The sequence below is a fragment of the Hevea brasiliensis genome, chromosome 18 (genome assembly GCF_030052815.1).
Source record: "Hevea brasiliensis isolate MT/VB/25A 57/8 chromosome 18, ASM3005281v1, whole genome shotgun sequence".
NCBI lineage: Eukaryota > Viridiplantae > Streptophyta > Magnoliopsida > Malpighiales > Euphorbiaceae > Hevea > Hevea brasiliensis.
Window position 1 is genome coordinate 46,337,383 of NC_079510.1, and position 72,089 is coordinate 46,409,471.

Below are 72,089 nucleotides of genomic sequence, written 5' to 3' on the forward strand. Positions count from 1 at the left end.
ATCTAATTAAGATTTATAATTAAACCTAATGAATGAATAAATATTAGGTTTTTTAAGATACATAATTTATATGCATGCCTTATGATATTTGTTTTAATTTGTTAGTCACCAAAGTGGCCAAATTAAAATAAAATAAAAATAATAGTTTATTAGTCACCAAAGTGGCTGAACTATGAATGATGTTTACATGCATATAAAAATTATCAATTATCCATACTAATAGATGCCTATAATGAAAAATGGATTAATTGATACCCATTAGTCATCAGAACTTAAGGATTTTAACCGAAAGTAAATCAATTATTCTATGATAGTGAGAATTATGAGGACAATGATATTTTATCAAATATATATTGGATGTCCAAAGACAACATGTATATTTGATGTAAGTTAATTATTGTCCAATTAAGTTTAAAGGCATTTAATTTATGATATTATATTATAGTATCTACCCAAAGGAGAACAATATTATACTCTAATCATTAAAGTTATCTGAATCTATTTTGAGCATATAAATATAATATTGCAGCTTTTCTCTTCTTTCGCAAGCTTAATATGTTATTGTTTTAATGGGTTGAACTTCTTTGAATAGTGTGAGCAAGTCAAGTTCCATTTAGGTGTCTTGAACTTTGACTTTGCATTATTGGAAAGTTAACTCGCTACTATTATGGATACAAGTATTGAGGAAGAGAAGTTATACCATAAGCAATAGGAATTGGTAAACAAATTGAGCCTTATGTTTTTGCGAATGACTATTGCCAATGATATTAAGACTATAATTCCACAAATTGAAAATGCAAAAAGAATACCTTAAACTTATGAAAGATATGTTCTATTCTGAAGCTACGTCACTCACTAGTACTCTAATGGCATAACTTATGACCATAAAGTATGATGGATTAAAGAGTATGCAAGAGCACATTATTGAAATGAGTGATATTGCAGCAAGGCTAAAGACTTTAAGGATGACGGTTGATGATTCCCTCTTGGTGTAGTTCATTATGAATTCATTACCTCTTGGATATGGGCCATTTCAAATTAACAATAACACTATTGAGGATAAGTAGAATGGTAATGAATTGGCCAATAAGCTAGTTTAGGAGGAAATAAGGTTGAAAAATCAAGGGACTTATTCTGCCAACATGATGGGTCAAGAAGCTAATAAGGGACTTAAGTTAAAGCTTACAAGTTTAAGAAGAAAAAGAAAAGATCTTCAAATGTTACTTAAGCTAAGGAAAGGAATAAATGGTAGTATGACACTATCAAAAATATAGCATGGAAAATAAAGCTTGATTTGAAAAGAAAGGTAATATTTATGCTTATGTATATTTCAAATCAAACTTATTTAAAGTTCCTAATAATACTTGATGGCTTGATTTTGATGCTACTATTTATGTCTCTAATATGATGAAAGAATTCCTTATGGTCCAAACAAAAAACCCAACTAAGACTTCCTATTTATGGGGAACCATATGAAGGCTCTAATTGAAGGCATAGAGACTTACTGTTTGGTCTAAGATAATGGCTATCAACTAGACCTAATAAAAACCTTATATGTGCTTTCAATTTCTAGGAATATCATTTTTGTTTTAAAACTTGATGAATTTGGGTTTAATGTTAAGTTTGGGCATGGATATTTCAGTTTATTTAATAATAATGATAATTTCATTATTGTTTTTGGAATTCTTACTGATAATCTATATATACTGAAACTTGATGATAATTTTGCTGAATCCTTGCTTGTTACTTTTAGCAATATTGGAATTAAGCCTAGTAGACTAAATGAGAATTCTGTTTTCCTGTGGCATAAGTGTTTGGGTCACATATCCAAAGAAAGATTAGAAAGGTCAATAAAGAATAGGATTCTACCGAGTTTAGATATTATTGATCTTGATGTGTGTGGATTGCATTAAGAGAAAGCAAATCAAACACAATAAGAAAGAAGCCACAAGAAGCAGTAAGCTTCTTAAAATTATACACACTGATATATGTAGGCCTTTTGATACTCCATCTTTTGGTGGAGAAAAAAATTTTATTACCTTTATTGATGATTTTTATGTTATGAACATATTTATTTGCTTAATGAAAAATCTCAATCAATAAATGCACTTGAAGTGTACATAAATGAGGTTGAGAGGCAATTAGATAGAAAAGTGAAAATAGTAAGGTCAGATAGAGGTAGTGAATACTATGAAAAACACGCTGAAATGGAACAATGTCATGGTCTATTTGTAAAGTTCTTAGAAAGTTATGGCATATGTGCACATATACTATGCCAAGTACTTCTTAATAAAATGAGGTGGCAGAAAGGCAAAATCGGACTTTAATGAATATGGTTAGGAATTTGATGAGTAACTCTTCTTTACTTATATCTTTGTGGTTATATACACTTAAAACCGCTATATATGATGCATACATTTTGCATAATCATTTAGATTTAAATTCATAGCCATTTTATTTGATTATTAGTCACTTTTAGCTAATTTCATTAGTTATTTAGTTAGTTTTTCATAATTGTCAATTTTAGATTAATTTGTAAATTTTACTTTGTTTTGTAAGAAAAATGGTGTTTTTGGAAGGACTGAAGAGAAATTTTGCCACTGAGGAGTGACTTCTACAGCCAAAGATGTCAATATACTTGTTAAATAGGATTCCTAGTAAGGCAGTCTCAAAAATACCTTATAAATTATGGACTAAAAGGGAACCTAGTTTAAGGCACCTTCATGTTTGGGGTTATCGAGCAGAAGCAAGAATTTATAATCCATATGAAAAGAAATTAGATTCTCGAACGATAAGTGGATACTTTATCGGTTATCCAGAGAAATCTAAAGGATATAGGTTTTATGTTCCAAACCATAGTCCAAGAATTGTGAAAACTGATAATGCAAGATTCCTTAAGAATGGTGAAGTTAGTAAGAGTGTTGAGAGATAGGATGTGGATATACAAGAAAATAAAGTTGATTTTCATGTGCCTATTAAAGTTCCAATATCTACTCCTGCTCCACATGTTGTTCCAGCAGTTGTTGAAGGACCTAACAATGCTACACAACATAATGATGAAACACATCCTAAAAAAGCTAACCCACAAAGAGCTAATAAAGGTGAACAACAAGAAATGCCATTAAGAAGATCTCAAAGAGAAAGGAGATTGACAATTGCTAATGATTACGTAGTTTATTTGCTAAAGTTAGATTTTGACATAGGAATTAATAAAGATCTAGTTTCCTTTTCACAAGCTATAGAAAGTAATGAGTCTGATAAGTGGTTAGAAGCCATGAAAGATGAGTTAAAATCTATGGAAGAAAACAAAGTATGGGATCTTGTCGAATTGCCTAAAGGATCTAAACGAGTTGGGTGTAAATGGGTCTTTAAGACCAAGTGCTACTCGAATGGCAAAATCAAATGATATAAAGCAAGACTTGTTGCCAAGGGTTATACTCAGAAGGATGGTGTTGATTATAAAGAAATATTTTCACCAGTCTTAAAGAAAGACTCATTAAGAATTGTCATAGCATTAGTGGCTCATTATGACTTAGAGTTGCACCAAATAGATGTGAAAGCAGCCTTTCTAAATGAAGAACTCGAAGAGGAAGTTTATATGGACCAACCTAAAGTTTTCTCAGTTGAAGGAAAATGCTATGTGTTGTGTAAACTTAAGAAATCAATATACATACTTAAGTAAGCTTCCCACCAGTGGTTTATTAAGTTCAATGATACCACAAAGTCTTTTGATTTAAAGAAAAAGTCATTAATCAATGTATATATATCTTAAGATCAGTGGGAGTATGTTTATTTTCTTAATTATGTATGTTGATGATATTTTATTTGCTGTAAATAATTTGGGCATATTACGTGAGACTAAAGATTTTTTGTCAATAAATTTTGAAATGAAAGATATGAGAGAGGCATCCTTTGTTATTAGAATAGAAATATTCCGTAATAGATCACAAGGACTGTTGGGATTGTCTCAGAAAGCCTATATTGATAGAATTCTAAAGAGATTTAATATGCATAAATTGTTTCCATACAAAAAGGGAACAAATTCAGTCTCAGTCAATGTCCAAAGAATGATATGGAGCGTAAAGAAATGAAATTAATTCCTTATGCTTTAATTGTGGACAATTTGATATATGTTTAAACCTATACAATTTTTTATCCTGGAATTGATAACTAAAAAGCTGCAAAGAAAGTTTTATGATACCTGCAATGAACTAAAGATTTCATGCTCACTTACAGGACATCTAATCATTTAGAAGTGATTGGATATTCAGATTCAGATTTAGCTGGATGTGTTGACAATAAAAGTTTATTTCGGCTACTTGCTCTTATTAGCTGAAGGAACAATATTATGGAAAAATTCTGAAAAATAGTCTGTCATTATTTCATCCATTATGAAAGCAAAATTTATGGCATGTTTTTAAGTTATAATTCATGCATATGGATGCAGAATTTATCTTAGGACTTGAGGTAGTCGACACCATTAGCAAACCGCTGAGAATTCATTCTAATAATTCCGTAATAGTATTTTCTCCATAAACGACAACTTTTCCAAAGGTACCAAGCATATGGAATTAAAGTATTTTGTTGTTAAGGAGAAAGTTCAGAAATAAAGAGTGTCTATTGAGCATAATAGTATTGATCTTATGATAGCAGATCCGTTAATTAAGGGTTCACAACCTTAGACATTTGAAGAATATTTTCTTATAATGGGTCTTGATTGTATTAATGTATAGACACTCTGAGCTCATTGATGTATTTCTGATATACATTGAAGTGTTTCCTGTTTCTCATGATTGTGTACACATAATATTTTGAGTGAATGATAATAGGAAAAGTCTTTGGAAATATTATTGTGGACCATGATGTGATAAACATATATCCATTATGTACCTACAATGGTAAGTTGCTAGTATTGTGGTATATGAAAGGAAGTATGTGATTAAATAATGTACAACCGCTATAACCCATACTTAGTAATTTATTATAGAAGGTAATTATGAAGTACATTATGAAAATGATTTGTTTATTTTATGCGCGCCTAATGTTTATACTATAAAAGTTTATATCACCTAATTATTGTGCCAAGTGGGAGAATGTAAGATTTTGTCTGGTAATTAATATTACAATATGGGCCAAAATCAATTCCTTTAATGTGACCCAATATTAATTGATATTTACTTTAATTAATATAAATCCTAATTATACAATGATTATTTTAATTGAAGTAAATCCTAATTCTAATTGTATAAGGATACTTGATGGACGTATTAGATTAAGTCTTGGATATATATATATATATATATATGAACTGGTCCTCTCTCTACCCATAAGGTTACACACATTCTCTTTCATAAAGTCAAAGATATTAGGGTTATCTCAAGAAAGTCTTCCATCGCTAAAGTCTTGTGTGTAAATCAAGAAAAGTCAAGAGGGAGAAATCAGTTACTTGAATCAAATAGTCTCTCTCAATTACTGCCATGACTCAAGTAAAACTCCACATCAAGTACGCTTTCTAGATCTGTGAGAATTTATTTGTTCAAGATCCATTATTAGGGTGATAGTTGAATCTTACGTTTATGATTCACATTATGTTTATGATTGTTATGATCTATTAAGATTTATTTTACATGTATGGGTCCATTCTCCTTTAAATAAGGAATAATTCAGAGAATGTTCGAAATTACTTTGATTTTTTTTTTCTTTAAAAAATTAAAAGCTTGTTAAATTGGTTAAACTTTTTATTTTATATTTTTTTTCTAGTTTTCTCCTTTTTTCTATTTAAAACACAGCAATGAAAATGGGAAACTAGGAAAGGTAATTTTGTGTTTTAAGTTTTATTCCGTGAACTCACTTCTTCGCTATTATAAGACATTTTTTTTTTTAATTTTTATTAAACATCTCTAAATATATTCATATTACTTAATAATTATGGTATAAAATTTATTTGAATTCATTAAATTTTCTAATAGTTTAATAATATATATATATATATATAATGAAATTAATATTTATTATAATTAATATTGCTTTTAATTCTAAATTTTATTTATTTTTCAATGTTTAAAAATGATATTTTTATTTGTTTTTTAAAGACACGAAAAACTTAAAAAATTCTTTAAAAAATAGTTTTCAGAAAACATAAAATAAAAAACTATAAATAATTTTTAGTGTTTAGAAAAATAAAAAATAAAAACATACAATAATTTCGAATGCATCTGAATTTTTGTGTTTATAAGAAGTGCTATATTTTAATGCTCTCAATAATATATTACAAACTAGCGGAATACCCGTGCTATGCACGGCAATATATATATTATTTTTCAATTAAAAAGATTTTAATATTACTATTTAAAATATTAAAATTTTAAAATATTAGCAATAAATTTTAATCAAATAAGTTAATAATTACTCTCAAATCAATGAACTTAATAGCCATAAGTTTTTTTTTTAATAGCCATAAATTATTCTTCATATATAATAATAATAATAATAATAATAATAATAATAATAATAATAATAATATCATTTTAAAATAATAAAAATAAAATTAAATTAAAGTAAATTAAAATTTATTAAATGTATAAAAGGAAGATAAAAAACTTTTAAATATTAATTTTTCTTCAAAGTAAATTTGAGTTTTAATTTTACTGCAATTGACTTTGTAAATTAAAAATTAGAAACATAATAATACGTGATAATTATATTTAGTAATTATATTATATCTGTTTAAAAAATATATAAATACTTAATATTGACTTTTCTCTTTTAAAAAATTAAAAATTAATGGATAGACATTACCTTTAATAATTTGACATGTTTAAAAAAAATTTAATCATTAATTTCACATAAAAATTCAAATATGCTTGATTGTATTTTAGAGTAGATATTTTAAATTATCAATAAATTTAATTAAAAATTGCCACTTGCTATAAATGTGATAAATTTAAAATCATATCTCTTCTTGAATTTGTTTTATAAAATCTAAACAATATCTTCATCAGAAAGCGAACATGGAATATACATAAATTAGCATATGTGTGTTTATTGAATATAATTAATAAATTAATATGATTAACTCTTAATTTTTCTTATCTCTAATTAAATTAAGGTTTTGTAGACATTTGTAATAATAATAATAATAATAATAATAATAATAATAATAATAATAATAATGACTACTTATTATAATATTAAAATGTAATAATTATACAATTTATAACTTATATATACATAATTAGGGAATTAATAACTTAATCATAATTTATAAAAATTGTATCATTAATTAATTTTTCTAAATAATAATAAAAAAAATATAACATAACATGATTAATATTAACTAAATTAATAATATTAGTTATTTATTAATATACTATAAAAAATATCAAAAAAATAATGAAAATTGAGTATTAATATAAATTTATTGTTTACCATAACTATGAAAATAAATTTTTATTTCATTTCATTTTTCCACAATTCCTTTTATACAGTATTCAATATATAATTAAAAATATGTCTTTATTAAATGAATATTAAAATACGATAAATAAAAATAAAATAATATTAAAATAAATTAAAAATTATTAAATATATAAAAAAGACAGAGAAAGAAAACAAAGTATTTTACTCTATGTGACTACTTTCATAGCATAATTTTAAATTATTTTATTAATTTTAAGATATATATAATTCTTAAATTTTTATAATTAAATGAAATAATTAAAAATTTAAGAATCATTAAATTAGAAATTTATAAAATTATTAAATATGTCTAATATTTTTAATTAATTAACCATAAAAATTGTGATAATAATAGTAATAGTAAAAATAATTAATAGTAACAATAATAGTAATAATTAATTACATTAATGAATATAATTATTAAATATAACCTCTCTCTATATATATAAAATAAAGAGTTTTTCCTATATCTAATTACATTGAGGTTTCTACATAATAATAATAATAATAATAATAATAATAATAATAATAATAATAATAATAGCTACTTATTATAATATTAAAGTAATAACGAAGTAAATTATTTGTAACTTATATACACATAATTAGGGAATTAATAACTTAATCATAATATTAAAAAATTGTATCATTAATTAATTTTTGTAAATGATAATAAAACAATATAACATAGTTAATATTAACCAAAGTAATAATATTAATTATTTATTAATATACTATAAAAATATAAAAAAAATGAATATTGAATATTGATATAAATTTCCTATTTGCCATAACTATGGAAATAAATTTTTATTTCATTTCATTTTTTTCATAATTCATTATATATATATATATATATATATATATATATATATATATATATATATATATATATATATATATATATATATATATCCCATAATTATGTTTAATTTCCTTTAAAATATATGCTCTAAATTAAAATAAGGAAATATTAACTAAAGTAATAATATTAATTATTTATTAATATACTATAAAAATATATAAAAAATGAATATTGAATATTGATATAAATTTCCTATTTTCTATAACTATGGAAATAAATTTTTATTTCGTTTCATTTTTTTCATAATTCATTATATATATATATATTAATCACCAATAATCTTTGTTCTAATTTAAAGTAGATATTTTAAAGAAAATTAAATTAATTAAAACTATTTAGAAAATATAAATAAAATTTAATGTTAGCTTTTCATTTTCTTTTTTAAATTAAAAATTAATTGTTTTTAAAATTTTAACTATTTAGAATTTAAATATCCCATGATTACTGATTTTAATTTAAAGTATATATTTTAAAGAAAATTAAACTTAATGAAAATTTTTATCATTAATTTAAAAAAAATTAAATATCTCCTAATTCTTAGTTCTAATTTTAAACAAATATTTTAAAGAAAATTAAATCTAATTACAGTAATTAATAATTTTTCGTTATTTAAATTTGAAAGATCATATTAATTAAGAATTGTATTTAAAAAATTAGATTATCTAATAATTATATATTACAACTATTTAGAAAATGTAAATAAAATTTAATTTTAATCTTTTTTTTAAATAACCTTTAATAATTAGACATCTTTTAAAAAAATTTAATTATTAATTTTTTACAAATATTCAAATATCCTTGATTCTTGGTTCTAATTTAGAACAGAAATTTAAAAAAAATTAAATTTAATTAAAACTATTTAGGAAATATAAATAAAATTTAATGTTGACCTTTCATTTAAAAAAAAAAAAGATATTTAAATTTAGAAGTTGTATAATAATTATATATTTCAACTCTTTAGAAAAATACTTAAAAAATTAAATCTCTAAGGCAGAATCTTTTTTGTAGTTATCATTTCTTTCTTCTTCTCTTTCATTTTATTAGTGTTTTGCTTTAAAATGACAATTCCCATTGTGTTTCTTTCTGGATTCTCACTTCTTCTGCTACTCTTTATAGTAATTTTGCTATTTTTTTTCATTTAACTTAGTTACACTCTGTTCTGTGCTTTGTTTCTTATTGGGATTGTTGATTTTCTACTTAATTTCTTTAAAAAGAACAATATTTCAACTTTATTTTCAAAGAATATGGGAAACCTCCCTTATTAAGAAGATTGTTTTTTTGGACTTGTTCTTTTGTAAGAACATGATCATTCTATTCTAATTTCAATTAAACAAAAACTATATTTATTTATTTATTTTTAATATTATAGGAGGCATGTTTAACTTAAGACATTTAATTTTAAAATTTAACAAATATTATCATGACTATTTAATTATTAGCGCAACTAAAAGTTTAATAATTTTCTTTAAAATATCTGCTCCAAATTAAAAGTAAGCATATTTAAATTTTTGTAAAAAATTAATCATTGAATTTTCTTTTAAATATGTCTAATTATTAAAGATAATACTTATTCATTAATTTTTTTTAAAGAGAAAAAAGTTAATAATAAGCTTTTTCTGTATTTTTTAAACAACTGTAGTATATAATTACTGAATATATTTATCACATCTTATCATATTCTCTAATTTTTATTTTAAAAACGTTAATCATAGTAAAATTAAGATTTATATTTACTTTGAAGGAACTTCAACGTTTAAAAATTTTTTGTCTCTATTTTATATATTTAATAAATTTTAATTTACTTTAATATTATTTTATTTTTATTATTTTAAAATGATTTAATAATAATAATAGTATTGTTATTATTATAAAAAAATAAAAAATAGCAATTATATATTACAATTATATAGGATATTAAATTAACATTAAAGGTTAAAATTATGAAGAATTAATATTCCATAAATACTATATGAAATTTAATAAATATTAATTAATTCAATTCAATTTGTTTTTTTTTTAAATTGCTATAAATAAAATTAACATATGTAGCAGGGAAAAAATTACTAATAATAAATTCAATTTAATATTATCATATGACATAAATATAATAATTTTAAAATCTTAAGTGGCAATAATAAAAGAAAACTTGCCTGTTTTATATATATATATATATATATATATATATATATATATATATATATATATATATTCTCCAGAACGTGGCAATAAAATCCATTGTCCATTCGCACGAAATGAATGTAACATCTAGCGTCTAGACAACATTTTTCGTCACTAACGTATCTAATAGAAATCGCTAAGGCCCCGATCTTATAATTTTAATACACTAATTTTTAAATATTATTATTATTATTATTATTATTATTATTATTATTATTATTATTATTATTAAATTTATGAAATTTAAATATTACTATAAAAATATTTTAAAAATAAACAAAACAATAATTGAGATATAAAGTGCGAATATCTCTTTAAAATATTCTAAAAATAAAAAAAAAATACAAATAAATATATAAAAAAATTGAAAATGATATATTTTATAAAATTTATGTAAATCTTTTATTTTCACTCTTAATTTTGGAATAACTTAAAAAATTAAATTGCTTACTAGTTAAGATACATGTTATTTTGTTTCTCCTTACTTGATTTGCTTCTTAACCCAATTCTCAAATCTTGATTTTCACAATTTCCAACTTCGATTTTACAGGTGGAAGCTTATGATTTTAAATAATTAACTAGACAAAAAATTCAATCATTTAACCGTGATTTAGATATTTCATAATTTTTGGTATTGATCCTTTAACAAATGGTATTATTGTTATTATTCCAATACTAAATTAACTTTTTAAAATTTATTTTTTTCTTGTTTTCCTCTTTAACATATTTGATAAAAAGCATCAATAAATTTATGCACTTATATGCTGTAATTATAAATAATTAATTGATAATATTTTTTTATAACATATAACGTATTCATGATCGACAAAGTATAATCAATTTAATATATTAAGCACAAGCACGTCTGAGTATGAGAGCTGGCTGATAGAAGGCTTGAACAGTGGTTTAATGAATATTATTAAACTTATATTGCTTAAATATTTTTTTATATTTAAAAAATATATTTTTCTTAAATTGATTGAATATTTATTGAAATTTATATTACTTATTTTAATGAGATGAATATTAATTATTTTTTGATAAAATACATTTAATAAATTTTATTAATTATTATAATTAATTTAAAATTTGGCTCCTCCATGCTAGTTCTGCGTCTACCCGTGATGGAACCTCTCTTGTTGGGATCACCTCACTTCAAGTCTGCAACATATCATAAAAAATAGTACTTCAATGCTCTGAAACTAGATTTTATTGACATTATTTCTTCAGTACATTTCTTATTTATAATTGCCAATGGCGTAATATACTATATTAATTTAGATCAGATAATGAGTCACGCAACACACTTCTAAAATATAGAGAAGCTTATTTTAGCACACTTGTAGGAGAGAGTTTGAAACTAAATTATTTCATTTTTATACTTAATTCATATGAATTTTTATTTAGAGGACTCATTTATTTTTTAGTTCTTCATTCTGCTGAATCTTTATCACCTCAAGATATGATTTTCCACGGAGTTCACAGGCAAAATAACCCTTGTAGTAGTCTGCAGAAGTCATTGTCTTAAACCTTGCTGGATTCTCTCGAGTAACAAGCCTCGGTGCTGGTCCTATGGTTCCATCCAATCCTGGGCTGTAAAATGCAGCAATGGATAGCCTTTCTTTGGCGGAGTTAACTGTTGCCCTATGCTCAATGCTAGGGTATATTCCATTGATCATTTATCAGTATCCTACAATTTTTTTTTTTTAATAAGAGAATAGGGACTCAATCTAATACTTATTAAATAAATGATATGTCTTTGGTCATTGAAATGATATGTCTTTAGTGATTGAAATAAATCAAGTTAGGTTATTAATGCCTTACACTTACTAATATTAGCAAAAATCCTTCTCATAGCACCGTTGTAATTGCAATAAATAATAAATAAATACAGAAAGTAAAAAATATGAAAATTTTGTAATTCATTGCAAAATGTAGAAAATAAATAATATGAAAATTGGAGGACGAAGTTATTTAATTTAAAGATCAATTAAAATATATGATTTATAAAAATAATATAGATAAAATAATATAATTAATAAGAGAATTTTTTTTATAACAGTTAATTATAAGTTGTTACCATTAAATTATAATCTTTAATTTTTTTAACAAAATTGACTTGCTAAAAATTAAATAGAAATTACTATAAATTTAAAAAAAATGAATTTTTAATATTATATATTATTTAATTTAAAATATATTAATGACCTAAAATAAAAAAATTTATCCAATTTATCTCAATTTTATTTTTTTCAAAAAATATTAAAAACAGTTATTTTACATATATATATATAATCAATCTATAAATTATAAATATAAATACATATAAATAATTTAGGACAAGAAGCATAGATGATATTTTAATAAAAAATTATATTTATTATATATTTTTGGAATAATTTATGTATATATTATATTTAAATTTAAATAAATATATTTAAATATGATATATATAATCATTTAAATATAAAATATATTAACTATTTAAATATCTAAGGGATTAACTTTTTTAATTTTAAAAATATAAGAACTAAATATTTTTTATAAACAAAAGGACTTTGTTGATTTTGTCAAAATATTAAAATTTAAATTTTTTTCAATTGAAATTTGAGTTAATGATTTTGAAAATATAGAGATTAAGTTATATATTTTATCAAATATTAAGACTAAATTATAAATTATCTTAGAAAATATTAGTTTTGAAAAATTATCACTACACCCCTATAAACTTTAAAAATCTCAGGGGGGCCAATGCCCCCCTTGACCCTACTTCCGTCCGTCCCTGAACAGAAAGTAAATGAAACATATGAAATTCTGCAACTCATGACGAAATTGCTCAACATAGCGACTCATTGTGGCTAGCAAAATTAATTAGTGCTTAAATATTACCTCCAAGCTGTCTCCAATATTGACGACAAATGCATCGGGCAGGGTTTTAACAGGAATGCTCTCTCCATCTTTTGTGATTTGGAGGCCTTCCATTTCATTGACTTGGAGAAGGATGGTGAGGCCACCGGCATCAGAGTGGGGGTTGAGGCCGATGACAAGTTCTGGTTGTGGACATGGAGGGTAGTACTTCATTCTCATTGATTGCCATCCTTGTTCGTAGTTCTCTTTTATTTCGTTGAAGTCCAGGCGAAGAGATGTTGCCATTTGTTCAAAGATTCTCGTGGCCAGATTTCTCAATTCTGCTGAGTAATCTTCCACAGCTTCTCTGCAACAAAAAATTATACATATCTTCCGTCACTGAGAGGATTATAAATTAAATCTGAATACAGCAAGCAAGTTCATTAATAGAGGGACCCGAAACAAGGAGGGAGCGCAGAGAACAAATGGGGTTTCCTCATGTGGATTGGATGCATGTTCAAGAAGAAAAGCTCTGCCCAATCAAGCTTCTGATCCTCAGACACCACATTTCCTGCCCGAATCCCCCCATATTTCCTGGTTCCTGCCATATATAGCTTCTTCTTCTCCTCCATTGGTAGATTGAAGAGTCCTTCAAGTTGTGTCTTCATTTTCTCCACCAATGACTTGTTCGCTCCATGGTTAATCAACTGTAAAAACCAAAGCAAAGCGTAATTACAATTTTAAGATTTGTAATGGTATCTGAAAAAAAAAAAAAGAGAGATAATAAAATAAAATAAATAATTGCTTATAAGAAAAGTTTTTGAAAGATGAGAAAAAATAACAAAAAAATGATTAATGTGTTTCAATTACTGAGAGCTTACATTCATAAACACATAATCTCAAATGTTACATTTCATTCACTTGTATTTATGTTTGTGCATATAACGTAATAGATAATAAGATTTCATTTTTATAACATATGGTACGCTATCAATAAAACACAAAGTCACTCCTATAGACGAGCATCAATTAACTAATTGATTTTTTCTAATCATCAATCAAATAATTAATTTTCTTGTTTTGTAAAGATTGTTTTCTTGTTTGATTTCATGGTCTTGTAAAATATAGTAGACAATTACAATAAGGATTTTGTGGCCTTTTTGTAAGGATTGTGTTCTTGTTTGATTTGATGTTTATTTCTCTCGTGTTCTGAAAGGGTTTTTTCATAAAAAAAGACATAGATTGTAGGCTGGATGTATGGGATTGAGTTTGCTGTTTAGGCAGATTCTTCGTTGGTTTTTCCCCTATTGATCCTTTTCTTTTTCATTAATAAAATTCTTTTGCGTCTATAAAAATAACATAATTTTTTCATGATCATGTGATTCTTTACAGCTGTTATAAATCAATGCATATCCAAGAATACATACTTGAAAGAAACCCCATTCTTTGCATGCTTGGTGAAACTTGTCCAGCCCCAAATCCATGGTATCTCCAGAGATCAACTTTTGCATATCAATCACCGGAACTTGATGTAAAGCAGCCTTGAATGAAATTGAAGGCTCAACATCAGGACGCACATATTATGATGGGACTTTGGTGAGTGGCTCCCTTGGCAACTCCTGAACGATTGGCACTGGAAGTGAGCTCCCAAGTTTCGTTAACTTGGACTCAGCCATTGCTTTGAACTATAGTAGCTAGCTAGAGATAATTAAATCGTTCTTGTAAGGGTACTGGAGAGAAGTAGCGGCATCCCCTGTAGGCCAGTCTTCAGGGACAGTGCTACGATCATCTGCGGCATACTCTAACTCGTCGGTTCCATTTGAGCTATCTACATCATCACCTTCTTCTTCCTTGCCAGTGTCTAAGGGAAGAGCTGGCTGGTACCTTGCTGCATGAAGAAGTTTTAAAAAGCTCGGAGCAAGGTTCCTCTGATACATTAATATTAAAAGGATTGTGCTCTAAATCCACTACAAGAGATTTGTTAATGGGACCTTGGTGAGCAGTTGAGATTAAGATCCTTGCTGAATCCAACCTTGCTCTAGAGTGAGTTGGACCGTCCACGGGGACTTATTTCCCAAAGAAACTCGCTACCCACTCAAAGAAGTGGTTAGACCAGGCGTTGAGAGGTACTCCTTAGAGTCTCAGCCATGCTAGCCGATTCAAAGGTGTACATAGAGCTTCCCGGGGTTTAATATCAAAAATCCATTGAGTGACCCAAGAGTAATATTCTGCAATAAAACCATCCATGAGCTCTTTCGATTCAAAGGAGAGGACTTTATCTCCACCCATAGGAATTACTTGAATATAAAGCACTCCTTTAGCTAGTAAGTACCCTTCCAAACTAGATGCTGCAAAATCATTGCGCATTGTGGCTACGGCAGAAACGGAAAGCCACTCCTTGTTCTTTGCAAGTACATCCTCCGGAATGACATACTTTCCCTCTCACCAGCTCAGGTGGTTTCAATTGGCCTGGACAGATATCGAAGTTCCCTCTAAAGGTTCCCTCGACATTTTGAGTACTACCTGAATGAATGCGCCCTTTCGGGTTCACTCTTTGCGTCTCATTTTTAGCAGGAATGGATTGTCTTTCAGAGTACCTTGCAGGGAAAGCTCTTAGCTTGAAGGTGCCTATCCAAACGCCATTAAAAGAGTTGAGGATATTCTGAGCGTAAGCCATGGACGGTGCCTTAACAAAAGCGAAGCGACGACCACTAAGATTAAGTTTACTCGGTACATGAACTTCTAAGATGGCTTCATATTTGGAAAGGGCATTCCAGAGGCCTTTGGCATTTAAACTGGATGGGAAATTTTCAATGTAAAAGGTCAAGGTAGAAGAAGAGTTTTGAATTTTTTTTACAGTAGCTATGGTTATTAACAAAGGAGGTTCCACCATGATTATAGTATGAGAGGACTTTTGATTTAAATTAAAAAAAGTGACTTAATTACTTATTATCAAATATTGTATAAACTTAATTGATTTAAATTAAAATTTAAATATCTAATTGACTTTAACGATAAAATTAAAAGTTTAATTTAAATTTTTAGCCAGTAAAAATTTTAGAAATTATTTTATATTGGTGTCAATTATGTATAGCCTAATTCAATTGAAAGAAAAATGTCAACATTTTCGCATTGTTAAATGAAAATTTCGGGTAAATATATTTAAAGCAAATCAAAGAGGAAAGGAAAGGTAGACAAAGAAAGCAATTCCCCATCTTTTATTTATAAGAGGTAAATAATAGTTCATCTAAAAATGTTAAAAACAATATATATATATATATATATATATATATATATATATATATATATATATATATATATATATATAGCCTCCCCAACCCCAAATAACTCCCATTAATCCTTTTTCCCCTAAAGGATTTTATTTTAAAATTTTATTTATTTAAGAATAATTTTTTAATTTATAAATAAATATAATTAAAAATTGCATTAATTTAATTAATATTATAAAAATTAATTATAATATAATATAATTTTATTAAAATTAATGTACTATTATAATATCTTATCTATTATTAACTTATTTTAATGATATAATTACTTTTTATTAATTTTAATAAATTTTTTATTTAAATTATATATGAAGTTTTATTTTTTAAAATTTTATTAATAAGATAATTGTTGAATGAATTATATTTGTAAGAAAATGAACTCAAATCAACTTTCATTCGTTATTTTATATATTTTTAAATTATTTAATAATTCTATATTCTAATTTTAAATAAATTAATCTAATATAGGTTTTGTACAATATAATTAGTATTTTTTTTTATAAGTATATACATTCACACATATATTTATTATATTATATTTATAATTTTATATATGGGCTCTCATAATATAATCCCTAGCTCCACAACCATCCACACACACATTCTTTTCGGGAAAAAAAAAAAATCGAGTGCTTCAAAATTTACAGGAAATTAAGATTGTATACATACAATTGATTAAAATTAAGAACGTTGACTATATATATAATTTTGAGAAGATTTGGTTGGTGTGGCACGATGACATTACTGATTCAATTTATATTAATTTAATTTCAAGAATTTCATATTTACAAATCATTAAACTCTTAAATAAAAATTAGCAAATGATTGGATTAGTGATATAAAGCTGATCTCTAAGTAAATTTTACTAACAAAGTCAAAATTGAAATATTAAAATTATTATTGTTAAGAGGATTTTACCTGAATATTAAGCTGGCCCAAACATGAAAAATCGCATATTTTAAATAAAAAGAATAAAATAAAAATTAATGAATCTTAGTTAGTGCATTAAGGTAATTTGTACATCTACGAGTTCTCAAATTTAAAATTCAATTAAAAATAATTGTAGTAAACAAATGTCAAAAAAAAAAATGGTGATTTGCTTTCTTTAATAAACTAAGTAATTGTTGGTGTCGAGTCACTCTCATGAGAAACAATGTTGCGTCTCTATGTAATTCATGTCACACCGACTCTACTAATTAAGTGACATGCAATCTATCCTAAAATAGATAAATTTCTTTTTTTAATTTAATTTCGTTAAGGAAGAAAAAAATGCAATAGAAGTTTTAAAATATTTATTTATTTAGATTTTATTTATTTTATAAAAAATAATTTATATATAAAAAAATATTTTTCATGAAAAATATTATTTAAAAAAATATTTTCTATAAAAATATTTCTCATTGTTTGATTCTAACATTAAACAAATGATATGTATTTATTTTATATATATACAAATATTTTTACATTTTAATAATATTATCAAAATATAAGAAATAAAAATTTCCTCTTTTGATTAAAAAATTATTTTTCTAAAAAATAATTTAATTTTCTCTTAGTTAGAAAAATATTTTTTGTTAATTTATTTTTTTTAATTTTTAAATATTAAAAATATAAAAATATTTTTAAAATAATATATTTCATGAAATAAATGGAGCCTTCTGTATCAATATTATCATGATGACTCATTTGCAAGCTCAATATTGTAAGTGCTCAATGGTAATTTAGCGATTCTAGGATCTATTTATTTGACTTTGTTTCGGTTTCAATGGTAATGGAAAAATATTTATTGATTTTGTTAAGGTAAAAAACATATTTTTCTTTAAATAGGCATATTGGTATGAATCTATAATAAATATAACGTTTTGAATTTTTAAATAATTATTTGTAGACATCACATTTTAACTAATTTTCAAAGGCATAACTCGTATAATTATATACACCTTTTAATAAGGATTGCAATTTAGTCGATCTCCCTTGAAGGTGTTTATCTGACCCCAACCAGTTACCTGACCACAGGTCATTTTCCCTGGATTGGTAACCTCACAGATAAATAATAAATTACAAATTTATTTGACCTCATGAACGTTCAAATCAAATTTTCTCCAAATTATTCGGCCTATTCAGATGGGCGTTGGATCCTCAGAACACCTAATCTTACATTTTGTTGATTTCCTGATCTCTCTGTGTTCAAAATCCCAAATTGCGATAAATTCATGACTAGGCGTCTCGCCCGAATTGCTCAAGTATTTAACCAAGTTAATGTTTTATCTGATCTCTAAATAGGTGATCCCGAACTTAACAAATTCAGACTAGGACCCATTCTCAAATCATTTTTTTAAATGTTTCCAAGTTTTAATTATCAGAGAGAAGGCCCATCTCCTAAGGAGGGAGATCATCAAGGTGGTCTAAGATACGGCAGCTGTAAAGACCCAACTCTCAGCTGCTAATGATCGGCTCACTGACTTTGAAGGTCAGGTGAGGTCTTATGAGGAAAGAATAGCTTAGCTAGAGAGGGAGCTCGAGCCTATCGAGCTACCGATCTGGCCCAATTCTCTAAAGAGATAAAGGCTAAGGAGGACGAAGCCCTGGTGAAGGAAGCTGATGCCTATGTGAACGCCCATAGCGATCTTCTAGCCGAGCTAATGAAGTGCTACCCTGAAAAAAACTTCACCTAGTTGGAGAAGCTCGCTCCCGAAGTTGAGGCCGAGAGTGAAGAGGAGGAAGAGAGAGAGGAGGGAGAGAACATTGAAAATGTACCTAAAGAGCAGGCTAGGGAAGACCCTCCTACTGAATGACTTATAAAATTTTATCTCTTGAAATGAATTTTAAAGTTTTCGTGGTCAATTCTTCATGAGATCGGAAAATATCAAACTAAGCATGGATGAATACTGAATCAACTCCCAATTGATTGGATGAGTTCGAGCACAGAACCTAAGATCGGTTATTGATCATAAAACATGACTGCCTAAAGGGATCGGAGAATTTTGTGACCTGTAATCGCCTCCAAGCCCAAACTCATTGTCTGAGTCAGGAGATCATCGATGCTGTCCTGGGCCACCTGAGTCCAATCTTCTTGAAAATAGATTGAAGCGCCCAAAACTTGAGCCAGATCAGGATTCCCCAGACTGAGCGATTCCTCTCCAGTGATTGAAGTAGAACCTGAGCTCCCCGGGAAAGCGGTCGAGTGGCCAAGATGATTGGTCCAGAAGGACCGCCCTCTACATCTGAAGAGGCCAGAGGTAGAGGAGGAGGTTCAGTAGGGTGAATAGGAGGCTCCGAGGTGACGACCTCTACCTCTGAGGTCGGCTATTCTTAAGGTCGAAATGGAGAGCTCTGCACTTCCACCATGGCTTGTCTCTAAGTAGCAGTAGCGGCCTCTTTCATCTCCAAAACTTTTCGGGCAAGCTCCCTCTTTCGCTTGTGACTCTCCTTTGCAGATTTGCCCCCAGACATACCTGCACATAAAATAAGTGAGTGAGTTCACTAAGACTCAAAAACCTAAGGTTCAGGTTTTATCGGGGCCGAGGTCAAAGAGTTGCAGTTGGTAGTCTTTGCGAGCGATCACTTGCATCATCCACCATTTTAGTTTTGCCATAATCACGTCCGAACATGAATATTTGTGAGTGATCACCTGGTTCTTCAATTCCTTTACCATGGCATCCTCATCATTATTTAGAGTGATCTTCTTAGGTGTTTTGGGGACCAAATAATTCCAGTTACGTGGAACACCCTCAAAGCCATTGGGATCTTTACTCCTTAGTATGAAAAATCTATCTTTCAAGTTCTTTAGCGAGGAAGGGAGATCGGTTAAGAACTCGTAGTTTGGCTTGGCTTGGAAAGACCAATATTCATCGTCTTTTCGCCGAGCAAGCCTGTGTAGTTCAACAAAAACCTTCACTGTAGGCTCAAGTCCCTTAGCCCGGTAAAGACCTCTGAAGGCCACCATAGTCCGCTAAGAATTCGGTAGCACTTGAGCTACACTGACTCGGTGGAAATTCAGAACATCTTTTTAAAATTCATCCAAGGGAAATCGAAGCCTGACTTTTAATTGCTCTTCATACACCATGATCCGATCAGTTTCGTCAAAGAAGTGATCGGTTTGAAGACCCTCATGGCATCTAATTAGCTCAAAAGAGTCGATCCAGAGGTTATATTCTTGGCTAATGGATTGGAGTTCAGCTTCCTCAAGGACTGACGACAGTTCATCCACAAGTAGATTTTCTTTCCTCGTGGTCGAAGCTTGTGCTTGTTTTGACCTGACTGGCTGACTAGAGATCAAAATGATGTCCATTACGGGTTCAGATCGCCCACCTGGTTCGGTCACATCGCTTTCTTCCGAGGTCTATGAAAAGTGAACAGAAGAGGGGCTCGCAACTCTCTGACCTTCAGTGCCACTTATTTTTTAACAACAACGACAAATTTGACCAGAAAAAAATCAAGATCCTTACCAAAGTATAAATCGTGCTGGAAAATGTAAAAACTGAGAGAAAGCGTCGGATTGCTTGGAAAAATAAAAAATAGCATAAGTGTGCAAATGGCTACCCCCCCCCCCCCCCCCCCCCCCTCTCCTATTTGTACTAGTCTGAACATTAAATGCTTGCAAGGCCCTAGGTGACTCATCAGTTAGCAGAAAATCCAGTCATTTTAGTTTCTTGTCAAAGGAAAATTCCAGAAGCATAAGGAGGAGATCAGACAGGTAAGGTCGGTCACAAAAATTGACCGTAAAGAGGATAGCAATGGGATTCAGACGAAAGAGATCGGTGGAATTTGGGCTCGATTAGAGATCAGATCAGACACAGTTAGTAGAGATCGGAAAAATAATCAATGCATTGATAAAATAAAAGCAGAATAAATGAAGTCAATTTTAATAAGTAAAAGTACATTTTATTTCCAAAAGATCAGATTACATAATTTGGACGATCTCTCAAGATCAGTAATTACAAATATCCCTTACTCTACCCTACATTCTACCTATCTTGCTCTCACAGTTCAGGCTTCTTCCGATCTCAAGATGCAGTTCAAGAGATACGTGAAAATTGAGAGGGTAGCTCTTATCAACTATGGTGAAAATTATAGGAAGTCTAGTGTCATCGTTGATGTTATCAACCAAAACTGAACTACAGTCAGGACCCCTGAGATGGTTGAAAGCCAAATGAACTTTAAGAGGCGGTCATCGATATCAAGATTGAAATTAGCAGTCCCCTTGCTCGAGATCGGTTCGTGGCTCAGACCGGTAAGCAGATCAAAAGCTAGACCGATAGTCATTTTGGACCCTGATTGGTCAATTAGTCCAATTCCCTTGTCGTCATCAGATGACACTCTCATAGTTCTCCTGTTGCCGGTATTGTCCATTTTCAGGCGATGGGCAAAGAAGGCTATCAGAAAAAGATCAAGGCGATTGTCATGATGAGAATTCTCGTCAAAAAAGTAAGGATCGGAAAAGGACCACATCGGAAATTCACCAAAAAAGGAAGAGTTTAGGTGTGAGAATGACAAAATTCCCTTCCGCATATATATAGGGCCTTGGCATTTAATGCATGCAAAACTCAAAGCGGCTCATCATAATTAAAGAATTTAATGCTTCATTATTAAGAGTTTGCCGATACAGGTCGAATACAAAAGAAGAGACAAGAAAAGATTAGGAAGCAAGAAGAGATCAGACGCAAAAACAGTCAGATTAAGAGATCAGAACAAGAGGTCCCAGAATCGACAACTATAATGAGAGATTAGGTAGACCAAGGAATGACCAATAGAGATCAGAAGGCTTGGGGAATTGAATCACTTTCAATCATGACCCTTAATCCATAAGACTAATTCCCTTACTATCAGATCTGAGTTGGTTAAAGCATTTGGGATACAATCTAATCCCCACCATCCAATCCCATTTGTAAGGATGAACTCCTCACCATCGGATCTCAAACGGTTAAAGCACTCCAGTACATCTCAATTTACACCATTGATCGCACTTGTAAGGATGGATTTAAGACCATCAGATGAAAAGTAAATAACTAATTCGGCACTTTCCATTCCCAGCCCTTGGATCTATTCTGTAAGGCAAGACCCCTGACCGTTGGATTAGAGGATGAAGGACAGAAATTCTAAGCCAAATCCCAACCTTCAATTTTGATTCTCTTTAATTCCAAGATGTCGGATCGTGTCCTTTTAAAATCCAGACTCTTCATCCTTTCCTACAAAGATCCTGACCCTTCATTTGGAGTAGCCGTCTTCTATAAATACCTGCATGCAATACTGTAGAAAGGGGAGAAAAGATCCTGGTGTTGAGAGAAAACTCTGAATTTAAATATCTTTGTAGCCTTGTTGCTTTCATTTAGAAGCTCTTAAGTTTTTCAAAGACTTTAGAAACAAGTTTTCTAAAGGATCTTATCACCAAAGCTACTAATATAGCAATCCCATATACTCATTATTCACAGGCTATCTCGAAGGCCCAATCTTAGTTCGTCGTTAAGGCCTTGTTTTCACTATCTCCAGTAGCTCAAGTTGTTTTGTCACCCCATCTTTAGTAGTTCCAGCTTTGCGGGACATCAGTACTGGCTCTATCATCACTTCAGTTCTCCACAGGTAAGCATTTTAGCCTGTCATTCTCCAAATATGAATAACCTGTGTTCAATATGTAAGAATTTTTAAGATACCATATCATGCCAAACTTTTAGGATAGAATAGTATCGGGTTGACTTATCTCACAAATGTCACTTTTGGCCTTCTACTGTGACGTCCGTGTCACCTTAAAGAATTTTATTATTATTTATTTTTATTTAGTACGAGAATAAAAGTTCAAGTGATATAAGAGTTACTGGAATTAAGAGTTCCAATTTAGGTAAAAGGGAAAACAATTGGGATGAATAGATGTAGCTTAGATAGGCATAGAAAGGTTCGGGTGGTTAATAAGAGATCGAAAGTGGAGATGAGCTCGTGCAAATCAGTTACGAGATCGAAAACCAAGATGAGCTCGTGCAAATAAATTATGAAATCAGAAACCGAGAAGAGCTCATGCAAATAAGTTACGAAATTAGAAACCAAAACGAGCTCGAACCGTAAGTTATGAGATCGGAAATCAAGAGAGTTCGGATAATAAAGAGATTGAGAAATTACGCATTGTTAGTAGTATGCCATAGAGCATATCATTTGGTATGTATCTTGTACATGTTTTTATTAATAAAAGGCATTTTCACTTTCCATTTACATAATATATTTATATGTAATAGAAAAGGTCCATTGATATTTTGTTAGAAATTCTATTCTTAAGTTGTTAAGAATATGAGTGATAGTATTTCTAGCACAAAGTATTATAAATAGGTTCACAATCAATGATACTTCACAATAAGGACATGACTTATCCAGAAAGATTGTAATCATATTTGTTCCCAAGTTATTTATATGAGATGTAAATAAGATGGAATAGTGAGTCTCATGCCATATAACAAACATGATAGACACTTATACATGATAAGTAGGCCAAACCAGTGACACTCATGACAAGCACATGGAGTTTACTCTTGTCAATATATTGTCATAAATCATATCAGTGCATATAATCTTTAGACCTGAGATAGCACAGTTATCTTATATATAAGTGGTTTGAGTTTGATACTGCTTTCATACTTGTACTGTGTATGGGTATATGGGCATGTGTTGGCTCCTACTAGTTATATATGGAGGTAGGTGTTAATCAAGATGGAATCTGTTCCTCTAAGCAAATAGGGATAAAATCCTATGTTCATTTAATTGTTCTTGATGTTTCCAGTTCCTAGCCAGGACAGATAGATTTAATCAGAAAAGAGTTTCTGATGAGAAAAATCTTTTTAATCAAGAACTGAAAATAAAAGAGAACATAATATTCATAGCAAATGGGGTTTGACATAAACAATGACTCCAGCTCGAATTAGGATTTTGTAACGGAGAGATTCTAGTGTATGGTAACATATGATTATAGGTTCATTTATGGTAAACCTTATTATTGATTGGGTGGCCATGGCATGCTATGCTAGGTGTTAACCATGGTCTATGAGGTGCATAAAATGATTTAGAGAAATCATTTATGGTAAGAAAGAGTTCTGATAATATTAAGAGTTGATATCATATCTCATTGCCAATTAGTGATGAGCCTAATAAGTCACACACATACATAAGTAATCATCAAATTAAATATGATTTAATTAATTAATTAAAGAGTTTAATTGATTAATTAAATAGGTTTGGTTTACAATTAGATTGCAAAGTCCCTAGCATGGCTTGAAACCAAATCTAGGTTATTGGATGTATAGTATAAGTTAAATTTATATTTAAAGTGTTTAAATATGAATTTAATTAATGAGAAATTAATTAATAAAGATTAATTAATTAATTTATATTTGATATAAATTGATTAGAAGAAGAGAAATAATTATTTTGGGTTGAGAACTCAAAATTAAGACACAGGGGTATTTTGGTCATTTCACAGGGTGACATGTGGCACCATGATATGGTGACACATGGCACTACACATAAGCTTGCCAAATGTCTTTTAATCATGTAAGATGATCAAAGTCAAGATTAAATATTGGTTTGACACTTGGCACAATGTAATTGGGTCAATTAAACCTAGAACCAATTAGAGGGTGACATGTGGCAAGGGTTTTAAGTGGTGACCTAGCTATATAAGGGAAAAGATGAAAAGAAAAAAAATACAAGCTGCCATTCATCTATTTTGTGCCGCCACCCTTGGCTGCCATCCCTTCTCTTCTTCTTCATCTCTCATCAATTCAAAGAGATTAGACAACAATCTCCTGAATTAAAAATACTAGAAATCGTTTCTAGTGTCCTGTTTGCATCTGTAATCTCTCAAAAGGCAAAACTTGTTTTTCTAATTGATTGGGAAAGCTTTAGAAGCTGTTCAAGGGCTGCCATTGGTGATCTTGGTGTGGACAAGCTAGAGGGACAACACCTGGTGTCCTAAGTCGCATCCCAAAGGTGCCAAATACATTGCAGTGTATCAAAAGGTTAGTGCACTTATTCTTGATCTAATCTAGGGTTTTAATGAGTTAATCTGATTAGTTCTAAAATCTTAAATGGCAAATGTAGATCTAAAAACATATTAAAAGAGTTTTAATATGCTGTTTATCATTGAAATCAAATAGATAAAAATAAATCTTGCATGATGCATGTGACCCTAGGTGAAAAATTTTTGAATTCAGTGATATAAACTTATATTTTTCATGCTTCCGCTCCTTCAATGCGGTACAATACTCCGGCTCTCTAAAAAGGGATCAACAAAGAGTTCGGTTCAACATCCGTGACTTTTTTCTAAACCCACTTTTCAAAATAGAGGGATCAGGAGAGAGTCCTTTCCTGAAATTCCCATACCTTTTAAAATTCTTTGGTATTAAATTAGGAGGATCAGGAGAGAGTCCTTTCTTGAACTCCCATAGTTATACATCTTATAAAACCAGTCTGTATTAAATTAGGGGGATCGGGAGAGAGTCCTTTCTTGGATTCCCATAGTTATACATCTTATAAAACTGTTCTATATAAAATAAGGGGGATTGGGAGAGTCCCTTCCTGAATTCCCGTAGTCTAGAATTTTATAAACATGTTCTGTATAAAATAGGAGAGATAGGGAGAGAGTCATTTCCTTGACAACCCCGGCATTTTTTTTACAAAACATTACAAACAAAATTCATCACATGATCTGATAATTTGTTCACGGGAAAGTCCTTCCAAGAACCTCAAATCTTATATTGAGACCTGATGGAGATGCCTTCTCAAGGTCCTCGTATTACTACGAAAGAGTCCTCCCTTCAGTTCGGCTTAGCTAAATAAAATGTCATATTAAATAGTTTAACAGGAAACGATGTTGGTAAAGATCTTATGGATAATTATGCCGATGATGAGACCTTCCTTTATTAGCTGAGAGTCCTCATTAACGAAGGGAATTCTCTAGGTTTTAATTAACACATTCCTTTTGAATTAGAGTCCTAATTAAAAGGAATGAAAATATATACCCATGTCGGTTCTTGTATATCCATTACACACATCGCACCCTCAATTATTTGAATGCCAATGATGAGGTACATAATGTGTGAGCCGAGAGTCCTCCTCACTCGCTATGAATGTTTAGGGACCGAATAACATCTCTTCAGAATTAGAGTCCTAATTCGAGGAGGGAGGAACTTAACAAATACATAACAAATTAAATAAACACAACATTAATTCATTGTAGGGTCATCCCAGGGTCATCCCATATACTCGTGTTATTGGATAACCCAAAATGGTAAAATATCAAACGCTCCTTTTATCAAATAACAGGGACCAACATCATAATTCTAACCTCAAAATTATTAATCTTAAATTTTAAAGAGCACATCATTAAATCTGCTTGCCTTCATTGAGAGACGAGGTGGGGTGCCTAACACTTTCCCCACACGTACACGCACCCCGAGCCTAGAATCTCTGTTTTAAAAGTGGTTTTATAAATTTTTATTTTCACAAACTATTTTCTTTAATTTTTCTTAAAATTAAAGTGGTCTTTTCTGCTTCGGTGAGAATCGTCTGGCGATCGCAATACCCTTGCGACATTATTTTATGTGTAAATTTGGATATTTTAATGTATTAAATATTGTGGAATTTTAATTTGAATTTTCTGAGTTTTTAAAATCAGATTTTTATTTTTCAAGATAATTAATTTAAATTATTTTTAAAAATTAATTCAAAGACTATGTGACAAGTTTGAAAATATTTTTGGACTTTATAAAATTTTATGAGTTTTTTGCAACTTTTTTTAGAATTTTCGAGCCTCGTTTTGGATCTCAAGACAGAGCAAAAACTAAATTTTGGGTGTTTCAAATTGAACCGATCGAATCGAACTGGTCTAAATCTTTTTCTTCCTTTCCTTCTCTCCCGCGTGTCCCAACCTCCTTCCCTTCTCTCCCTCTTTTCTCTCTCCTCCCTCCCCACCACAACTGGCCACCACCTCCCCTGCCTTCCTCCCTTGTCAATGCACATCTAGTGCTCCTCCCCCGCCACCTATAGCCCCTCATTGGCGAGAAAACGTGCTCCAAAGTACTTCCCATGGGCACGCGACTCTTAGGGAACACCAATTTTATGAATTTTCATCAAGCGGTTTGCGCAAATCAAGCCCATGAAGTTTTAGCCCTTTTTGACTTCTAGGCTAGATTTCTTCCAAACCATAAATCCTTCCAAAAATAAGAGGCCACCAATGCGTTTTACACGTCGAGAGCTTTGTAACAACATCAATTTAGAATATTTTCGACACTAAAAATTTAGTGGGTCCCACTAAATTGCCAGTAATTTGTTGAGTCTTTATTGAGCCTTTTTAATTAAATAAAAATTAGGAAAAAGTATATTTAAGTACCCTGTGGTTTATGCATTTTATTAAAAGGGGCTTGAGGTTTTTTTTTTTTTTTTACATATAAGGGCCTATGATTTAACACCGTTATCACGTAAGGGACAAAGTGACTAATGGTGTTAGATTTTTGCTGACATGGCAGATATGCACTGACATGCTGATGATGTGGCAAAATGTGACATTGACATGGCATGCCATCAATGCCATGTCAGCGAAAAGTCAGAGCCATGTCAGCAATTTTATTATTATTATTATTTACTTTGGGACTTAAATGCAAAATATTGAAAGCACATGTCCCTTAAGTGTCAAAAACTAAAAGCACATGTCCTTTAAGTGCCCAAAAAAAAAAAGAAAGCTCAGGCCGTAAATGTTAAAAGTTTGAAAGTACATGATACTTAAGTGTATTTTACCTTTGATTTACAAATAAGTATTTATATTTTGATAAATAAGTCTATAAATATTATAATTATAATAATCCATTTGCTCTTGTCTCTCCTTCTTACTATGTTTCTCTCTATCCATGTCTGTCATCATTTCTCTTATTATTTAAGTCTCTCCCCCTCTATCCATCTCTTTCTCTCCCTCTCTTTCTATTTCGGTCTCTCTCCATCCTTATCTCCCTCCCTTCATTTCTGCCTCCCTCTATCTATCTCTTTCACCCTTTCTCTCTTCCTATTTTAGTTTTTCTCCATCTTTGTCTCCCTCACTCCATCTCTGAGAGGGAGAGAAGAGATAGAGGTAAAGAGATTAGAAATAATTATAATATTTAAAGACTGATTTATAAATCAAAGTGTAAAGTGGACTTGAGTATAATATAATTTTAAACTTTTAGTATTCAGGGCCCAAGCTTTCCTTTTTTTGGCACTTAAGGGATATATGGTTTTAACTTTTGACACTTAAGGGATATGTGCTTTTAACCTTTCCCAAAATAATAATAATAATAATAATAATAATAATAATAATAATAATAATAATAATAATAATAATAATAATAATAATGTTGATGTGGCGCTAACTTGTCATTGACGTGGCATTGATGGTATGCCACGTTTTGCCACATCATTGCCATGTCAGTGCATACTCGCCGCATCAGCAAAAATCTAACACGTAGTCAATTTATCCCTTAAGCGCTAACAGTGTTAAACCATAGACCCTTATATGCAAAAAAGAAAATCTCAAGTCTCTTTTAATAAAATGCATAAACCACATGGTACTTAAGTATACTTTTCCCTAAAAATTATATTATAACTCTTGGTGTTGTGGGCTTTGCATAGGTGTTTTCATTTCAAGGAAATTCCACTGGCAACCGAGACTATAATTTCGAGCCAGATACATGGGCTGCCGAACCTACTTAAAAAGTGGGCCAATATTACAGTGCTTTCCACCATTTTCAGGCGCCCCAAATGTGTTTCAGGTGTCAGAATTAATGTAGGTAAACCCAAACTCTGAATTCTCGTTTTTATCTAATGTTGAGTTTAGAATAAAAATCTATAAAATATTCATGGGTAGCTGAAAAATTATAATCCAATTGCAATAGTAGAATTGCATTATTAAGGATTAGAGGGAATAATTATAGAATTTTTGGAGTTAATTTGGATAGTTTTTGCAAAATATTAATTTCAAACTAAATAGCTAAATTGTGTATTTATGTGAGACTTGACTGGTTTGGCAGGCCCAGGAGGGGCATTAGGTTATTGTTGTGTTGTGGACCTGAGGCGTTTTAGATTGAGAAGTGTTAGTTGAGTTGTTTTTGCAGGTTGGACAGGTCTTAGGTACATAAAAAACTCTGCAGAATTTTCGGCATAAATTTAAGCTGTTTTTGACTCTGTAGTTTTTTGTTTTGATTTATTATTGATAAATTTTTTTAATATAATTATTTAGGTGATCCAAGTCAACCTTCCTCTTCTTCTCAGCCACCCAGCAATAGTTGGATAATCTGTGAGTTTGATATTGATTTTATTTATAATTTCAATATTATTAAATTATATTCAAGGCATGCTTATATATTCACTTATCTGTATGTATATAATTAGTCAAATGCTAAGCACACTCATTTACTGCACATGTTATTGAATTTGTTTGTGGATGTCGCTTTAAGATAACTTGGAACTGTGTATATGTGTGTTGGCGTGAGTATGGTGTGAATATGGATATGGGTAGGACGGGTAGTCATGGCTGGAGCTTGATTCGCTGGGACCTAATTCTTATATGTAGATAAGTCGAGGTGAGCATGGTTTTGAGTTGATCTTGGTAGCCCCGGCACTTGGATTATTGAGCGAAATTCTGGCTTGAGTTGATCTCATTGGCAAGTATTGGATTAAGAGAGCTATATAGGAAATCAACTTCCATATATGTATTGATGTGATACATGGGTGCGTGTGTGCTCCAAATTATCTTTTGTGTAAATATTGGTCGAATTATTTGAACTATGTGAATGTGTTGCATTTCATACATAAGAATGCATTAGATTTAGATAGTTATAGAAATTATATTTAAAATCAATATATTTCTCTCTAAGTCGAATGCTCACCCCTGTTCAACTATTTTTTTTTTAGGTGACAGGCGGCTTTATTTGCAATTAACCTGCTTTCTTTCCCCACAGGCTTAAACAGAAAATATTTTGATTTGATTTATTATCTTTTATTTAAATTTAGAACTCCGCATTGACCAATAGTTGTATTTTTTATTTGGGTTGTAATAACTTAGTTCTGAAATTGTAAAATTAATTATGTGAGATTGCATGGATGTACAAGATGTTCATTATTGATGATGGAGGGACCTGAGCTTCCAAGTGTTGATGTATGTGATTTGAGGATTGTGAGAGTGAGTTGAGCTCCTATATTATTGATATTATTTATTTACAGATCGGGTAAGTTAATGCTCTCTGTTGAATAGTTTAATTTATGGCTGAACTTTGTTTGTTTGTTTTCTTGAAATTGGGCTTTATGAATGAATTAGAAATAGTTAGGCTTACTACCGGCTTTAAGGGCTTATGCTGACATAAGTCCTGGTGCCAGTCCGGCCCAAAATCAGGTTATGACAAAAATTTATTTTTTAAATTTAAAATATTTAAAACTATAATTTTTTAATAACTATAACTTCAATTGTGCTTAAAATTATAACACTATTTTCATTATAAAAAAATTTCGATTACATATAAAATTAAATTTCAGTTGTATTTCAAATACTTAATATATTATCATTGCTATAATAATATTTATTTCTACCAATAAAGATTGGTTTAGTTAGTAAAATTTAATTAACTCTCCCAATAAATTGAAAATTTAAGTCTTATTAACTGTCCTTTTTTATGGGCAATTTATAAGTTTCAATATAATCTCTCAATAAAATTGGTAGTATATCCTGACCTTAGGCTGAGAGAACCCTCATCTTGCCTAGACTTTTAGGAAAATAAAATAAAATTCACTTCTTATTTGATTGAGGAAGTAAAAAAATATAAATTCTAATAGTTCACAATTAAGTTTTAAAATTTTTTATATAATATTATAATATTTCGCTTAAAATTAGTGATATCAAACTAAACGAATTGTGTTTATTTAAATTATTCAGATTTTGGTTATTTTAGGTTACAAATTATGTTTCATCTTTTTAAATGGATTTATTTTAAATTATAGGTAGATTCAAATTACTTATCAAATTATTATAAATAAAAAAATTGAATTAGTTTATGGATTATGGACCGTTTAGAGTTAAAATATTAATTTAAAAAAATAATTTACATTTAATTTTAAATAAATTTTTGAATTGATTGAATCGATTGAATTGGGTTAATTTCAAATGAATAAACTTTCAGATTATACAGCTCTCACTTAAACTCTTAATTTTTTAAATCATTCGAACTTAAATATTTTATATTTTATACATATTAAAACGAATTACAAATAATTTCGAATGAAATTAATGGATCGGATTTAATTTTACCACCAAAACCCATTTCATTTATGTGGATGTGCTAATTAACAGACTATTCATAAGAATGCATGGTATGTGCTACGTATAATTGGAGTCACAATTTATAGCTTTTACATATGCGGCATTGATTTCATTGGGGTACTAATTTTCACTTCCGTAATGTGTTGTGTAGGACTGGCTCAGCTGCTTTAGGGTTCCTTATTCTGAATCCTCATGTCATCTATATACCATTTTCCATCAAGTTTGCGAGAAAACAATCTCTTGAAGTATTCCTCAACCCCTATGCTTCTAAACATTGGGGGAGTCTCTGGAGTTATGAGGCTTGGGGCTGGTCCCATTTCCCCATCCAATCTTGGGTTGTAAAATGTTGCAATTGAGAGCCTCTCTTTATCTGAATTAACTGTAGCACGATGCTCAATGCTTCGATAAATTCCATTTGTCAGAATCTGCAATGAATGACCAATTTAATTATCGTGTTAACCAATTCATCAAATAAGAAGGACAAGAAATTAAAAGAAAATCTAAAATTCCATTGTTAATTACCTCTAAAATGTCTCCAATATTGATTATAAAGGCATTTGGAAGAGGCTTGATAGGAACCCAGTTGCCATCTTTCTTTATCTGTAGGCCTTCCATTTCATTGACCTGGAGGAGAATAGTGAGAGCTACAGCATCTGAATGGGCACTGAGGCCAATGACGAGGTCTGGCTGTGGACATGGAGGATAGTAGTTCATTCTCATTGCTTGAAACCCTCCTTCAAATAAATCCTTCACATAATTGGGATCTATTCTTAAAACTTTAGCAATAAGGCCAAGGATTTTCGTGGCAAGTTTTTCTAGTTCTGATGAGTAAGCTTCTACGGTATCTCTGCTCAACAAGCCAGAAAATAAGGATAGTAACACCATATTAATGCCACCTTTTGTTCCCTTTCTCCTAAATTTTTGTGAATTTAAACTCAATCGAAAATAAATCTGATAAAAAAAATTTTGCCATAAAAAACTTAAAACAGACACAATACTTCATAGGTTAAATTTTATTGAAAAACAGGAACATATTTTACATTGCATGCAAGATAATGGATAAGAATTTACAGATGGTTAGGAGAGGAGAGAAAGTCTTTTATTTATAGCTGAATTTCTTGAAGGGACCATTGATTCATATGTGCATGATTGATATTGTCAACCTTAAATAGGAAATTAATGCTTATACATTAAATTGTTTGGGCTGATAAAGATCACACACTTATAAAAAATGTAATATTATATTAATTAGTTTTTCTTTTTTTTTTTTAAGCAAGTCAATTTGGGATCCAATTAGTTTTCTTAAAAATAAAAAGAACAAGAACCACAAAAAAGAGCCAAATGATTTAATGTTGATTGACTTCAAATGAACTAGCTATTGACTTTAAATGAACTAGCTTAGCTAGTGTCTTATTGTCTTTATGTGCAGATTACACAGGGAGAGAAAGAAAGAGAGAACCTGAATGGAAGAGGAAGCTTTGGCAGTAGATGGGGTTTCCTCAAGCGAGCAGGAAGAGTGAGCATGTAGAACATGTCTCCCCAATCCAGTTTTTGCTCCTCAGACACCACAAACGCCTGACCAAATCCCTCCATGTCCCCTTCTTGTTGCCAATACTTTTTCTTCTCTTCCATTGGGAGATTGAAAAACTCTTGAATCTCCTTCTTCATTTTCTTCACCAGAAAACTGCTCACCCCATGATTTATCAGCTGCCACAATGATCAAACTTAATTTCACTATTCGAATATAGGGACTTAGACCGTAGATATACTAATTTTACCTGGAAAAATCCCCAGTCTTTGCATGCATGGTGCAACTTCTCCAGCTCTGAATCCATGGACTCCTTGGAATACAATCTGTGCATGTCTATAACAGGGACTTGGAACTTGGAAGCGGCATCTGATGATGATGATATTGAGAGAAGGTCTAGCTCAGGACGCACATATCGATGTGGAACGGTGGTGGGTTGCTGAGCCACAAGCTCCTTAACGCAAGGCACCAGAAGAGAGCTGCCAAGCCATGTTGTTTTTGGTTCCATGGCTTTTCTTTCAGGTTGCAGATTAGAGCAGGCAAATGGCTATTAATTAAAAGGCTGACACGTATCGGGAAGAAAGTATATGAATTTTAAATTAACCTGTCACTTTCATTTTAATATATAATTTTTTTATATAAAATATAAATATGCAAATATAACTATTGTGAATATCTCTCCTACACAAATTAAAGATACAAAATAATTATAACCATTAATTATTTTTTTTACCCTTAAAATCATTTAAACAAAACTCATAGAATTTCATACACCTCTCCAATTTGTAAGCTCTCTATAATATATTCCATATAATGGCCAACCAATTACACATATATATAGGCCACTAAAAACGAGTCTTTTTAGGACTCTAATTATTAAATTTCATAATTTAAATTCTACTAAACTTTCTAAAATAATTATACTTTCTAATTCCAATTGGACTTGAACTCTAACAATCTCCACCTCTAAGTGAAATAGAATTAGTTTTCATAATTTTTATAAAAATCAATTTTTTCTTGGGTACTTCCTTACACTCTTGATTGTTGATGTTGCCTCTTGCCTCAATTTGCATTCTTGCAATCAATGTATTTCCTTTCAATTTGTAGAGATTCTTTACACCAATCTTCTTATCCTTCTTTGCACCAATCTTCTTACCCTTCATGATCACAAAAGCACATCGGCTAACTCTCATGAATCTACTATGAATTGAATGCCCATAACCCAAAGAATCCAACTTACCCAAGGCAATTAAATTTCTTTCAAATTTTGGAACATACCTCACTTCATCGAACATTTTTACTCGATCACCATGCAGTTTGATCTTTACTCTTCTAACACCTTCAACTTTCATCTTGTTTCCATTAGCTAACTTCACTTTCTCTCCTTCCTTCTCTTTAATCACATCAAACTACTCCTTTGAGCAAATATGGAATGGGCAAGTAAAATCCATTAACCACTCATCTTATAATGGATATTTTGTTTTTTCCTTATCATTATCCACATTCAAACATTCACCATCAATGTCATCATCCATTGCAATTGTAGCAGTTCTTTTTTTTTTTTTCCGTGACTCTTTTTGAATTGTTTAAACTCTGCAAAATCTTCCTTCATCTTCATACAATGGTATTGAATGTGACTCTTCTCATGATAGTAATAGCATTCTCTATCTTCAAGGTCTATCCGTGGTCTTGAGCTCAATCTACTATTCCTTCTCCAATTGTTTCCATGTGGATTGCTTCTAATATGATTAGAACCAGCAACAAAAACTCTACTTTCATGGCTACCACTTGTCTTCTTAAACTTCTCATCATCCAAGATAGTTGCGATAATCTCCTCCACCTTCAAAGTATCTTTCTCAACTATTAGGACTATCACCAAACTTTTATAAAAGTGTGAGAGAGAGGTTAAAAGTAAGAGGGTTTTATCTTTTTCATTAACCTTCACACCAACACTAGCTAATTGGGTAATTAATTCATTAAAAATATTAAGGTGATCCATCACATTAGTATTATCATCTATTCTGAGTTGGTACAACTCCTTTTTAAAGTACAAGCGAATTGTGAGAGACTTTGACATGTACAAGCTCTTGAATTTCCTTCACAAAATAACTGGTGAGGTCTCCTCTAAAACATTATACTTCACATTAGGAGCTAACATCAATCTAATCATGCTTATTGCCTTTTATTGAAGCTGCTCTCAATCATTATCTTTCGTGGTCGCCGGTTGCTTCTCATTCAATACTTTAATTAATCCTTATTGTACAAGGACATCTTTCACAGTAGTTTGCCACAAATTAAAATTATTTTTCCCGTCGAATAGCTTCACTTCAAATTTTGTGTTCACCATCTTGAATCATAACTCTGATATCAATTGTTGTGAATATCTCTCCCACGCAAATTAAAGAACTCGAAATTTAACGTAGTTCGGCGTAAATCTACTCTACCAACAAATCTATTATTAAGGAAAAATAATTATAACCACTAATTATTTTTCTCACCCTGAAAATCACTTGAACAAAACTCATAGAATTCACCGCTCCACTTTGTGAGCTCTCTACAATACATTCTATATAATGGTCAATCAATTACACATATATATATAAGCAACTAAAAACTAGTCATTTTAGAATTTTAATTATTAAACTTCATAATTTTAATTCTATTAAACTTACTAAACTAATTATATTTCTTAATTTCAATTGTACTCAGACTCTAACAATAACATTATCCATATGAGAGATTACAACTTTAAATTCATTTGGAAAATAAACATAAAGCCTATTTAGTTAAGCAATTACAGTGCATTGTTCATGATCAACGAGTAGCAATTAAATAGTGATTAGTGGAATTAACAGTGGAAAATGCCAAAAGCCAATAATTGAAAGTCTCTGCTTCCAATGGTGCATAATTATAATTTTCAATTATTTACCATTAAAAATACTTTTGAAAAATTAATAAAAAATTATATTTTAAACACCGCAAATTAATGATAAAGGAACATAAAGAGGAACTGCTACGGGATGAGATGTTTTGGGTGCAGAAATCACGCCAAGGCTGGTTGGCACTTAGGGACAAAAGCACTAGTTACTTTCAAGCAAAAGTGATACAAAGAAGAAGAGGAACAACATTTTAAAACTACAGGATAAAGAAGGGATTTGGAGAAACACTCAGGAGGATATCTTCGACATTGCTATTAACTACTATAAGAATATTTACTCTTCAAGGAACCAATCAGTTTCCAATCCAACACGAATGGGTTCAGACCCCATGTTTCAACTGATATGAACCTGCAACTTGTACAACCAATCAATGATGAGGAAATTCGTAGAGCAGTTTTGCCCATTAATTCTTCTAAAGCCCCAAGCGATGATGGACTCACAACCTTATTTTATAAGCAGTATTGGGATATCATTGGTGGGGAAGTTTGTACAGCAGTGAAGAGCTTCTTCCAAGGTGGTCATATGCTTAGAAGCTTTAATCATACAGTACTCTCTCTAATTCACAAAGGCAAAACAAGTGCAAACAATGCAAGATTTATGACCAATTAGGCTTTGCAATGTTTTCTACAAAATCATCTCCAAAATTCTCACTCAAAGACTTCAACCCAATATGAATCGAATTATTGGTGATGAACAGAGCGCCTTCATTAAAGGAAGATTGATTTTAGACAATATCATGATTGGTCATGAACTAATGCACTCCTTAAAGATAAGAAGGAAAGGAGCGAATTATGGTATGACATTAACAAGGCCTATGAGTGTGTGGAATGGAATGGAATTTTCTGCAACACGTGATGTACACCTTTGGTTTTCAGGAGGAATGGATTAGATGAGTCATGCAATGTGTAACGTCAGTATCATATTCTCTTCAGATTAATGGGCACCATTCTGGTTTTTTTGTTCCATCTAGAGGAATCCAACAAGGGGATCCTCTTTCCCCTTATCTTTTTCAATTATGTGTGGAGGATTTGTCTCATAAACTAAAGCGTTCTGGATTGTAGGGTATATCTTTATCAAGGAGAGGGCCTCGAATTACACACTTACTCTTTGCGGATGACTCTATTATTTTCTCTAAAGCCAGTGAAGGAGAAGCATGCTTGATTATTCAGATTTTTTATGTGGCCCAACCGCAAGTGCACGGGTCGTACAAGTAATACAGTAAAGATATCGTTCGCACGAGGAGTTGAGTTAATGATTGAATTTTTGATAAAAAAGTTGACTAAATCGAAGTATTTTTGAAATTAAAGTAATGAATTGATGGGTATTGAGAATGTGAAATCTATATGTGCAAAATTAATATTCTATTCATCAATGTATTAATTAAACTAAAATTACATCAAATTGAAATAAGCAAGTTCAAATATGGCAAGATTCTAAAATGGCAAGCAATTAAATTCAATTGAAAATTAGCAATGATAAAAAGGCGATTCCGGGGTTCGGGATTTCATATTCGAGCTATTTTGGGATTTTAAATTGGTTATCCAATCTTATGAAACTTATGGGTTTTAAGGAGATTAATTCTTAAATCCTTTGAATTCCCTTTCGAGTGAGACAAAGAGTGCCTTAATCAATCTAATCCTACTTTCGTGGACTTAGAGTTAATTAAGACCCATTAAATTCTTTAATTAATCTGTGAATCCTCTTAATCCTTAGCCTATTTCTAGGTCTAAGTTAATTAAGTCCAATTTCTTGATTATCTATCACAGGGCCTTCTCCTTTCGGTGCTTCAACCATGGATTAAGAACATCACTTAATGGGATCGTACACTAAGCATGTCATTAAGCACACAAGAAATGAATGAAACTCATTAAGACCACAAAATATGGATTACCCAATCAAAATCCACAAAATATCTCAAATATTACAACCCTTACTCTAGAATCAAAAGTAAACTACTCACTATCCATAATGCTTACAAGATATATTGAGTTTAAGTGGAAATAAAGCTTTAATCTAAGCTAAGGAATAAGAAATTAAACACTAGAAATGTAGAAAAATGTAAGGAAAGAAAGAAATCTGCAAATTTTGGTTGAAAATGGTGTGGAAGGTGAAAGTGACTCTTCAAATTCTGCCTCTCTTCTCCTTTCCTTTTCTGCTCCTTTTTCTCCCCCCCCCCCCCCCCTACCTAAAATGGGATAAGGGTCCTTTTTATAGCATTTTCTGACATGGAGCCCTAAAATGGTGTGTTCTAGGAGGAATTTTCTGAGGGAATCTTCTGCCAGCTCATTAATGAAACCTTTATGGGACTGCATAAGTTATGCAGTCCCTTATGCAGTTTTCGGCTGGTTCTGGTTCACTTATGCGAAACTGCATGACTTGGTGCATAGGTTATGCACAATTTCGTGAGAGTGCATAAGGGAGGCGTGAATGTGCATAAGCTATGCAGTCTCCTTATGCACATTTCGGTTGGTTCTGGAATAGTGATTTTTCTCCTTATGCAGATCTGCATAGCTTATGCGGTAAGTTATGCACAATTTAGTCAATGCATATTTCAGCTTGAAAACTTGTTTTTGACATCTTTGGCTGTAGAAGTCACTCCTCAATGGCAAAATTTCTCTTCAGTCCTTCAAAAACACCATTTTTCCTACAAAACAAAGTAAAAATTACAAATTAATCCAAAATTGACAATTATGAAAAACTAACTAAATAACTAATGAAATTAGCTAAAAGTGATTAATAATCAAATAAAATGGCTATGAAATTAAACCTAAATGATTATGCAAAATGTATGCATCAAATACCCCCAAACTCAAGCTTTTGCTTGTCCTCAAGCAAACTTTAAAATGTAATGCAAAATTTTTAGGATTGCCTTATCCAAAGAGCTATGAAAATTACCTATTAAAGTAACTAAACACACCTTTAGCCATACCAACAATCCATATACCCATCCTTCAAAATGCAAAGAATCTAATGCTTATCCAAGCTTTCACCGCTTAGCCATCAAGTCAATTATCATTCAAAATCCCCAAACCAACCAATCAAAAGAGAGAGAGTCATGCTCAAAAGGAATTCTAGAACAATCAATAGTCAAAGTGTCTCTATATAGAATGATGGAATTAAATGAATGAATGGATAATTTTTCAATCCCATAGGCAAATTCCCTACTCCTATCTCCACTAATGTAGCAAATACTATCAAGAGATCAAAGGTCTTTTTAGGGATGTAATGGGGCCATGGGGTTCAAAAATGAGGCTAAGAAGAAAAATGGGTAAAAAGGATTCAAAGCATGAGAATATTTTCAATCTTGACAACATAAGGTACATTTCTTATTTTATTATACTTTTTTTTCTTTTTCTCTCTTTTTTTTTATATATGGAGGAGAGAAATACATAATGAGAATTGTAGAGTGCTAGCATAGTTTACAAAACACATAAAAATGGAGGGACATTTTGATACTTTAAACTTGTATCTTGCATTTTCTTTTTTATGATTGTCCCTAAAATTGCCACCCCCAAACTCATTCCTTTTAATACTTTGGGTGGATTTCTTTCAATTTAAATGACAATAGTGAAAAGCACATATACTAGCACATTTACAAGATGACAAGCATTTCTTCTCCCTTTTATTGTATATATATATATATTTTTTTATTATTTTTTTAATTTTTTTTAGAAAGTGTACCTAATATTCAATATTATTCTCATGAAAAGGGTTGGAGTGTTTGGTTCATTGGTTAGGTAACAATAAGGATTTCAAGAAAAATTAGGAATAAAAAGGCTCAAAGGGGTTTGCAAGGGTAAATTTTAATTAGGAAAAAGGGCCAAAGGTTTAAAATGAGAAGGTTTAAATCAAAGAATGCCTAATCATCTCTCTTTTCAAGTACAAGCTGGTATTTCGCCTTGAAAGGTTTAGAAAATTTGTTCTAGGATTGGTGAGACATCATTTGACTACCTTATATCCAATAACTCCCTCTAAACACTTCCTTCTCTAAATGACTAGTTGGGTGGCTTTTTGGCTAAGAAGATATAGGCAAGGGATAGACACTTCAAAACCTTGCACCTTTTAGGAAACTTTCAATCCACAAACCCAACTAAAAGGTGAGTCAAATCACTCTCATAGGCACATTTTCAATACTCAAGGGATTTGGCAAAAGATTTTAATGCATGATGCATGATTCCTAAAAATGAGTAATGCATTAACTAAATGGAGGAAGTCTATTTGTATGCAATGTGTACAATTTCTAAGTGATGTTTAATGTGTGTGTAAATGTGTTATGTATATGTATGTATGGATGTGTATGTAAATATTTACAATATATGTAAATGGAATGGGATGAGATGCTCCTATACTCAAAATGTGAAAAATAAAGCCAAAAATCAAAATGTGCACCCCCAAACTCAAAATTAGACATTGTCCTCAATGTCTCAAGTTGTAGATAACCAAAACTCAAAGCAAGTAATATTTACCAGTAATTGTGAAAATTAAGAGTAAAAAGAAAGAGTTACCTGGTATGGGGCAGAGGGGAATTCAAGATATAAAGGGATGCATAAGAAGCTGCACAGGTTATGCAGAGTTAAATGCTGTCCAGATCAAGTGCATACGTAGGGTGCATAAGCCGTGCGATTCTGCATAAGTAGTAATATGGGTTGCATAGGCTATGCAGGACAGTTGCATAAGGGGAATACAACCTGTGCAGTTCTGCATAAGTAGCAGAAAGGGTTGCACAGGCTATGCAAAATATCTGCATAAGGAAATTCATAGCCTGTGCAGTGTATACAAAAGCTGCTGCATGAGGATTAGCAAGGGGAAATGTACAACCAGCAGTAGAAGCATTGAAATATATACAGGGTATGGGTAAATATTTACAAAAGGGCAATCAAAGAAAACTAATGGAATAGCTATCCAATAAAACTTCAAGAAAAACAGAATTTAAAACAAACTAATTCAAAACAAACAAACATAATTCAAAACAAACTATAAATGTTTGAACATATTTACAAAGAAAAGGTCCTACAAGATTGAACAAAAGTAAAACAGAAGCTAATCTAGTTCTATTGTTTTGCCCTTGTCCAAAGATGTTGCTAAGGTGGTGGTCACGTCTTTGTCGAAACGATGGTGCTGGAGGAGGTGGGGGTGGCATTCCCAGAAAGATCATGAGTTGCTTCACCATCTCCTTCAATTCTTTCTGCTTGTCCCTGGTTTCCATGACAAGGTCAAATAGGTGATCATGACGATCCTTGAGTGTATCAAGACCAGTGTCAAGCTTCCTATCCACAAAGTATATATCATCACTAAGCCTTTCAAGATAGGTGAATAAGGCTTTAGTGTTGAATGCAGGAGGGGCTGTGGATGAGGAAGGTTCAGCTATAGGAGGTGTGGGCTGAGCAGAAGCTGCTGGGGTCTCCTATGCAGACTGAGGGGGTGGGGTAGGTTCGAGAAGTCTTTGTGGGGTGATGGGAAAGGTTGGGCTTCTGGTTGTGCAATGGGCTCAGTTTCTGCTGCAGGTTGTGCAATGTCAGAATGTGGCAAACTGAACCCTGTTTTGGTTAAGTGTGCAGTATCAAAATATAGAGTGTCCACAAGTGCTGGTATTGGGTGCTCTTCAGGATTAAAACTAAAATGCTTAGCTATAACTGTTATGAGCCCACCCAGGACAATGTCACCTATGGATTTAGTGGCAATATGCAACACATGCTCACAAAAAAAATAACCAGGAGAAACCTTGACCTTGTGAAATGCACACCATAACATAAATAATTCAGATTTCCCCACAGCACCAGAATTAGTCCCTCTGCCCAATATGGTGCTAGCAATTAGCCTATGAATAAACCTAAGTGCAGGGTCAAGTATTTGGGAGGTTTTTGATCTTCCAGCAGAGAAAGTTTGAGGTTGGTTTGTGATAATTCTCCAAAATTGGACAGCATTCCAAATATCCTTGTTGGCTACCTCTACTCCAGTATGTGGCACCCGAAATAACCCATCAATTGCAAAACCAAAAATGCTATGAAATTGGTCCAATGACAGCTCTCTATTGTGCCCCAAACATCTAAATTTCATAATTGGCTTATGGTCTACATCATGCAATTTGAGGGTAGTAGAAAATGAAGAAATAAACTCCAAAACTAGAGTTAGATAAACTGTCTCCTGCTTATGCACAAATTCCATCCAACCCATACCATCAAGATATGCAACTACATTGTCAAATAAACCAAGAGATTGTAGAGAATCGGCAGAAATATACCTAGTGGGTTGTACCCTCCTATCCTTGAGTCTCTTAAAAGCTGCCTTTTGAATTGTATCAGGAAGAGGCCAAGGTAGCTTTGATACCTGTGAAGCTACTGAAATTGGCTTTTTGCTGGAAGAGGGTGTGGAGGCTGGAGTTTTTGGCTTTTTGGGTGGTGGTTCCGACAATGGGGTAGGTGGTTCTTTGCGTTTGGATAGAGGAGGGGCAGAGGACATGGGTCGCACAGATTTCGACCGGATTTTTCGTTTGTACGTGGTTGTGGGAGGTGGTGGGGGTGTTGCTTGTGGAGGGGAATCGGGATTGGGAGGTATCGTTGACAATGGCGAGACTTCGAGAGGAGAAGTTGGACGGGAATGGGGAGGCGACTCCATTGCCGATGGAGAAGATGGAAGAGATGAGGGGGGGGAAAGAAAATATACACGAAGAGATTAGGGTTTAGGAGGTGGAAATACGAGTGGAGAAGAAGGGAAGGGGAAGGGTTATACGGGAATGAGGATCGTGAGAGGAGAAAGACAGTGAACAGGGATATCGGGTGAAGGTGGGAAAAAAATTTGCCGAAAAGAAATTTGATTTGAATCGGGTTTGTGTAGAAACAACATAGGTGAAAAGTGATTTATGCATAACCTGTGCACTCTTTTATACATGTTTCAGAATGATTTGAACTTCAGAGAAATAGCTCATGCACAAGTGCATAAGTCATGCACTGTCCTTATGCACTGTTCGGTAAGTTTTGAAATCTTGGGTTGGTGGTCATGCAGTTGTGCATAAGTCATGCACTCTCCTTATGCACATTTCGGTGGGTTTTGGTGTTTGGAAAATGTGGTTATGCAGTTGTGCATAAGTCATGCACTCTGCTTATGCATGTTTCGGTGGGTTCTGATTGTTATGGAAGGTGGTTATGCAGAAGTGCATAGGTCACGCACTCTGCTCATGCAGGTCTTGGCAGATTTTGGTGTTTGGGGTTGGTGGTCATGCAGTTTGTGCATAAGCTATGCACTCTGCTTATGCACTCTTCAGTGGGTTTTGAGATTCAGAGTGTGAGGTCATGCAGAAGTGCATAAGCTATGCACTCTGCTTATACACCTCTCGGCAAGTTTGGAATTTTCGGATTTCTGGTCATGCAGAAGTGCATAAGTCATGCACTCTGCTTATGCACCCCTCGGTAGGTTTGAATTTTTGGAGTTTCTGGTTATGCAGAAGTGCATAAGTTATGCACTCTGCTTATGCAGACTTCGGCAGAGAGAGAAAATGAAGAATTTGAAGTTATGCAAATGTGCATAAGTCATGCACTCTGCTTATGCAAGTTTCTAAAGATATGAAATTTGACAGAATTAGGCTATGCAGAGTTGCATAAGCTATGCACTCTTCTCATGCACTTGCAATAAGGGTGAAAAATGGCAAGAATTGTGGTTATGCAGGATTGCATAAGCTATGCAGTTGCTTATGCATAATTCAACAAGATTAAGATTGCAATGGAACATGATTTGCAAGTGTGAAAAATGCCCTAAAATGAAGAAATGTAATTCTATGAAGCATAAATCATGAGAAATTTTCATCAAAAACACATCAATATATACAAAGTTTATCAAAAATGCATCACACAAGCTTGTAGAAGATGGATCCTGCATAAAAGGCATTTGTGACCCTTGCCATTTTAACTCAAATTCTGCAAATCAACATTTAGCACATTAAAACTCAATAAAATCTGCATAAAGTTGTATCCATTCACAAATGATGAACTCCCCAAGTCATGCCAAGAAAAAAAAATGCAGTATTGTCCACCTTGAATTCCACAACCCAAATAATTTCATAACTGCAAAAATGGCTCACTTACCACCATATTAACATTAAAAGCACATTTACTTAAAAGTCACACACCCAACCTCACCAAAAACACAAGCTATTTGCTGTAGACACCCTTTTTGCTGCAGATTTCATTTTTCCTCTGCATAAACTAGATTGCAGCTCAAGGACAGAATCTATCTGCTGCAGACTTTTCCTTGCTGCAGATTTCATTTTTCCTCTCTGCATAAACCAGGTAGTAGATCCTGCACAGGTTATGCAGCAAAAATCAATCAATTTTTGGGAGAGTTTAAAAGACAAAATTTTCAAGTTAAGAATCACTCCCCAGCAGTTCACCAACCTTCCTCCATTGAAATACATCTACAAGGGACAAAATTCAACAAATGTCAAAAATTGAATTTGGGGAGATTTAAGATAAAAACTAAAGCAATGAAAATAAAGGTAAATCAGCAAAAACAAAATAAAAGGACTTGGGATGCCTCCCAAAAGGGCTAATTTATAGTCCTTAGCTGGACTCTTCATGAATTTCAGTGAAAAAGAGGTGAGGGATTGGAGAGCTTGTAACAGCTTGCTCCTATTATTGGGTCTCCAGTTATGTAATGTTTCAATCTATGCCCATTGACCTTAAAATTCCCAGATTTTTCACTCCAAATTTCAATTGCTCCATAAGGGAAAACCTTAGAAACTCTATATGGACCAGTCTACCTTGACTTAAGTTTTCCAGGGAACAATTTCAATCTTGAGTTGAACAACAAATCTAAATCACCTTCTTTGAATTCCTTTTTCCTAAGATGCTTATCATGCCAAACTTTGGTTCTTTCTTTGTAAATACGGGCACTTTCATAAGCATCCATCCTCAGTTCCTCAAGCTCATTAAGTTGCAATAGTCTCTTTTCACCAGCTTGCTTAAGATCAAAATTTAAGGTCTGAATGGCCCAATATGCTCTATGTTCTAGCTCCACAGGTAAATGACAAGACTTACCATACACCAACCTAAAGGGAGTAGTTCCTATAGGGGTTTTGTAGGCAGTCCTATATGCCCATAAAGCATCATCTAGTTTGATAGACCAATCTTTCCGAGAATTGTTCACTGTTTTCTCCAAAATATGCTTGAGCTCTCTGTTAGAAATTTCAACTTGTCCTGAAGTTTGAGGGTGGTATGGGGTAGCTATCTTGTGCACTACACCATACTTCCTCATTAAGCTCTCAAATTGCTTATTAGAAAAATGGGAACCCCCATCACTAATTACAGCCCTAGGGGCTCCAAATCTACTCAAGACAAATTTCTTCAAGAATTTCACTACCACTCTAGCATCATTAGTTGGAGTTGCAATAGCTTCCCACCACTTTGACACATAGTCAACCCCAATTAAGATGTATCTATTAACATATGAAGGAGGGAATGGCAATCTATTCCCCAAACATCAAATAATTCCACTTCAAGAATATTATTTAGGGGCATTTGATCTCTTTTTGACAAATTTCCACTCCTTTGACATTTATCACAATCCAACACAAATTTCCTCACATCCTTAAAAAGATTTGGCCAAAAGAAACCAGCTTGCAAAATTTTACTAGCTGTTTTAGAGATTCCAAAATGTCCTCCATAATCAGAAGCATGGCAATGATGCATAATACTCTGTATCTCCTCTTCAGGAATACATCTCCTTATTAAACCATCACAGCATCTCCTAAAGAGTAAAGGGTCATCCCATCTATAAAACTTCACCTCATGCAAAAACTTTTTCTTTTGTTGCCATGTCATACCTAGGGGTAAAACTCCACAAGATAGATAATTCACAAAGTCTGCATACCAAGGTAGTTTAGCAACAAGAGAGAAAAGTTGTTCATCCAAGAAAAACTCATCAATAGGGATTTCATCCAATTCTTCATCATCCAATTTCAACCTACTAAGATTATCAGCAACTACATTTTCAGCTCCCTTCTTATCTCTAATCTCCAAATCAAACTCTTGTAGCATCAGAATCCACCTAATGAGCCTAGGTTTAGCCTCCTTTTTACGGAGCAAATACCCGATGGCTGCATGATCTGAAAATATAACTACCTTTGAGTCAATAATATAAGGTCTGAACTTTTCTAATGCAAAGACAATTGCTAAAAATTCCTTTTCAGTTGTTGCATAATTTGTTTGAGCCTCATCCAGTGTTCTACTAGCATAATAAATAGCATAAGCCTTTTTGTCCTTTCTTTGACCAAGAACAGCCCCAATTGCATAGTTGCTAACATCACACATAATTTCAAAAGGTAGGCTCCAATCAGGTGGTTGCATGATTGGTGCAGTGATAAGAGCTTGCTTCAACCTGCAAAAGGCATCCAAACACTCTTGGTCAAATACAAATGGTGTGTCATTACTTAACAAATTAGACAAAGGTTTAGCTATTTTAGAAAAATCATTGATAAAGCGTCTGTAGAACCCGGCATGTCCTAGAAAACTTCGAATTCCCTTGACATTGGTAGGAGGAGCCATCTTCTCTATCACTTCAACCTTGGCTTTATCAACCTCTATTCCTCTGTTAGACACCAAATGTCCAAGCACTATCCCTTCCTGAACCATGAAATGACACTTTTCCCAATTTAACACAAGGTCAGTATCTGCACATCGCTGCAAAACTTTAGAAAGGTTAGCCAAGCATATGTCAAATGAAGATCCATAAACAGAAAAATCATCCATAAAAACCTACATTATGTCTTCAATGAAATCTGAGAAGATTGCCATCATGCACCTTTGAAAAGTGGCTGGTGCATTACACAACCCAAATGGCATCCTCCTATAAGCAAAGGTTCCATATGGACAAGTAAAAGTGGTTTTCTCTTGATCATTTGGATTTGAAAAAAACCTGAATATCCATCTAAATAGCAAAAGTAAGAATGCCTAGCCAGTCTTTCTAACATCTGATCAATGAAGGGAAATGGAAAATGATCTTTTCTAGTGGCAACATTTAATTTTTTGTAATCTATGCACATTCGCCAACTAGTCACCGTTCTAGTGGGAATTAATTCATTATTTTCATTTTTGACCACTGTCATTCCACCCTTTTTTGGAACAACATGTACTGGGCTCACCCAAGGCATCTTGCGAGATAGGGTATATGATCCCTGCATCAAGCAACTTCAAAATTTCCTTTTTAACAACTTCTTTCATATTTGGGTTCAACCTCCTCTGATGTTCAATAGATGGCTTACAATTTTCTTCCAAAATGATTCTATGCATGCAAAAGTGTGGGCTTATTCCCTTAATGTCATCTATGGTGTATCCTAAGACTTTTCTAAATTGTCTCAATACTCTTAACAACTTATCAGCCTCTAAGGTACTCAAGTTTGCATTTACAATTACTGGATAAGTGTTATTAGTGCCAAGAAATTCATACCTGAGCTGAGAAGGAAGTTGCTTAAGTTCTACCTTAGGTGCATCTTCTTCCTTGTATGATGGTTGCTTAGATTCTGCTTTTTCCTTTTGTGTGAGTTGAAAAACTGGAGCAGAAATGAATGGTGGACTACCCTCTAAGTGTTGAGCATATGCAGCCACATGAGGGTTATCATAGTCTATGCCTCCTCCATGAACCAAGCAATTTTCAAGTGGATCTTCTGGATATTTCTTTCTGAAATGTTCTTCAACCAGCTCATCAATAATATCAATTCTCAAACAAGTATCAGCTTCAGAATGATGCTTTTTCATAGTGTTATTAATATTGAAAACCAATTGCTCTTCACCAACCCTAAGAGTCAGCTTTTCTCCCTTAACATCAATCAATGCTCCTGCTGTAGCTAGAAAGGGTCTTCCCAAGATGATTGGGATATTAGAATCTTCCTCCATGTCCAAGATGACAAAATCAACAGGTATATAGAACTTTCCAACCTTCAGAGGCACATTCTCCAAAATCCCTTCAGGATACTTGATTGATCTGTCAGCTAACTGAAGAGAAATGTGGGTTGGCTTAAGATCTCCCATATTGAGCTTTTCATAAACGGAGAGGGGCATAAGGCTAACACTAGCCCCTAAATCACATAAAGCTTTTGTAGAACATAATTCCCCAATGTGGCATGGAATTGAAAAACTCCCTGGATCCTTGAGCTTTGGAGGAAGTTTCCTTTGGAGGATAGCACTACATTCTTCTGTCAAAGCTACAGTTTCATCATCTTCAAGTTTCCTCTTGTTTGAGAGAATTTCTTTCAAGAATTTTGCATAAGAGGGCATTTGTGAAAGAGCATCAACAAATGACACATTTATGTAAAGTTTCTTCAAAACCTCTAAGAACTTCCCAAATTGCTTATCAAGCTTGGCTTTTTGAAATCTTTGTGGAAAGGGAAGTTGTGGCTTGTAGGGCTCAGGAGGTATATACTTCTCTTCCTTCTCTTCAATTTTCTCTTTACATTTTTCTGCACTCTCTTATTTTTCACTCTCATCAGTTTCTTTCTCATTTTCTCTCTTCTCACTGTTTTCACTCTTCTCATCATTTATAACTTTCCCACTTCTTAAAGTAATAGCTTGACACTGCTCTCTTGGGTTTTCTGGTTGACTTGGAAGTTTTCCAAAAGACTTGGCACCTGAGGAAGATGCTTGTTGTGCAATCTGATTTTCCAGCATTCTGTTATGTGTTTGCATCTGTTCCAGCCTTGCTTTCATCTCTCTCATCTCCTCATCATGCTTATTTTGGTTAACAAGAATCTGTTGTAATAAAGCTTCTGTGGTGGAACTTTGTTCTTGCTGTTTTGGTTGAGGATTCATATTTTTCTGCTGAAAATTAGGCAATGGTTGCCTATTTTGCTGATATGGAACTCCTTGTTGCTGTTGTGGTTGAAAATTCTGATTTTGGACTTGATTTTGCTGATTTCCCCATGAAAAGTTGGGATGATTCCTCCAATTTGGATTGTAAGTTTGAGAATAAGAATTCCCCATTTGTTTGTTTCCATAATTACTAACATATGCAGCTTGTTCTCCATAATCTATTCCACAGCTGGTAGTTCCTTCTGCATAAGCCACTTGTTGTGAACTTCCAGATGATGATGTTGAACTAACCAACATACTCAAGTCTTCCATCTTCTTAGCCAAAACATTAGTAAGTGCATCAAACTTTGCATTAATCATGTTGAATGGATCAAGATCATACATTCCAGCAGCTTGCCTTTTTTGAGTTAGAGCTGGTCCTCTTGGACTACTCCAAAGATGAGTATTCTTTGCAATTTTCTCCAATAGCTCATAAGCTTCATCTTTATGCTTCATAATAAATTCTCCTCGTGTTTGAGCATCAATAATCCCTATGATTGCAGGAGTGACATTTGTGTAAAAATTCTGATTTATCATCCATTTTGGAATGGCATGATGTGGGCATTGTCTCTCTAATTCCTTCCATCTCATCCATGACTCATAGAGAGTTTCATCTTCTCTTGGTCTGAAAGCTGTCATTTGATTCCTCAATTCTTGAGTTTTTCCAAGTGGAAAATATAGTGCAAGAAATGCATCGGTGAGTTGCTCCCAATTTGTGATGGAGTTGTGAGGTAAAGAGTCAAGCCAATCCAATGCTCTGTCTTTCAAAGAGAATGGGAATAGCTTTAATTTTGCTGCATCATCAGACACTCCAGGTTGTTTTTACATGTCACAAATCATAGCAAACTTCTTCAGATGTGTATGTGGATTTTCAGAAGGATGTCCTCCAAATTGAGAATTTTGAATCATTTGAAGAACTCCAAAATCCATCTTGTAACTATTTGCATCAATTCTTGGTCTTGCTATGCTCTCTCTCAAGTCATCAAAACGAGGAAAGCATGATCCATCATACTTCCCCTAGGCAGATTAGCATTAACAACTTCTTCACCATGGGCTGCATCTTCATTGTTTTGACCATTTCCAACATTACCAACACCAATTCTAATTCTTTCATCAGCCATGTCTGCTTTAATTTCGGTTTCTCTTAAAGCTTCTTTTGTTTTTCTGGTTTCTTTCTTGTTGGCCTTACAAAATTTCTCAATTTCAGGATTGAACAATAAGGATGTATCACTTGTGCTTCTAGCTCTTCTCATAAAAGATTAAAAGTACCTGAAAAAGAACAAACAAACACAAAATGAAAAGATAACAAAGATAAAACTAAAAACAACTAAAATAATCAAGAATTCAATCTTAAACAAACAACTCCCCGGCAACGGCGCCAAAAACTTGATGTGGCCGAACCGCAAGTGCACGGGTCGTACAAGTAATACAGTAAAGATATCGTTCCCATGAGGAGTTGAGTTAATGATTGAATTTTTGATACAAAAGTTGACTAAATCGATGTATTTTTGAAATTAAAGTAATGAATTGATGGGTGTTGAGAATGTGAAATCTATATGTGCAAAATTAATATTCTATTCATCAATGTATTAATTAAACTAAAATTGCATCAAATTGAAATAAGCAAGTTCAAATATGGCAAGATTCTAAAATGGCAAGCAATTAAATTCAATTGAAAATTAGCAATGATAAAAAGGCGATTCCGGAGTTCGGGATTTCATATTTGAGCTATTTTGGGATTTTAAATTGGTTATCCAATCTTATGAAACTTATGGGTTTTAAGGAGATTAATTCTTAAATCCTTTGAATTCCCTTTCGAGTGAGACAAAGAGTGCCTTAATCAATCTAATCCTACTTTCGTGGACTTAGAGTTAATTAAGACCCATTAAGTTCTTTAATTAATCTGTGAATCCTCTTAATCCTTAGCCTATTTCTAGGTCTAAGTTAATTAAGTCTAATTTCTTGATTATCTATCACAGGGCCTTCTCCTTTCGGTGCTTCAACCATGGATTAAGAACATCACTTAATGGGATCCTACACTAAGCATGTCATTAAGCACACAAGAAATGAATAAAACTCATTAAGACCACAAAATATGGATTACCCAATCAAAATCCACAAAATATCTCAAATATTACAACCCTTACTCCAGAATCAAAAGTAAACTACTCACTATCCATAATGCTTACAAGATATATTGAGTTTAAGTGGAAATAAAGCTTTAATCTAAGCTAAGGAATAAGAAATTAAACACTAGAAATGTAGAAAAATGTAAAGAAAGAAAGAAATCTGCAAATCTTGGTTGAAAATGGTGTGGAAGGTGAAAGTGACTCTTCAAATTCTGCCTCTCCTCTCCTTTCCTTTTCTGCTCCTTTTTTTTCCTCCTAAAATGGGATAAGGGTCCTTTTTATAGCATTTTCTGACATGGAGCCCTAAAATAGTGTGTTCTAGGAGGAATTTTCTGAGGGAATCTTCTGCCAGCTCATTAATGAAACCTTTATGGGACTGCATATATGCAGTCCCTTATGCAGTTTTCGGCTGGTTCTGATTCACTTATGCGAAACTGCATGACTTGGTGCATAGGTTATGCACAATTTCGTGAGAGTGCATAAGGGAGGCGTGAATGTGCATAAGCTATGCAGTCTCCTTATGCACATTTCGGTTGGTTCTGGAACAATGATTTTTCTCCTTATGCAGATCTGCATAGCTTATGCGGCAAGTTATGCACAATTTGGTCAATGCATATTTCAGCTTGAAAACTTGTTTTTGACATCTTTAGCTGTAGAAGTCACTCCTCAATGGCAAAATTTCTCTTCAGTCCTTCAAAAACACCATTTTTCCTACAAAACAAAGTAAAAATTACAAATTAATCCAAAATTGACAATTATGAAAAACTAACTAAATAACTAATGAAATTAGCTAAAAGTGACTAATAATCAAATAAAATGGCTATGAAATTAAACCTAAATGATAATGCAAAATGTATGCATCAATTTTGCATGAGTACTCACTAGCTAGTGGTCAATCCATCAACTTATCCAAGTCTACTCTAGCTTTCAGTCAAAATACTCCAACTACACTCAGGAGAAGCATTTGGCTATCATGAATATTTCCAATGTTAATGGGCAAGATAAATTCTTGGAATTGCCATCCAACTTTTCTTGTTCTAGAAGTCAAGCTTTTGATATAATCAAGGAAAAAATTCAACAAAACATAAGGGTGGAATGAGAAAATGCTATCTCAAAGGGGAAAGGAAGTTCTCATTAAAGCAGTTCAACGGCCATACCAGTTTATGCCATGGCTGCTTCAAATTACCTTCTTCCCTTTGCCGAAGTATTAACAGTATGGTTGTAAGATTTTGATGGGGTCAATTGAAAGAGGAAAAGAAGATTCATTAGGCTGCTTAGAGAAAGATGTGCGAACCGAAGTCCCAAGGAGGGTTGGGTTTCAGAGATCTAAAAGATTTCAATTCAACCTTATTAGCAAAGCAGGGGTGGAGAATTTTGACTAACCCAAACTGTCTTCTAGCTAAGTTTCTTAAAGGGAAATATTTCCCTCATGCTTCTTTCATGGATGCAAGGTTGGGGAGCTCACCCTCATGGGGGTGGCAAAGTATCTTATGGGGTCGAAAAGTGTTGGAGAAAAGAGTTCGCTGGCATGTTAATAATGACAATTCTATTTTTTGTAAGCAAGATTTGTGGGTTCCTAAATCTTTCCCAAATCCTCCTCAAGTGAAGCTTAATCATAATCCGGCAGTGTGTTAGGTGTCTTAGTTAATGAAAGAGGGCACAAACTCTTGGGACATGGATACACTTAATCAGAATTTCAGTGTAGAAGAGGTTCAAAATATTATTTCTATTCCTATCCGACAGTTTATGGGGGAAGACAGAATGGTGTGGCACTTTAATAGGAGGGGGATGTATAAAGTCAATTCTGGGTATCAAGTAGCTAGACAGCTTCATGGGAGGAATCTCAATTTTGCTAATGTATGTCCAAGGCCGAATTCTCAAAAGCAGAATTCCATTTTTTGGAGAGGCATATGGAAAATTCATATTCCTTCTAAAATAGCATTATTTATTTAGAAGTTCCTAAAAGAAAGGCTTCCAGCAGGAGAGATTTTGCAAAATAGACTCCCTCATATTCCAACTGAATGTTCTTTTTGTGGTCAAAATGAAACAATGAAGCACTTGTTCTTCCATTGCCTGAGAGTGGTTCAAGTCTGGTTGCACTCTCCTCTCAATTTGTGCTCGACTTTGATTAATGGGGATTCTATGATTGATTGTTGGTCAGAGATTGCAACTGCTTTATCTCAGTTTCAAGCTAATCGGGATTATCTTCCTTTGGTTGCTTTCTTGTTCTGGCGTTTATGGAAATCTAGAAACATGCTTACTTTTGAAAATAAGCAAATGCAATTCCAAGAAGTGGTTGCCATTGCAATTCATTCTTTGGAAGAGTTTCAACAAGCTCATAAAGCTTCTCAATCACTTCCCACTCAATCACCTCGGCCTTTATCCAATTGGTCCCCTCCTGCACCTGGTTGTTTCAAAATCAATTTTGATGTAGCTTTGGCAAAACACAGAAATGAAGGATCTATTGTAGCTATTATTAGAGATTCTTCTGGTCAGCCTTTGGGCTGGTACTGTAAGAAAGTATCCAATCTTCTTTCTTCCCTTGTTCTTGAAGCTTTAGCTTGCAAACTAGCGGTTCAGTTAGCAATTGATAAAGTAATCAATGATGTTATTGTTGAAGGGGATGCCTTGGTAGTAATTCAAGGTGTTCAGTCTCAAGAACCTATGCTGGAGATCCAAGGGATCATTCAGGATGTGGCCATTCTGACACAATCCATCCAGCGAATTAGCTTTACTCATGCTAGTAGAGTTTGCAAGAAGGCTGCTCATAGCCTTGCTCAAAAATCCTTGCATGATCTTTCCTTTTTATATAATCCCATGATGCAAGTGATGTTTGTAAGGTCATTGATGCCTCTTTAGAGGCTAGTAATGAATTTCTATCTTTAATTATATAAAAAAAAAAAAGCACTCAATCAAATGAATACTTAATTTTAACGCACATAAATGGACATTAAAATACTGTCATCGCAGTAATTAAATAAAATATTAACAAATTGGTACATGTACGTAATTGAATTTGCATGGTTTTTTTTTTATAATAATCTGTTTATTTTATTTTTAATTAGAATGTATCTAGCGTGATGCAGTGGGATTAGTGTTTACAATATAATATATATGCCTTATACATAAAGCTATTATAAATTGTAATATCTAAAAAGAAAACACAAAATTGATAAACTTTTTCAGAGCTTAAATTTGAATTTCAAAGAAAGTATATGAATTTTAAATTAACCGGTCACTTTCATTTTAATAAATATTTGTAAAATATAAATGCGTAAGTGCAATATTATTGATACGAGAGATTTTGCAGTAAGTTATTGACTATAAACAATACCAATGGAATTTATTCTAAAAGAAATTAACAATCAAATACACATTGATTGCAAGTGGCTAACGATTGACGGACTAAAAATCTTATGACAAAAAACCTCAACTTTTAATTAGTGATGTCTAATCATATTTTTCAATTACTGACCATTGAAAGAACTTTTGAAAAACTGATTAAAAAAAATTATATTTATCAAACACTTCAAGTTAATGATTGATAACTAAATAAATAAATAAATGTACGTAGTTTTCAATTAATTGCTTAATCAAACGCATAATTTTAATGCATATTTATCTTCATTTTAGTAAAATAAATAGATAAATAAAATATAAATGTGTAATCAGTTTGACAAATATCCTTATAAGCTTTCTAAATCCTCTTAATTAGCTTAGTCTGGTTTGATCTATTAATTAAAGATATATATCATTCACATGTAGTTCTAAGTTAGAGTCACTCTCTCAATCTCCCTATTAAAAAAAAAATCCTCCTAAATCAAAAACATTACTTAGGAAATAGAAATGGTAACTCATGTTTTTGAAACCCCACAGGCTGTTTAATGTTTTCAAATTCTCAAAGCTTTTAAAAGTTATTTTCGAGGAGATTTATGAGCTCCATTTACAAGGAAAAAAAAATCAAGATAGAAACTGCTCCAAGTGCTCTTGAAGGGAAAGTGATAAGCTCAGCTCATTTCAAAACATAAAGAACAGCTACAACCAAAGCTAACAGACAACTACAGAATAATCCAAGAAAGTAAAACCAGATTCAAGGATCACATAATGCGTGGCAAGAACCTAGCCAAGCAGAGTGACACGCCGCAAAGAGAAAGTGCCAACCAATCCAGCACAGCGCAGCTACAAAAAAACAAGCAACTGGATTGAAATTTCTTCAATAGTTACAAATTTATAGGCTTTTGACCAGAAAGGTGTACTCCAAAATAAAAATATACCAAAAATAAGTGAGGTTGAAAATAATTATCAGACGAGGTGAGTGCGAGACGATAATTATAATAGCGTTTTTAAGGTTCAGACGTTATTTATAATAGCATCCGCATCAAAATTTTCAAATGATAACTGGACGCTATTCAAAATAGCGTCCAGCTTTCCTTTAAATAATAAAAAATTAATTAAAAAAAATTTAAAGGTTGGACGCGAGTATAATTAGCGTCCAACCTTTTTTTTTAATTTTTAATTATTTTATTTTATATTTTAAATAAAATAAAAATATTATTTTAATAAATAAAATTATAATAATTAGTATTATATATTATAATATTTTTATTATAAATATTATTTTTAATTTAAAATTAAATTAACATTTAATAAAATAAAAAATTAAAATTAAAAAATAAATAATTAAAAAGATTTAGGAAAAGTTATACGCTATTTTTTTTAATTTTTAATTATGTTATTTTATATTTTAAATAAATTAAAAATAATATTTTAATAGATAAAATTATAATAATTAGTATTATATATTATAATATTTTTATTTAATTATTTGGATATGTTACAGTCACTTTTAGGCCTAATGTTCTTTATAGGAGTTGTTACTCTATGTCTTAGGATCACTCGGATTTAAGATTTACAATTTTTCAAGTTATATAGAATAAGTTATAGTCAATTAACTTGTCTAGACTTATGATCCTGTGCCTTCAGGATTCCAGGTTCAGGTCAGTAGTTTTAACTCTTATTTTGGAGTTCTTACACTCAAAATTTGAGGAAAGTTTCTAAATAAAAGTTGGAGCCCTATCTCTTAGGTTTCCAGAACAGTTTGGCCCATCCCATTTGGGATTTTCTAGTGGGAGATATGATATAAATACTATTCTGAAGTCAAGTGACTATTTGGTTAAATTTCAGGTTTTGGTATGCTGATTTATCCTAGTTAATTGACCTAGTTCCATTGGGTTTTGAATTTTGGTCAAAACACCAAAATTGTAGTTTTGGGTCTTATAGAGATTTTGGCTTTGGTTTCACTACATTTACAGTTTTGTAGACCAAGTTATGACATTTTTGCTAAAACTGGTCGAATAGGTTCAAGTCCAGAATTTCTGGGCAGACTTGGTTCTGGCAGTTTTGATAAGCTAATTTTGGTTAGCAATTTGATTCAGTTATGGTCAGAATTTGGGTTTCTATTCCTCATGAAAGTTGTTCTACTATGTCTAAGCTTTTCAGGAGTTCAAGAATCAGGTCATTCTGACCTTTCTAGAGTAAGTTATGGCCATTTGAACATTTACTATTTATTTGGTCATTTTCCTAGGTCCAAATTAGGGTTGTCCAGATTCAAGCAGTTTTTAGGTCAGGTTAGGGACAGTTTTTGGGCATAGTCTCTTCATGAAAAATGGAGCATTATAACCTTAGTTTCATCTCTAATTGGCCTCACACTAATTGGAGCTACACAATTCTACTTATGGCTAAAAAACTACACTGGACTCATAAGTCCCAAACATGCATAAAAATTTATCACTCCCAAATTCAATTCCTCCCAACTTCACATTCATGGCACTTCTAATAATCAACAAATCATCTCAACAATGCCAATTTCAAGCCATCACACAAAACCCCCAAATTTTGGTCAAATCCTAACTTTAATTTTCACAATCCATGTTAACTCAATTTATACAATTTCTAAGGTATAAAATCTCGCCAATCATCATCATTAAACTAATTTAGTTCAATTAAAAGCATCAAACTCCCCTCATTCTCATGGCTGTCGAAATTTCCAACCCATCATATATTCATCATTTCCTTTAATTTTCATACCATACTAACTCATTTTAACATGTTTGTCATATTTAAAGAAGAGAGATTAAGAGAATTGTGCACTAACCTCTTTGGAGCCAAGTTTAATCTCGTAGAACTCCAAGAATTTCTTCAATTCTTGGCTGCCATTAGCTTCCTTAAGGTGTCGAATTGATTTTTAGTGAAGGAAGGTATGAGTTTTGGTGTGGAAAACTTAGGGAGATTAAGCTTGGGAGCTTGAAAATGGAGGAAGCTTTCCTTCCATGGTGAATCGGCCAAGTAGAAGAACAAGGGAGAAGAAGACCAAAATGAGATAAGAAGACATTAAATAAAATTGTCTTATATATATATGTGTGTGTGTGTGTCTTAATTTAATTGGGTTTAAATTTTAATTAAGTCATCCCTGGGTCATGCTTACATCATAAATACATTTAATTTTTATTTCTTTCTTTTCCTTTTCTTTTTCCTTTTTCCTTTTTCCATTACATAAATTCATGTTTTAAATTTATGTTTTTGTGTTTTAATCTCTCTTATTTTAATTGACATTTATGTTAAAATTCATTACTGAGGGTGAAATGACCAAAATGTATTTCATTGAACTTATTGAGTTATAACTGTCCTTACCGATTAGCTAAATTTTCTTGAATTTTCTTTGGCATTTTTATTATCATTTAAACCTTGTAATTTCTTCAATTAAGTTCCAATTATTTATTTTACAGGATTCCTTACGGGTCTAGGGTCTGCAACTGTATTCACAGTCGCTTCCCATTAGGGTCACCCATCGCTGTGACTTCCGACTCCCTTAACTTATCCGCACTTCTTTTCTTTATTTTTTTTTCCTTAATTTTTTTGGTCTTTATTTAATCATCTCATGACTCTTCACTCTAGTTTAAGTGTAGTTCCAGATATCCTGGCTATCCGAACAGACGTTAGCCGTTGGAACAGTAGAATGTACGGACTACCTAAAGTGAGGGCGTTACATTCATGTACTCTCATGGGCTGGCTTTCCGCGTAAGAGTGAGCACTATTCGATTTAAATCGAATCGAACCGTCTTAATTTGGTAATTCGATTTAGTTTAGTTTTAAAGAAAAAAAATTCGGTTGAACTGAATCGAACCGAATTACTTTATTAATTTTTAAATTAATTTATTTTTATAGGAAATTTATGAATTATATGTAATTATATATATATATATATATATATTATTTAATTTCATTGATAAATGGTTATTAGGTTCAAATTAAAGTTAAAATCAGACTAAATAACTTGAAAATCAAGTCTAAATTAAAAAATCCATTAAAACTAAAAAACAGATCAATTCAAACTAAATTAAACCCAAATAGAGCGATTTAATTCAATTTGATTTTTTATTTATTTCAATTCGATTTGATTTTTAAAATATGGTAATTTGGTTAATTCGGTTTTGATGATTCAGTTTGAACTGAATGCTTAACCTTATTTTCGCGAATGGAACTCCAATACTTCATTCTCGAACACTCTTATGGGAATGTAATCTACATAAATGCTGTTAACACATACATGATAAATTAAAAAAAAAAATGTAAGAGAAAATAAGAATTTCAACTAGATTGAACAATTAACTGATTAGATTTAAGGTTTTGCAAATCTTACACGATGTGTTGGGGGTTCCATACTATAGAGTATGTGAAAATCTTTTGTTGGATCGAACCAGAGTTCGAATTCTTGCTCCCTACTCCCTTTTCCTTGAGTGGACACATTAGTATGGAGGCTGTAAGGAGACAAACTCAAGTTTCCCAAGAATTCAAGATCGATCTCGTCATGTTTGGACTTGGATCAGATGATAACTGCAACCAAATATATATAAATTAAGAATTTTTCTTGTCTGGACCCAATACACTATAGATTTAAATTTATGATAGAGGGGATTTAGATAAAAAAAATTCCCATAAATTAAATCATACAAATTATAATTTATTAATTACTCATATAATTAATTAATTAATATGATTAATTATTATTATTGTGAGGTCTACCTTGCACATATTAGCAATTAGCATAATTCAGACTGTTAATTAATGTGGGTATTTTCGCATAAAATATGTGAAATTCACATCAATCAATTGTCAAAATTATATAGTCATGTTTAGTATTTTTCTTGTTATTTTTATTCATATTTAAGAAAACTAGAAAATGCAACAATTAATAGGGATATAATAATGAATCAATTAGTTACATAGAAGGTGGTGACGGTGCCTGCAGAGTTGCCAGGGACAAGTTTCATTTGCACATCAAATCTTCCAAATCGGTATTTGTTCTTGGACTGGAAGCCAGAGCCAGAGGCCATAAGCGAGAGAAGGTTTCCTCCATCGAGCATCTGTCCACGACCATCATCCCATGTAACATCCACATCCTGACTGAAATTGCCTGCATAAGCTGCAAGGAAAGAGCTCACTATAAGGTAAAAAAAAATTTTAATTGCAGCTCTATTTGCCATGTTTTGATAAAAATAAAAAAAAAATTTAAAAAAAAAAAAAGAGAGAGAGAGTTAATTAGATTTAGCCCCCTCTTCTTCTCCTCGCCAGCCCTTGAGCCCCTGGCCCTAACGAGGGCTTATGATGAGGCCTTTATATAGATAATGCCTTCAAATTAAGAAGGAACAATCAACATGCTATATATAGGAGATTAAGATTTTGGGAGAATACTAATTCATTAAAACATGGGTTAATCCTCAATTGGATAGGAGAATTATTGGTTGGAGATTAACTGTCATGAGATAAATAAAGGTATATCCTACACATTTTTAAACAAGCGGGCAATAATCTAGGACATAATTGGCAGTGCCTGCCAATTACACTTCCTAATTTGCACGTAGCTAGGTTATTGCCAATTATGACAAGTAAATAAGCATACAGTGATTTTATATAGGTAGCCTTATATGAAATAACAAGTAAATAAAAATTTAATGCATAGATGAAAATAGTCCCATAAATATAACAGTGATAAAAAAAATTATCAAGTAATTATTTTTTTAATTATTGAATTAATTTACAATGTTAATTTTTAGTAGTTTGCCATTCCACCTATTATTTTTACATGGAATATCTGTTTTAGTATATAATTACTCGAATAGCAAGATTAAAATGGTTATTCTTATTATAAATTAAGTATATTGAATACAATTATAATTAAATTATTATTTTAACCAAGATGAAGAACCCCGTGTAGGTGCATCTTTGAATTTGAGTAAAAATTTTCGAGTCTCTGTTATTTTTCGTATAAATTAAAAAATTTTTACCAAAAAATAGTTCATGATAAAATTAAGAGGAAAAATATGCATATTAATAATTTATTATTGTAAGCTAAGATTCAAAGTAAATGAAATAATTATTTCTTATAATATGGGAAGCCAAAATTGGAAACCTGAAAGCTTTGCTCATAATTTGTTAAAATTAGGGGATTTTTTTTTTTTCCTTTTTAGGGATGGGAGACGTTAAACAAAAGGATTATTACAAGTTTTAATATAATATATATATTGTAAATTAATTAATTCAAGTGTGCTAATTTATTTTATAATTACATGATCAATTTACATGAAAGGCAGAATCTGATCAATTTATTTTATAATTACATCAATAAAAATAGGACATAAATACAAACAAACCAAACCAAAAGCAAGGCAAATCTATTTTACAAATGGTAATCCCAAATTCAAGGGACTAAAAGAACCTAGAACGCCGGCACTCACGTGGGCGACCTTGAGGAAATCGCTTAAAATCGGTGCAATAGTTATAAATCATGAAATACCTTTGCACCCATCTAAGCTTTCTTCGACCATTGGCATCCAACCCTAGAGTTTGCCAATCGTGGCTACTCATCGGGCTATCAGTCCCCTTTAAGCCACAAGAAGGCAGACCTGAAGAACTCCATACGCATGCATTGGCATTGAAGTTTCTGTAGTATGCAGTGAAAGGAGCCTTAGACCAATCTGTTTTTACAAGCCCTCCTCTTGTCGCCCATTGATCAGCATTCCAGAGGCTAGAGTAAAGTTTCATGGGCTGGTTCTTGGGGAAGGGAATTCCAATGGATTCTTCATTTTCGTATACCCTTATGGGGATGTTGTCTACCAAGAAACTAAAAATAGAAGCAAACTCGTTATTATATAAAATTATAAGTATCCGTAAATGATGAAATTTTACGTTAAAGGAAAGCAATATCTTACATGATGCGTTGGGGGTTCCATACAATAGAGTAGAGGTGAAAATTTTTTGTTGGGTCGAACCAGAGGTGGAACTGTTGCTCTCTATTTCCATTCCCTTGTGTAAAGACGTTAGTATGAACAGTATAGGGGTCTCCACTAAGGTTTCCCAAGAATTCAAAATCAATTTCATCGTGGTAAGGCCCTTGAGATGATAGCTGCAGCAACAAAAACAGAACAATTTGTGTGTTCATCATCACTTTAATTAGCCACGTGTATTAGAGACTGGAATTAATACAAGGGAGTACTCACATAGTAAGCAGTAACAGTTCCCGCAGAATTTCCAGCAACAAGCTTGATTTCCATGTCAATTCTTCCAAAGAGATAGTCTCTCTTAGACTGGAAACCAGACCCTGATGCCTTGTCAAGGATAAGAGAGAGAACATTTCCTCCATCGACAATCTTAGCACGATCACCACCCCATGTCAGGTCTACCTCTTGGTTGAAATTACCGGTCGATGCAACCATGAAAGGACCCATAAAGAAAGCAAACAAGAACACTTTTGAGACTAATAAGCAAGTAGCCATCTTCACTGAAATGAAAAAGAAAGGCTAATTAATTTGATAGGTGTACTAAGTCACTAGAAGGCCTTTATATAGGTAATGAGTAGGAATAATATTTGGTTAAGGATGCTTGAAAGAGACTCTACACCAGACTACAGAAAGAATAGAGCTGGTAATGCTAGAGCAAAAGCTAATAGGTTTTGTTTGGAAGTTATTTGTGGGGTTTAGGGTAGTAGTTAGATAGAATAGAATAGTGAACTTTTTAGACTTTTGCTTAATTTTGTTACACATCAAAGGACTAGCTAATTCTTCTTTTTTTGTCTTCATCTTACCAAACAATAAGATTATAGGTGGTTGTATTAACAATCTCATGCATGCCTATATGCGCTTAATCTCTAATTGAACCTTCCAAAATGATTATGATTATGTTAATTAACATGAGGATTATTGAGGAATCCAGCTTTATATATTAAACAACTGGTTTGGTTATAGTTGGCTGTTCAGTCCGTGATTCGAAGGATAAGGTAGATGCTTACAATTATAGTCAAATTAAGAGTAAAAAATTCTAGGTAGAGTCAATTTTATGTTGTGTTTTTTGTTTTGTGCAATGCACCAAGTCCAATATTAGAAAAATCTAGTCGTTAATTGGTGTCTCTAAAAGGAATTCCTGTAGATATATTAGGAAAATTATATAATAAAAGGCAATTTTATATGAAATGTCAAGCAAATAACATTTAGATACATGGATAAAAGTGATCATACAAATAAAAAAAGTGGACCCAAAGTAAATAACTATCAAGCAATTTTTTTCTTTATCGTAACTAAATTTATCTACATATTAATTTGTTAATGGTTTACCATTTCATGTATGCATTCTACATGGAATCACTGACTTACCATATAATTACTTGATATATATATTGTCCCTCATAACCGCAAATGGAGGAATACTTACAAGTTATTGTTTTTATATTTTAGATGATAGAGACCACATTTCTTTATCATATATGCGGTCCAAGTAAAGCCTTCACATGGAACGAGAAAAAAATATATCAGTATTATAAAGTAAATTGAATTTAGCCTAGTTTTATGCTTAACCATAAAGCAAAGTTGATTGAATATTAGTGTGTGTAATTAAGTTTAATACTCCAAAATAAGTTTCATGATGTTGGAGTCATCTCCAAAATTATAAAATCTCGAATTCGAATTCTAATTGAAGTGAATTGTATTAAAAAATTATTGTTTTGTCATATTGAAGTTAAATATAGTTTTTAATTAAATTCTCTAACATGGTCAAAGAAGTTATTCACATTCTCAAAAAATTAAATTAAGAATTTACAAAATTTCAAAATGAATTGCATACCAACTACTAAAAGCCTATTTGATTTAATTGTTGGATATAATTAATAACTATTTCTATTAGTTGATAATTGATAGTCAACAGTTGATGGTAATTGATTTATGTTAAGTGTTTTGTAAAATTTTGTCTAGTTACTACTGTTAGTATATAAAATGATTGTTAAGGGTATATATTGTTAATTTATTATATTATTAAATATATAATTATAATTTATTATATTATATTATTTATTTTATTATTTAAAAACATGAATAAAAATTAAATAATATAAAAAAATATGAGTAGTTGTAATATATATATATATATATATATATATATATATATATATATATATATGTATGTATGTTTTTTACATACTATGGAGATATATATAAATTAGGAGAAAGGTAAAGTAGTTTTCTTATCTTAAATCAATAATTAATTGTGAATAATTCTAATTTTATAACTTTTTAACTGCAGTAATTTAGAAAGTGAATTGGTTGAAAAAGAACAATTGTTCAATATATTTACCAAATAGATTTAAAATAATGGTTAAGTATGAAATCTCTATGGCTAGGTAATCAAAACCTCTTATCCAAACATTCCCTAAACTCATAAACCATAAATATATTTTCTTTTGCTTTTGTTGATTTATTGTTGCAAATAAATATTTGTAGGTCAAGAAATAGATTTAGAAATGAAGTGTAGTACTCGTAATTTTCACTCTATAGAGGTCATCTAAGGATGAAACCAAAGAAATTGAACATATCATAATTCATAAAGCTAAGATGAGCTGGATCTTGATCATCTCAAATCTGTTATTTAACAACAAATTGTATGTTTTAATTTGGCTGTATTTTCTTGGAGAAACAACTTTGCTTTTGGCTATTTAAAGAAGCAAAAATAAAATGAAAGGCTTCAGAACTGAGCAAAGGGTAGCATTGAAATCCAGAATAAACGTCAGTTTGGTTGCTTAAATGCTAGATATGATAAAGTGGCTTTTTGTAATTATATTTAAAAAAAAATCATTGATTTTCCTTTTTTTTTTTTTCAATCCTAATTCTTGCCTTTTAGGCCTATCAGAAACAAATACTTTAACTCGAGGTAATAGATTTTAACTATTCAAATGGTGGACTGAACTTCCGAACCCAATTAATGGAGTTCAATTTTAATTGGATGAAAATTGGCACATGGATCCACAATATGAATAAATGGAGTTTGAGTTATTTTGAATTTTGTGTTAATTTGAATTATTTATTGAATTGATATAAAAAATAATAATTTCAAAGTAAATTCATGTTAATTTATGATTTACATATCTTTTCAACAAAAATGTTAATGTTTCCGTAAAAATTAATTTTTATTAATTCATTTTTAAATCCAAATTTAGATTCTTTATGTCTAATTAAAAGGTTTTTGTTCATCTGGAATATATAAATATATTTACAAGTAGCTTAATATTAAAGTATATTCTAATATCATGTATAAAAAACAAACTAAACCTAACTCTACCTTTAAACTAGTTTAAGAGAATGAGATTTTACCAAATCTTATATTTGACTCAAATATTTTATCTCAAATTAATGTGAAACAACATCTAACTATGATTCTCCTCTTCAAATTAGTAAAAGAGCCTTGTTAATTAACTCTTTAACACAGTCAAAGAACTTTAATTATCTAGATTAGAGAATTCATAAAATTAAGCATATCAAATAAAGCTAAGAGCCGGATCTTGATCATCGCGAATCTGTTATTTAACAATAAAAATGTGTACTTAGGCTGTGTTTTCTTGAAAACAACTTTGCTTTCAGCTATTTAGAGAAGGATAAATAATGCAATACAGGCTTAGGCCCTCCACAAGCAAATGTTTTGATACGAACTAAACGACTAGACCTATCTAAATGGTGTATCAAGCACAATTGGAATTCAATTTTAATAAATCTGCCAATACCCATCTTTATTATAGAACGTAAACTCATGCTTATTGTAAGAGTATATTCAGGTGTTGTTTTCTCCATCTTCTATTCTCATGAAGTCAAGATATGACTTGCCATTCAATTTCCGAGCAAAAAATTCCTTGAAGTACTTCTCCAATGGGACTTGCTTAAATTTTGCTGGATTGTGAGGGCCAATGAGGCTGGCTGCAGGGCCCAACTCGGAGCCTAGCTTTGAACTGTAGAATGTTGCAATGGAAAGCCTCTCCTTTGTTGAATTCACCGTTGCCCTATGCTCGATGCTCCCATAAATACCGTTGCTCACAATCTGCAGCAGAAAGATTGAAACACGAATCCCAACAGTAGCATGATCAGGAAGGAGTGGAAAGAAAACTTGTTTCAAGCCAGTTTCTGATAAATAGTACCTCCATGATGTCTCCAATATTGACAATAAAAGCATTTGGAAGTGGTTTAACAGGAACCCATTTCCCTTCCTTTCGGATTTGTAGTCCTTCAGTGTCATTGAGCTGAAACAGGATAGTTAAAGCAACAGCATCAGAATGAGGAGTGAAACCAATGGCCTTTTCTGGTTCAGGGCATGGAGGATAGTAATTCATTCTCATTGATTGAACACCATCATTGAATAGCTCTTTCATTTCCTCAGCATCCATATTTAAAGCTTTTGCCATGTGACCCAGAATTGCCAAAGCTAGCTTTTTCATTTCACTAGCATAAGTTTCCAAAGAATCTCTGCAGCAAAAATACAAAAACAAAAGTTTCCAAGTAAGGGAATTTCATATTCCATTAGCTTAGGAAATTTCAAGGATGTAGAATAAATAAGATATAAACCTGAGCTTTGGAGGAAGTTTGTCAAAAAGGTCATTCTTCCTGAGATTGAAAGGAAGAGTGGTAATGTAGAACACGTCTGACCAATCTAGCTTCTGCTCCTCTGATACCACAAACAGCTGCCCAAAACCTTCATGGTTGTCTGGCTTCTGCCACAGCTTCTTCTTCTGTTCATATGGAAGTCCGAAGAAACTCTCAATTTCCAACTTGACTCCCTCCAGAAAATCAGTGCTTACTCCGTGGTTCACAACCTGATTTTATCAAAATTTAATCAACTAATGGAAGAATCACAGGCAACATAAGTCAAATAATAGTTTCCCAAATCGTGAAAATGCATACATAAGGCAATAATTTGTTGGAATGAGTAGCAACACTTTGTTGAATTTCATAGCTCTAAATTCAATTTGACTCCCCTATTCCACTGGGGTGGTTAATTTGGAATGAGTAGCAACACTTTTGTTGAATTTCATAGCTCTAAATTTCATAGCATCCTTGCATATTTTCTCCCATACTCCAATGAAAATTACTGACCGTCTTTGAAGAGGGGAAAAAAAACTACACTACCAAGCCTAATTGTGACACTTTAAAGAAAGGCCCAACCCAGAATGAAAATTGACCGCTTGTAGAAGACGAACAGCGGCAAGAAATGGAACCTTTTAAGGCTGTAGGCCTAATTTATGGGCCTAAATATTTTGTCGATCCCGGCCCAAGATCTGTCTTTGACCAGAAGGAGGAAAAAAAAAAAAAAAATCTAGCAAAGATCCAGATTACTCAGATCGGGAGCAAGTTTAGATACCTGGAAGAAACCCCATTCTCTGCAAGCGGACTGCAAGCTCTCCAACTCCGAATCCATGGAATCTCCAACGGCCAATCTTTGAAGATCTATGACAGGAACTGACGAAAGCAACGACTTTTGACCAGAAATAATTGGAGGGTCCTGATCGAACCTTACATAGCGAGGTGGGATCGTGAGAAAGGATTCTTCGGCCAGCTTTTGAACGCTAGGTACTATAATAGATTTTCCAAAGTTTACTGTTTCTATTGATGATTCCATTCTTCGTAAGGCCAGTTTTCTGGAACAGGGACGAGAGGAGACTTATATAAAAACTAAGCTTCAAATAGTTGCTATGATACAGATGACGACAAAAACGATAACATTATTATTGATAATGAAAAACTTGTGGTAATGGCTCTTCTCGGCATCTGGACTATTTGATAAATTTTTTTTTTTTTAATTTTCATCTTGGATATCTGTAGTTTGAAAAAAAATATATATTTTTTTAATTTTTGATTTTATTATAACTATGTGTACTGGTTATTTTCATCAATTATATATAAGAAATTAAAATATTAAAAACAATGCAAAAATATGTATAAAATAATAATTTATTTAAAGGGTATTAAATTATTTTTATTAACAATGAAAATTAAAAAGTATGATGAAAAATTTTAAAGTTGTATTAAATGTGAATAATTATATATTATAAAATCAATAATCTCTTATAAATAGTAATAGTTGTAGACACCATATTTTAATTGGCCTTTAAATACACAACTTGTTTAATATATAAATTTTCTCTTTAAAAGTTACGATGCAACTTTAATTTCAGAGAATGAATTTCTCATCTTAACATAATCCGATCTCAACAAGTTACCTAAATTATGACTCGATCATAGATCACTTATCTAAACTCAGCAATGGTTCAAATCGTTTCCCAAATGAATGTCTGGCTGTAGAAAAATTCGATCTCACGCATAGTTAGGTTATTTTCCGATCTTTTCATTGTGTGTTCATATGTTTGAGTTTCAAAACTCTGTTTTCACACACCTTTCACTTAGGTTGTTTTCTGATCTCTTCGTCTTTATTCAAGCTGTTCTGATCAATATCCAATTTTCAGATCATCCGATCTTATATTCTGTTGTTTTCTGATCTCACTGTGTTCAAATACCTCAAAATTCCAAATTGTGGTTAGTTTTGTGATAAGTTATCTGGCCTAAATTGTTCAAACACTTAACAAAGTTAATGTTTTATCCGATCTCTAAATAATTGTTTCGATCTTAATAAGTAATTTCAATTATGATCCTATCTCAAGTCACCTTTCCCATTTTATGATATTCTAGATCACTCTTCAAATATTTCAAAACTTTGATCGATATTTGATCTTAGGGTTATCGGTTCTCGTGTTTGTGTGCAATAGTTTTCCAATTTCTTTAAGGTGAGGTCTCATGTTCTATGATTGATAACTGAGCTCAGGATCATATAGTTCTATGTTCAACTTCATTCAATTGATTGGGAGTTAATTCTATTCAGTACTCACACATATAACTTGGTCTGATGTTTTCCGATCTCATTAAGAAAATTGATCATAAAAGAGTTTATTCATTTCAAAAGGTAAGAGAGTGCAAATCATTCAGCGGGAGGGTCTTCCCCAGCCCGCTCTTCAAGTACATTCTCAACATTCACTCCCTCCTCCCCCTCTTGTTCGCCCTTACTCTCGGTCTCGGCACCTGGGGTAAGTTCCTCGAGCCAGGTGAAGTCCTCATTGGAATAGTGCCTGATGAGCTCGGTAAGGAGATCACTATGGGCTTTCACATAAGCCCTATCTTCCTTCATCAGAGCCTCCTCCTCCTTTGCTTTGATCTCCTCGAAGAACCTAACTCAGACATCATCAAGTTCCTTCTCTAGCCGAGCTGCCCTCTCTTTATGAGACTTCGCCTGTTGTTCCAGTTCTACGATCTGAGCATTTGCAGCAGAGAGTTGGTTCTACGCTGCCGCTGCATCTTGGGCCACCTTTGACATCTCCCTCCTCATAAGATAAACTTTCTCTCTGACAGCGTGCTGAGTCGCCATCGTTCCTAGCTCAAACTCATCAAGAGGTTGTGAAGATCATCAATACTTTCGGGGCCCATTGTGGTTCGGTCCTCAGGAAAGCAGATCATAGCGCTCAATACTTTCGCTAAGTCAAGGTTGCCCTGTACTGATTTATTTTTCTCTAGTGATTGGAGTAGTATCCTAGCACCTTGCGAGAGAGGTCACCCAGACGAGGCTCCCTGCCCTGAGGATCCGCCCTCTATAGCCGAAGAGATCGAGGGTTGGGAAGGAGGTTCTAATCGAAGAGGTTCCGAAGTGAGGATATGCACTTATGGGATCGGTTCCTCTTGGATTTGAACCTCGGAGCTCTTCTCTTTAGTTCGAGCCCTTTTCTGGGCCTTAGCAAGTTTCATTTCCAGCACCTTCCTACTGAGCTCCTTATTCCGCCTCTGAGCTTCTTTCGCTGCCTCACCTTTAGCCATATCTGCACAGAAAAGCAAGATTAGTGAGATTGCTAGGGACTAAGAGATTAAAGATTAAGTTTTACCCGTCCTGGGACCCAGATCAGAGAGTTGCAGCTGGATGTTCTCATGGGCGATCACGCTCATCAACCACCACTTCAGTTCGGCCATGATCACATCCAGGCACGAACATTTGTAAGAGTTCGCTAGCTCTTAAGCTCCTTCAACATGGCGCTTTCAACATTAGTTAGCACAATCCTTCTCTCAGGCCTCTAGGCCAAGTAATTCCAATTTTGTGGGATCCCCTCGAAGCCACGGGGATCTTTGTTTTAGAGGATGAAGAACCGATCTTTTCAATTTTTGAGTGAAGACGCGAGATCGGTGAATAACCCACAGCACGATTTTGCCTAGAATAACCAAAATTCATCGTCTTTTCACTAAGTAAGCCTATGTAGTTTGGCGAAGACCTTCTCTATGGGCTCAAGTCCTTTGGCTCAGCATAATCCTCTGAAGGCCACCAGAGTTCGCCTGGAGCTTAGGTGCACTTGGGCGACGCTAACCCGATTGTATTTCAGTACGTCCTTGTAAAATGGCTCCAGAGGGAACTGCAACCCAGCCTTCAACTGTTCTTCATATACTACAATCAGATCGACCTCATCAAAGAAGTGATCTGCTCGAAAATCCCCATGACATCGAAGGAGTCGGGTGGAAGGTTGAACTCCTAACTTATTAGCTCAAGATCGGATATCCCCAGGACTGAGGTGAGTTCGTCCACCATTAGGGGCTCCCTCCTTATGATCGGAGCCTGCTGTTGGCTTGGTCTTGTAGACTGACTAGTGGTCAAAATGATAGCCCTAACAGTTTCGGGTCACCCACTCAGTCCGACCTCATCACCTTCATTGGAGGACCAAGAAACATGAACAGAAGGTGGGCTTGCAACTCTCTGATCATCGGTGCCACTCATTTTCAGGCAACGGAGGTGAAAATGACCGGAAAAAAGATCAAAACTATTATCTAATTACAAATCGGCACTGGAGAAATTGAGAACTTGAGAGAAGTCTTCGAGAGGTTTAAGATAAAAGGAGAAAGAAAAGTGTGAGAATGACCAAACCCCCTCCTATTTATACTCGTTCGAGCATTAAATGTTCGCAAGACCCTAGGCGATGCATCGGTCAGTGCAAAACTTAATTATCTCCCGATTCTCGATGTACACCAAGAGAAGATTCTAAAAGGAGGCATCGGACATGTGAGGTTGATTGAAGTGATTTTGTTCAGAGATCAAATAGAGGAAAGGATCGGACACATGAGATCGAACTGGGGAGAGATAGGGTATGAAAGTGTCTGTACAAAAAAGATCGGCTGAAGAAGGTATTAGAATGATCAAAAGGGTAATCTAAACAATGAAAACAATAAAAGACATAATAAATAGATAAAAACAAAATAAATAAAATAAAATAAAAGTCAATCTTAAATAAAAGCCCATTTTATTTCCAAAAGATCATATTACATCATTGGGCGGTCTTCTCCAACCCAATCATTAATTACAGATGAACCTACATTCTACCCTATATTCTAGCCATCTTGCTTCCACAGTTTGGACACCTCCCAATCTCAAGATGTCGTTCAAGAGATATGTGAAGATCGGGAAGGTAAGTCTCGTCAACTATGGCAAAGACTATGGAAAGCTCATTATCATCATCGATGTCATCGACCAGAACCGTTCTTCAATCAGGACCCCTGGGATGGTTAGGAGCTAAGAACTTCAAGAGGCGACCTTTGGCTTGGACCAATAGGCCGATCAAAGGCCAGACCGATAGTCATTTTGGACCCTAGTCAGCCATTTAGTCTGGTTCCCTAGCAATCATCAGATGACATTCTCATAATTCTCTAACCATCAGTGCTATCCATTTTTAGGTGATAGGCAAAGGAAGTTATCGAAAAAAGATCAAGACAGTTGTCATGATGAGAATCGGCGCCAGAAATGTAAGGCATAGAAAAAAGAACATATCGAAAATTGATTGGAGAAAGAAAGGTGGAGATGTGAGAATGGCAGCCCATTACCCCCTAGTGTATATAGACCTAGGCATTTAATGCTTAAGGAACTCGAAGCGGTTCATCAGTAAATGGAGAATTTAATGCTTCCCTGATATTCGATGACCATCGACATGGACCAGATACAAGGAACGGATAGAAGAGAGGTCGAGGGAAGCGAGAAGAGATTGGACATGGAAAATGTTGGTATAAGAGGTCGAACAAGAAGTTCTCAAAGTTGCCAACCATAATGAGATTGGGAAAGGAAACAAGATACAAAGATTAGGTGGATCGAGAGATTGCAAATAAAGATTGGAAGGTTCGAAAATCAGGAATTTAGGAGCTACTTTCAGTTATGACCCTTTAATTTGTAAGATCAACTCCTCCACCGTCAGATCTAAGTTAGTTAAAGCATTTGAGGCATGATTCAATCTACACCATCCACCTCATATGGAAGGACAAAACCGAACCATTA

The 72,089-nt window shown here is 32.5% G+C and overlaps 4 protein-coding genes, 1 non-coding gene and 2 pseudogenes across 5 annotated transcripts; 2 read left to right on the plus strand and 5 right to left on the minus strand.

Annotated features, from left to right (window-relative positions):
• Positions 1-11,913: 11,913 nt before the first annotated feature.
• Positions 11,914-15,024, minus strand: LOC110668609 (oxoglutarate-dependent flavonoid 7-O-demethylase 1-like; annotated as a pseudogene).
• Positions 15,025-31,931: 16,907 nt separating this feature from the next.
• On the minus strand, positions 31,932-34,043 carry LOC110668583 (protein SRG1). The gene is made up of 4 exons (XM_021829908.2): positions 33,733-34,043; positions 33,414-33,661; positions 32,477-32,801; positions 31,932-32,379 (listed from the first exon to the last, which is right to left on the minus strand). Exons 1-4 carry the CDS (start codon positions 33,988-33,990, stop codon positions 32,122-32,124), a joined length of 1,089 nt encoding a protein of 362 aa, XP_021685600.2. The 5' UTR covers positions 33,991-34,043; the 3' UTR covers positions 31,932-32,121.
• Positions 34,044-49,801: 15,758 nt separating this feature from the next.
• On the plus strand, positions 49,802-49,908 carry LOC131176106 (small nucleolar RNA R71). Its single transcript, XR_009146234.1, has one exon. It is a non-coding gene; the product is annotated as a small nucleolar RNA R71 (small nucleolar RNA).
• Positions 49,909-53,432: 3,524 nt separating this feature from the next.
• On the plus strand, positions 53,433-54,242 carry LOC131175894 (uncharacterized). The gene has a single exon (XM_058140584.1). It carries the CDS (start codon positions 53,433-53,435, stop codon positions 54,240-54,242), a length of 810 nt encoding a protein of 269 aa, XP_057996567.1.
• Positions 54,243-58,905: 4,663 nt separating this feature from the next.
• Positions 58,906-59,926, minus strand: LOC110668610 (xyloglucan endotransglucosylase protein 1-like; annotated as a pseudogene).
• A 1,091-nt stretch (positions 59,927-61,017) lies between these two features.
• Positions 61,018-62,255, minus strand: LOC110668588 (xyloglucan endotransglucosylase protein 1). The gene is made up of 3 exons (XM_021829912.2): positions 61,940-62,255; positions 61,652-61,845; positions 61,018-61,563 (listed from the first exon to the last, which is right to left on the minus strand). The coding sequence occupies exons 1-3, from the start codon at positions 62,213-62,215 to the stop codon at positions 61,149-61,151; spliced, it is 885 nt and encodes a 294-aa protein (XP_021685604.1). The 5' UTR covers positions 62,216-62,255; the 3' UTR covers positions 61,018-61,148.
• Positions 62,256-65,262: 3,007 nt separating this feature from the next.
• On the minus strand, positions 65,263-67,512 carry LOC110668582 (protein SRG1). The gene is made up of 4 exons (XM_021829906.2): positions 67,107-67,512; positions 66,314-66,561; positions 65,890-66,214; positions 65,263-65,792 (listed from the first exon to the last, which is right to left on the minus strand). The coding sequence occupies exons 1-4, from the start codon at positions 67,362-67,364 to the stop codon at positions 65,529-65,531; spliced, it is 1,095 nt and encodes a 364-aa protein (XP_021685598.2). The 5' UTR covers positions 67,365-67,512; the 3' UTR covers positions 65,263-65,528.
• Positions 67,513-72,089: the final 4,577 nt, after the last annotated feature.

What these genes read in the sequence shown, in the direction of transcription:
- LOC110668583 (XM_021829908.2), bottom strand. Translation starts at nt 33,990, where the DNA reads ATGGAACCAAAAACAACATGGCTTGGCAGCTCTCTTCTGGTGCCTTGC. An exon ending in AAGCTTCCTCTTCCATTCAG is followed by an intron (nt 32,802 to 33,413) that starts GTTCTCTCTTTC and finishes CTTGTTGAGCAG; the next exon opens with AGATACCGTAGAAGCTTACT. An exon ending in ATATTGGAGACATTTTAGAG is followed by an intron (nt 32,380 to 32,476) that starts GTAATTAACAAT and finishes CATTCATTGCAG; the next exon opens with ATTCTGACAAATGGAATTTA.
- LOC131175894 (XM_058140584.1), top strand. Translation starts at nt 53,433, where the DNA reads ATGAAGCACTTGTTCTTCCATTGCCTGAGAGTGGTTCAAGTCTGGTTG.
- LOC110668588 (XM_021829912.2), bottom strand. Translation starts at nt 62,215, where the DNA reads ATGGCTACTTGCTTATTAGTCTCAAAAGTGTTCTTGTTTGCTTTCTTT. An exon ending in GAACTGTTACTGCTTACTAT is followed by an intron (nt 61,846 to 61,939) that starts GTGAGTACTCCC and finishes TTGTTGCTGCAG; the next exon opens with CTATCATCTCAAGGGCCTTA. An exon ending in TGGAACCCCCAACGCATCAT is followed by an intron (nt 61,564 to 61,651) that starts GTAAGATATTGC and finishes TTCTATTTTTAG; the next exon opens with TTTCTTGGTAGACAACATCC.
- LOC110668582 (XM_021829906.2), bottom strand. Translation starts at nt 67,364, where the DNA reads ATGGAATCATCAATAGAAACAGTAAACTTTGGAAAATCTATTATAGTA. An exon ending in GAGAATGGGGTTTCTTCCAG is followed by an intron (nt 66,562 to 67,106) that starts GTATCTAAACTT and finishes TGATAAAATCAG; the next exon opens with GTTGTGAACCACGGAGTAAG. An exon ending in AAACTTCCTCCAAAGCTCAG is followed by an intron (nt 66,215 to 66,313) that starts GTTTATATCTTA and finishes TTTTTGCTGCAG; the next exon opens with AGATTCTTTGGAAACTTATG.